This window comes from Neodiprion pinetum, chromosome 4, assembly GCF_021155775.2.
Source record: "Neodiprion pinetum isolate iyNeoPine1 chromosome 4, iyNeoPine1.2, whole genome shotgun sequence".
NCBI lineage: Eukaryota > Metazoa > Arthropoda > Insecta > Hymenoptera > Diprionidae > Neodiprion > Neodiprion pinetum.
The window spans coordinates 9,112,447-9,184,535 of NC_060235.2; the positions used below are offsets into that span (position 1 = coordinate 9,112,447).

The window sequence follows — 72,089 nt, forward strand, 5'->3', positions numbered from 1 at the left end:
TAGTACTCTAAGGTGGCTCCATAATCTCAAAAACCCCACGGGAAGATTGGCCCGTTGGGCTCTCGAGCTACTTAGTTATGATTTCGAAATCATCCACCGTAAAGGTGCGCTAAATGTAGTTCCTGACGCACTATCCCGCATTCCCGAAGTAGCCGCCGTTATAATACCATCGGACGACCCCTGGTACGATCGTCGTAGGGCCGAAGTAATATCGCAACCTAAGAAATTCCCGCGTTGGAAAATAGATGGGGATAAGTTATATTTTTACCGCGAAGATCCAATAATCGGTACCCTAGTTCAGGATTTAGATGCTTGGAAACTAGTCTTACCCGCAAATCTTCATTCTCGCGCCTTGCAAGAGGCACATAGTGACCCCCAGGCCGGTCACCTAGGTGTCGACAAGTCTTACCGCAGATTAGCTCTCGCATACTATTGGCCTAACATGTATCACGACGTGGTCCAACACCTCAAGCGTTGTGACACCTGTCAGCGAAGCAAGGTTGACCAACGGGCCCCAGTAGGTTTAATGGGACGTAGGGTCATCGAACAACCGTGGACAGTAGTCGCCGCCGACATAATGGGTCCGTTCCCTCCCAGTCGCTCGGGCTACGCCTATCTCCTTGTCTTCCAGGACCTGTTTACGAAATGGGTCGAGATTTGCCCTTTGCGCAAGGCTACCGGTCGTAATATTAGCGACGCCTTCACCGATTTAATCGCATCACGCTGGGGCACCCCCCAAGTACTACTGACTGACAATGGCACCGAATTTGTAAACAAATCCATAAAAGAACTTGCCGATACCTACCACGTAACCCACGCGACGACGCCACCGTATCACCCTCAAGCAAATCCCGTAGAACGAGTCAACCGCGTGTTAAAAACCATGATTATCGCTTTCCTCGAGCAAGAACACCGTGAGTGGGACCTACACCTCCCCGACTTTCGTTTCGCTTACAATACCGCATACCATACTTCCGCCCAAACGAGTCCAGCGTTCTTAAATCTCGGTCGGACACCAGTTCCAATAAACTCCCTTCGGCGAATAGCCAGCGGCGACGTACAAGTGGAAGGACAGAGTCCCGAGCTCTGGAAGGAGCGTATGGAACGCCTCCAACTGTTACGGGAATGGGTCGCCGAAAACCTGGCTAACGCATTTGAACGGCAAGCCAGTTATTACAATCGCCGTCGTCGGACCCAGCCGTACTCCGTGGGAGAACTAGTATTGAAGCGCCAACATACTCTTTCTTCGGCTGCTCAAAATTACAGCGCCAAACTGGCTAAGAAATTCCATGGACCATATCGCATTACCAGAACCATCTCCCCGTAGTAGTTGAACTCAGCGACGTAGTTAGCAACAAGGTGATTGGGAAAACCCATATTGGGCATTTAAAGGCATATCGTAACAATTAGACTTGACTTTCGCAGATACCGCAACCCTTTTCCGCACAAAATTTTAATACCGCAACCGCCCCTATACCGCATCCAAAGCGACCATGAGCGACTCCAGCGGGACTGAGGGAGAATTCGAGGAGCCGCAGTTCCACGAGGCGGGGGCCGAACCCAGGGGCTGGGACAGGCTGGCTCGCCACCAGTCGCTGCTGCAGCAGCTCAGGCGTCAGCATCCAGCCTTTTGGCTGAGCATCCAGCCTTTTGGCTGGATCTGACGACCGCCGCCCTGGAGGTCCAGGAGGACCGGGCGGAACGTGACCGGGCCCTGCGACAGACCGCCATTGTCCATCCACACCCGGACGACAACACCCGGGGTACCCAGGCCGGTAACGGCCTCGGGCGGAACGAGGTCGGGGCTCAGACGGAGCACCCGACCACTGGCGAGACGCGGTCAACAGGGACCCAGACCCTGGAGACCAGGGTCCCCGTTAACAGCAAGCCGCCGACAACGGGGGTAAAACGAGCCTCCACCCCAACCGAGCCCCACCATTCCCGGGAGAGAGACGCACCCCAGGCGGCAAGCACGAACCCCCGGCCAACACCACCCGCGGTCTCACCTGTGAGGCCGAGGTACCCGCGACCGGTGGTCGGTGGCAGATCCCCGTACGGCTCGTGCTGGATCTGCCAGCAATACGGCCACCGGGTGGGGGCATGCGCGGATAGGGTGCCCGAGGACAGGGTCTGTTATAAGTGCGGCGTATACGGTTATCTGCACCCCGAGTGCCCGGAGTGCCATCCGCCAACAGATGTGCCCAGCAGGCTACGAGGCACCTCCCCACCACCACCGGGGGAACCGGACGTCTATTGGACCCGGCGCGGCGGCGGCCCCGTCCACCGCGATTTCCGACTATTTTAAGACCGTCTTTTCTTTAGCTTCCACAAAATTTGTTTTTCTCGCTAATTTTTCGCTATTTCCCGCTAATTCATTACCGCAATTTTTTTTGTTTGTATTACCGCAATTTATTTTTAATTTTTTATTACCGCAAATTTTTTTTAATTTTTTTTATTACCGCAATTACCGCAACCTCTCGCCAGGGTTACCGTTTTTTTTCTCGCAAATTTTTTTATTACCGCAATTTTTTTTAATTTTTTTTTATTACCGCAAATTTTTTTTAATTTTTTTTTATTACCGCAATTACCGCAACCTCTCGTCAGGGTTACCGTTTTTTTTCTCTCGCAAACTTTTTTTATTATCGCAATTTTTTTTATCGCAATTTTTTTTTTCTTATCGCATAGTATTTTTTTATTATTATCGCAAATTTTTTTTCTTCTTGTCGCATATTTTTTTTTATTATTATCGCAAAATTGTTCTCTTTCTTTTTTTTTGCCGCTAGGCTTTTGTGAATAAACTATCCTATTACCGCTACACAATTATTTTCTCGTTGCTATAGTAACAGTGAACCGTCTTATCACCTATATCCGATCACTCACGGTGCGCCCACGATCCACTCCTGAATTCTGTCATATTCATCGTTACGGGATCAATTAACCCCACTCTCGTAAATTGGTTACAAAATAACGTCCAACAATTAAAACCCCGCGTTCGGTAAGATAAACGCCTAAATCCTACCGCGTCATCGTCGCGATGTCTAGTCACCTAACGCAGTAACAACTTGAGGTCAAAACTCCTTTTTGTCGCAATTATCTTAAAAATAACGCTTACAAAATTTTTTTTTTGGTCGCTTTACCCAGAATAACACCTTACATGAGGCCAATATTTCAATATCGCTCTATACCGCACAAATTGTCTGGACTCCTCTGCAACAACACCCTTCAACCAAGCCATCGAATCAATCAACTTTCTACCTTCTCGCAAAAATTTAGCTCATCCTTTCGCTTCCTTCACTCACAACCGATCAGGTCAACAGTAGAACTTGGAAAACTATGTTTCACCAAGAATCAGCAGGCCGTACTCCAAAGTCTCTCAACTAAGTCAAGTATCGCATGAGTTTTCAATTCAATCCTATCTATCGCAACTATCTCTAACATCTCTAACGATCATCTAGTCACATGCAAAAGTAAGTAGTCAACATAATGGTTTCCTAATGGCAAAGGACCTCCTCGGTCCTCCGTAAGGAGGGGGGAGTTGTGACGTGGTATTTCGTACCCCGTCACTTTGTTTAACTATCGCATTCCCCTAGGCGCAGATATCGCTAAAAATAACAAAAGCACGTCTGAGGCCAATACTCCAAAAATGAACGACTAATTATCTTTAAGTTGAAATCTCTTTACTAAGCTAATTGTATGCTATTTTCTAATTCTGTAATGCTCTTCGAGAACCATCCGCGAGACCTTCGCGTCAAGATACCAGGACACTGCCTGACAGGGGTCACGTACCAGCTCAACATCGACCACAACCGACTACAGACGAACGAATACCGCTGAAACCACTCCCGATGGATGCCTATCTAGTTGTCGAACAGGGTCGTGCGTGATGCACAAACAGCACCTCCAACTATTTGAGACTTATCGGCCAGGAGCCGAACCACGAACGAATGCTTCTACCGCTCGGATGCATCGTCAGGCGGCGTACAGGGCTGTGCGTCAAAAACACAACAAAGCCTCCCGTCGACGATACTTATCAGCCTGGAGCTGAACCGACCCTAACATCTACTAAGTCGTTGACTATCCAATAGAAGACGGTTTTCTCTTCACGAACCGTCTTATCGAAAGACTGCGGCGTGGAATAGGCTAATGATATGCTGACCACGTGGATCTGGTGGATCTAGTGTGGGGATCCGGGTTGAGGGCCATCACCACCAGATCGTTCCGGCATGAGGGCTTCGATGAGCGAGGGCCGGGATGCAGCGCCGACGAAATAGCTACAACGGGGAGTACCAGTAAAGCAAGGAGTGAGTTACAGTCGATCGCAAGTCCAAAGGACCGGTGACGTAATATTGCCGCACACCTCAATATCGCAACACATGAGCAGTACGAACCCCCCTCTCACCAACGATACCGCATAGCTGAAGGAAAACATCTCTAACCACCTTCCGACGTCCCGATACCTCGATAACTGTCGTCGAGGGAAAAGAAAATCAAGCGGCGAGGGATTATCGCCGCCTACCCATGGACCAGGCCTACGCGACCTGCTGGTCTAATTAAAATACCGCAAATTTGAGGAAGAATCACGTGACAGCAGCTCGACGAAAATCAGGATCATCGCTCATCTCGTCACTCTACGTTCAGTTACTGACACTAACAGTCGTGCTATCGTGATCTTCTGTGTCTTATCGCTATTGTACCTTATCGCATTCTCTCGCACCTGTTATATCTTCTTTTACGTAAGTGAGGTTCCTTTTCTATTTTGTGAAGCCACGAGATTTCTTGCAATATATCGTACCTTTACCTTGATCTCTTTCTCTCTTTACCTTGCAGTTGGTCTGCTTGAGCCAATTGGGCTCGTATCTTTTCTCTTTATCTTGCAGTTGGTCTGCTTGAGCCACCTGGGCTCGTACCTTATTCTCTCTTATCTCTTATCTTGTCCCTTTTTCTGCCTTATTGCAAGTAACTTCGCGACTGGTTGATTATTACTTACGCATTGTAGTGACTATTGTTTATTTTATTATCTTTCTCTTCTGGAATATTTGAATGTCTAATATCGCTGTCTAGCAGCGCGTTCCGTCGAAGGATCAATTTTTATCTTAGCTACTGAGCATTGCTATTTTGTTATATTTTCTCTGATTAGTTTCTATCTGTCTCTTTACCTATTATCGTTGATTATCGTATCTTAGTGAGTGTACCGCGGGAGCGATCTTATATCGCTGCGCGGTCCCGCTCGTCGTTCACTTGACATTGGAGTATTGTGCCGTATCGCATAACATCTTTTTCACTATTTTCTTCGCTAATATCGCTGATCGTAGTTGTCCGTAGTCTATTTGGTTTGCCGTACGTTGCATATTAATTATCTTGAATATTGTTTGCCGTATCTTGAATTACCTTCTATCGTACCGAATATTATCTCTTTTTCTCTCACACTTACCGCAAACTAGAGACTACGTATTATCTGTTATTCTCTATATTTTATGCTAATTTTCTATTTGACCTGTCGCTTGAATTTACCTTGTAATTCATAATTCCTTGTCTGCCTATTTCTGATCATTCTGGTAATGTGATAACTATTACAATTGTTGTATTTCGCATGTGTTTATAATCGCTTCTCATATTTTATGATTTATTTGCTTACCGCTTAATTTAAGTACAGTATATCTTTTTCTGTTCTGCCCATCTATCATAAAACCGTGTTAATCATTACCTTTAGTATCGCGAGCTTGCGCATATTTCCCGCTTATTCGGAAAACGTTCCGTTATTTGTTAACTCTCTCGCTTAACCTTTCTCTGGCTGTAAATATTGTTAATTATCGCATCTATCGTAATTGTAACTCAATCTCTTCAGCTACTTGCTTGTCATTAAACTTATCGCTTCTTGTTTAATATATTTGACATTATTCCTGCTTCACCTGTTTCTTATTTTATCTATTGGATTCGACTCCGCCCCTCTACCATTATCTTGTCTCTCTGAGCGAACTGTGCAAAACCGTCGTAGAACCTGACCTCACCTTTATCTATTACCTTTACCTTTACCTTTGTCTTTTTCTTTAATTATCTATTTTTGACGCATGTGCGTCTGGCGCCCAACAATCGTATCTTTCTCCCTTAGTATCTCTCTCTCTATCTAATTATTCAGGTTAGTGACTGCGCCGTAGGGTAACCAATTATCGTTGTATCGTTTTACCCTCAACCTATATATTATAAAATTATTGGTTACAAAATGGCGCCCAACGTGGGGCCACGCCAATAAAGAGGGATTATCTTATTCAGTGGTGAAAGCAGAGTTTATCGCATACTGTCAAAGCACCAGAGAAAAGTAAGAGACCGAACACGAACCCCAGAAACCCCAAAAATTAACAAAATTGCGAGGAACTCAGACAATTGAGCAACATATTTAAATTAATTGATTACTGCGACCAAGATTGGATATAAACCAAAGTTTGAATATTAGAATTTCATATTGCGACCGAATACAGCCTAGATATCGCTAAATTAAAATATCGAAAACTAAAAACTATTTAAATATCGCATGGCTTAACCGCCATCAATAACGTAAACCCGAAAACTATTTAAATATCGCACGGTTTAACCGCCATCAATAACGCAAATTCGAAAAGTATCTAAATATCGCACGGCTTAACCGCCATCAATAACGCAAATTCGAAAATTATCTAAATATCGCACGGTTTAACCGCCATCAATAACACAAATTCGAAAATTATCTAAATATCGCACGGCTTAACCGCAATCCATAACGCAAGGTCGAAAAATATTTAAATGACGCACAACATAACTGCCATAACTATCGCGAACATGAAAACACTTGGATACCGCAGAGATTAACCGACGTACCTCTCGAATAATATCAACAGAAAAACTCAGGGATAATACGATACGACCTAAACATCCTGACCTTATAAACTGCTCAGTCTAGTTTGTGGCAGGGGTGATCCCTTGTTGTAATCAAAATTGTTATTGATTCGCTAGATCGCGGTGTTTTGGTTTCTTCAGCGAGGTCACCCGATTAACCTTCTTGCACAACAAAATTTATGGTGAAACCTTTGGCTTGGGTAGGATAACATAATCTTCCGTTGTTTATATCGCAGTTTCCGGCTTTACAGGGTCACGCTAGTTAACCGATTCAATAATCTGACAATACCGCAATTTCTTTCTCTTCGGGTCACCTATCGCTAGTCAATACTTCTTATGTCAATACACACGTCCGCTAAGGCGTGGGTAGACTCCTTGACCGACGCCGAGTTAACCACCGAATTAGAAGGGCGCTCGTTGTCAACAACAGGCATATTACCGGTCCGTCGTCAGCGGTTGACGAATTTTTGTAAGCAACACGGCCTAAGCATGGATGACCCCCCTGCTCTCGACGACCGTTATACGACTACACCGATAGACGACAGCGATAGCATGACGTTACCCACACAGACGCAACCAATCAACCCCGCGCCTTATATCGACGAGGAGATTCGTGACGTGACGCGACCGTCGAACCGTAACCCCGATACGTCAGCAACCGGCGCGATTCGGAAGCAGCCGCCGGAACCGCAACCTAGCCGAATTAGCCCGCGAAATATACCGCCAGAATTCCTGCCCGGCAATGACGCACCGGCTAAGCCGGCGCCCGTTCAACAGCCGCCTTTGCGATCACGGGAGTATCACCCGGCGAATCCGCCACCATTTGACTACCGCATAGGGAATTCTCCCCCTTATGAATATCGCGACGCACCGCCGCTGCGGAGACCTGCCTTCCGCAACCAGGGTTTCGAGGACAGCCAATATAACTTCCCGCGACCGAGCATGAACAGTAACTTCGCATCACCGTCTAGACCGACAGCGTTAGCAGCGTACGAAGTTATGAGGAAATGGAATCTCAAGTTTTCGGGAACGCGTAACGAGGACGCCGAAGCATTTCTCGCACGTATAGACGAGGGCCGATCGCTTATTAACATTCGCGACGAGGATATTTTAGATAGCATCCCATTCTTCTTGTCAGGTGTCGCAATTTATTGGTTCCGCAACAAACGCGAAACGTGGCATTCTTTTGCAGAATTTAAAGCCGCGTGGCGCCGTAGATTTGTCAATCCGGAATTGCAGTTCGCATTGAGGGAGGAAATTCGTAGACGAACCCAGGGCGAATTCGAGTCAGTCGCTGACTATTTGACATATATGAGGGCGTACTTCGACAGATTGAGGCCCGCGTGGTCGGAAGAGGAGCAGTTAGATTACGCATACCGCAACTTATTACCGCGATTACAGGTTGCAATTCGACGGGACGAATTACAGGACCTTGATCAATTAGAAGACATTGCGAGTCGGATAGAAATCAGCTTCCGCGTAGCGAATAATTATCAGGCACCGCGAACCCCGGAACGATCGGTACTACCCGAGTTAGCTTACCGCGGGCAAAGAAACCCAAAGCCCTATCGCAATAATTTCGCAGCAATTAACTTTTTCGAGGAAGGCCCGGAACCCGAGACGGAACTGGCCAACGCAACCCAATTCGCTCAATCAACATCTAACCGTGGCACACCGGGTAACCGACCCAACGGTCGAGGTGCACAACCGCGTGCTAAGACATCTCGATACAATAGTCAAAACGATACCAGTGCGCCAACCACTCCTACCGCTACCACGGCTCACAATCAGACGGATACCGCGAGCATGGCGAATAACTCTAATGAGTTCGCCGGTAACCCCTTTCTGCCGAGCCCGAAAGGTACGCTGATCTGCTACAGGTGTAGAAAACCCGGTCACCGATATGCGAATTGTCCCGAACCCGCGACCGGTCTATACTGTTTCCGATGTGGCAAAGTCGGATATACTAAGGTGACGTGCCCGAATCGGTGTGCGGGAAACCAGTGATGGAGCCGCACGAACGGGGAACCGCGGAAACCCCTCCGTCACCCGAATCGTTAGATTTTTGTAATCCGATCCAAGCGCTCGCTAGAATTCCGCTATTATTTCTCAACTTCGAAATTTTATCGCAACCAGTCGCAGCACTATTTGATTGTGGCTCTTCTCGCACCTTTCTTGGCCCAGAGGCTATATCGCTAGTTACCGCTTTAAATCTTCTAATTTTACCGTCTCGCTTAGGTCCGGTCAAAATGGCCGCCGGACAGGAGGCACAGATTACCGGTGAAGTGGACTTACCGGTCATGCTACGAGGGGTTTACCATAATATTTCCGCTCGTCTAGTGCCCAGTCTTAGCTTCTCTTGTATCCTTGGGTTGGACTTCATTCGGATATTCGGGATCGTAGTGAATTTTGCCGCGTTGACCTGGCGTTTCCAGGATGACCCTGAGCGTATTTACACATTCGATAATGATCCACGCGTAGCTGCCGATCCTTTTTGCAACGGTTTAGTCACCTTATCGGAACAGCAAAATCTCGAATTGGCAGCCTTTATGAAGTCCGAAATACCGCCTATGCCTGCACACATTGGAGTAACCAAGCTCACTTCCCATCGAATTGACGTAGGGAACGCTCTCGCGATCCGCCAGAGATCTTACCGCGTATCGCCTAAAATACAGGAGGCTATAGACGAAGAGGTAGGCAAAATGCTAGCAGCCGGCATCATCGAACCATCTCATAGCGCATGGGCTAGCCCCATAGTAATGGTAAAGAAGCCGAATGGTTCTTATCGCTTCTGCATAGATTTCCGCAAAGTCAATCAGGTATCTAAGAAAGACGCGTACCCTCTGCCTAGAATGGACAGTATCCTAGACAAGCTCCGTTCAGCTCGCTATATCTCGACCATCGACCTTAGCCAGGCGTATTACAAATTCCGTTTACCGAAGACAGCCGTGAAATTACCGCATTCATAGTCCCCGGGAAAGGACTATTTCATTTCACTAGGATGCCTTTTGGCCTAACCGGAGCGCCGGCCACGTTTCAGAGGCTATTAGATAGACTAATAGGACCGGATATGGATCCACATGCGTTTGCGTACCTGGATGATATAATAATAGCTACTAAAACTTTCGACGAGCACCTTCATTGGCTCAAACATGTCTTACACGTCATTCATTCCGCAGGGTTAACCGTCAACCCTGAAAAGAGTAAGTTTTGTCGCTCGGAGGTCAAGTACCTCGGTTTTCTCGTAAATGAACACGGCTTACAAATAGACCCGGATAAAGTTTCGCCTGTAGTTAATTATCCAGTACCGACTAATGTCAAGTTAGTCCGACGCTTTCTAGGAATGGCATCTTGGTATCGTCGCTTTATTCCCAAGTTTGCTTCAATTACCGAACCGTTAACTAGGCTTTTAAAGAAATCTCAGGACTGGATTTGGGATCAGGAACAAAATACCGCATTCGATGAAATTCGAACTCATTTAACTACCGCACCAACATTAGCCTACCCGAATTTTGAAGTACCTTTTGTCTTACACACGGATGCTAGTAATGTCGGAGTCGGGGCAGTATTAACCCAGACTCAAGATGGCGCGGAGCGTGTTATCGCGTATGCCAGTCGAACCCTATCGGACGCCGAAAGAAAATATTCAGTGACCGAACTGGAATGTCTCGCCGTGTTATGGGCCATACAGAAATATCGCGCTTACATTGAGGGCTACCATTTTACCGTCATTACCGATCATAGTACTCTAAGGTGGCTCCATAATCTCAAAAACCCCACGGGAAGATTGGCCCGTTGGGCTCTCGAGCTACTTAGTTATGATTTCGAAATCATCCACCGTAAAGGTGCGCTAAATGTAGTTCCTGACGCACTATCCCGCATTCCCGAAGTAGCCGCCGTTATAATACCATCGGACGACCCCTGGTACGATCGTCGTAGGGCCGAAGTAATATCGCAACCTAAGAAATTCCCGCGTTGGAAAATAGATGGGGATAAGTTATATTTTTACCGCGAAGATCCAATAATCGGTACCCTAGTTCAGGATTTAGATGCTTGGAAACTAGTCTTACCCGCAAATCTTCATTCTCGCGCCTTGCAAGAGGCACATAGTGACCCCCAGGCCGGTCACCTAGGTGTCGACAAGTCTTACCGCAGATTAGCTCTCGCATACTATTGGCCTAACATGTATCACGACGTGGTCCAACACCTCAAGCGTTGTGACACCTGTCAGCGAAGCAAGGTTGACCAACGGGCCCCAGTAGGTTTAATGGGACGTAGGGTCATCGAACAACCGTGGACAGTAGTCGCCGCCGACATAATGGGTCCGTTCCCTCCCAGTCGCTCGGGCTACGCCTATCTCCTTGTCTTCCAGGACCTGTTTACGAAATGGGTCGAGATTTGCCCTTTGCGCAAGGCTACCGGTCGTAATATTAGCGACGCCTTCACCGATTTAATCGCATCACGCTGGGGCACCCCCCAAGTACTACTGACTGACAATGGCACCGAATTTGTAAACAAATCCATAAAAGAACTTGCCGATACCTACCACGTAACCCACGCGACGACGCCACCGTATCACCCTCAAGCAAATCCCGTAGAACGAGTCAACCGCGTGTTAAAAACCATGATTATCGCTTTCCTCGAGCAAGAACACCGTGAGTGGGACCTACACCTCCCCGACTTTCGTTTCGCTTACAATACCGCATACCATACTTCCGCCCAAACGAGTCCAGCGTTCTTAAATCTCGGTCGGACACCAGTTCCAATAAACTCCCTTCGGCGAATAGCCAGCGGCGACGTACAAGTGGAAGGACAGAGTCCCGAGCTCTGGAAGGAGCGTATGGAACGCCTCCAACTGTTACGGGAATGGGTCGCCGAAAACCTGGCTAACGCATTTGAACGGCAAGCCAGTTATTACAATCGCCGTCGTCGGACCCAGCCGTACTCCGTGGGAGAACTAGTATTGAAGCGCCAACATACTCTTTCTTCGGCTGCTCAAAATTACAGCGCCAAACTGGCTAAGAAATTCCATGGACCATATCGCATTACCAGAACCATCTCCCCGTAGTAGTTGAACTCAGCGACGTAGTTAGCAACAAGGTGATTGGGAAAACCCATATTGGGCATTTAAAGGCATATCGTAACAATTAGACTCGACTTTCGCAGATACCGCAAAATTTTCCGCACAAAATTTTAATACCGCAACCGCCCATATACCGCAACCTACTCGAAAATGAGCGACTCCAGCGGGACGGAGGGGGAGTTTGAGGGACCTCAGTTCCCAGAGGCGGAAACTGAAGAACCCAGGGGCTGGGCCAGGCTGGCTCGCCACCAGCCGCTGCTGCAGCAGCTGAGGCGTCAGCACCCGGCCTTTTGGCTGGATCTGACGACCGCCGCCCTGGAGGTCCAGGAGGACCGGGAGGAGAGCTACCGGGCCCTGCGACAGACCGCCATTGTCCATCCACACCCGGACGACAACACCCGGGGTACCCAGGCCGGTAACGGCCTCGGGCGTAACGAGGTCGGGACTCAGGCGGAGCACCCGACCACTGGCGAGACGCGGTCAACAGGGACCCAGACCCTAGAGACCAGGGTCCCCATTAACAACAAGCCGCCGACAACGGGGGTAAAACGGGCCTCCACCCCACCCGAGCCCCACCATTCCCGGGAGAGAGACGCACCCCGGGCGGCAAGCACGAACCCCCGGCCAACACCCCCCGCGGTCTCACCGGTGAGGCCGAGGTACCCGCGACCGGTGGTCGGTGGCAGATCCCCGTACGGCTCGTGCTGGATCTGCCAGCAATACGGCCACCGGGTGGGGGCATGCGCGGATAGGGTGCCCGAGGACAGAGTCTGCTATAAGTGCGGGGTATATGGTTATCTGCACCCGGAGTGCCCGGAGTGCCACCCGCCAGCCGAAGTACCCAGCAGGCTACGAGGCACCTCCCCACCACCACCGGGGGAGCCAGATGTTTATTGGACCCGGCGCGGCGGCGGCCCCGTCCTCCGCGATTTTCGCTTATTTTAAGGCCGTTTTTTTTTATGCATTTTTTTTTTTCTTTATCTTCCGCAAACTTTTTTTTTCTCGCTAATTTTTTTTTTAAATTTTTTTTATTACCGCAATTTGTATTACCGCAAGTTTTTTTTATTTTTTTTTATTACCGCAATTTTTTTTATTACCGCAACTTTTTTTTTTCTCAATTTTTTTTATTACCGCAAAATTTTTTTTTGATTTTTCTTATTACCGCAATTACCGCAGCCTCTCGCCAAGGTTACCGTTTTTTTTTGTACCGCAAACGTTTTTTTTTATCGCAATTTTTTTATTATCGCAATTTTTTTTTTTCTTCTTATCGCATATTCTTTTTTTTTTATCGCAAAATTGTTCTCTTTCTTTTTTTTTGCCGTTAGGCTTTTGTGAATAAACTATTTTATTACCGCTACACAATTATTTTCTCGCTGACGTAGTAACAGTGATCCACCTTATCACAGGTATCCAATCACTCACGATGCGCCCACGATCCACTCCTGAGTTCTGTCATATTCACCGATACGAGATCAATTAACTCCACTCTCATAAATCGGTTACAAAATGACGTCCAACAATTAAAACCCCACTCGACCTTAACATCATGACTTCTTCAAAATTGAAGAAAGTAAAAACTAAAGAAACCGGCTCTCGGTAAAATAAACGCCTAAATTCTACCGCGTCATCTTTGTGATGTCTAGTCATATAACGCAGTGACAACTTGGGGTCAAAACTCCTTTTATCGCAATTATCTTAAAAATAACGCTTAAAATTTTTTTTTGGTCGCTTTACCCAGAATAACACCTTACATGAGGCCAATATTTCAATATCGCTCTATATCGCATAAATTGTCTGGACTCCTCTGCAACAACACCCTTCAACCAAGCAATCGAATCAATCAACTTTCTACCTTCTCGCAAAAATTTAGCTCATCCTTTCGCTTCCTTCACTCACAACCGATCAGGTCAACAGTAGAACTTGGAAAACTATGTTTCGCCAAGAATCAGCAGGCCGTACTCCAAAGTCTCTCAACTAAGTCAAGTATCGCATGGGTTCTCAATTTCAATCCTATCTATCGCAACTATCTCTAACATCTCTAACGATCATCTAGTTACATGCAAAAGTAAGTAGTCAACATAATGGTTTCCTAATGGCAAAGGACCTCCTCGGTCCTCCGTAAGGAGGGGGGAGTTGTGACGTGGTATTTCGTACCCCGTCACGTTATTTAATTATCGCATTCCCCTAGGTGCAGATATCGCTAAAAATAACGAAAGCACGTCTGAGGCCAATACTCCAAAAATGAACAACTAATTATCTTTAAGTTGATTTCTCTTTACTAAGCTAATTGTATGCTACTTTCTAATTCTGTAATGCTCTTCGAGAACCATCCGCGAGACCTTCGCGTCAAGATACCAGGACACTGCCTGACAGGGGTCACGTACCAGCTCAACATCGACCACAACCGACTACAGACGAACGAATACCGCTGAAACCACTCCCGATGGATGCCTATCTAGTTGTCGAACAGGGTCGTGCGTGATGCACAAACAGCACCTCCAACTATTTGAGACTTATCGGCCAGGAGCCGAACCACGAACGAATGCTTCTACCGCTCGGATGCATCGTCAGGCGGCGTACAGGGCTGTGCGTCAAAAACACAACAAAGCCTCCCGTCGACGATACTTATCAGCCTGGAGCTGAACCGACCCTAACATCTACTAAGTCGTTGACTATCCAATAGAAGACGGTTTTCTCTTCACGAACCGTCTTATCGAAGGACTGCGGCGTGGAATAGGCTAATGATATGCTGACCACGTGGATCTGGTGGATCTAGTGTGGGGATCCGGGTTGAGGGCCATCACCACCAGATCGTACCGGCATGAGGGCTTCGATGAGCGAGGGCCGGGATGCAGCGCCGACGAAATACCTACAACGGGGAGTACCAGTAAAGCAAGGAGTGAGTTACAGTCGGTCGCAAGTCCAAAGGACCGGTGACGTAACATTGCAGCACACCTCATTATCGCAACACACGAGCAGTACGACCCCCCCCTTCTCACCAACGATACCGCATAGCTGCAGGAAAACATCGCTAACCACCTTCCGACGTCCCGATACCTCGATACCTGTCGTCGAGGGAAAAGAAAAACAAGCGGCGAGGGATTATCGCCGCCTACCCGTGGACCAGGCCACGCGACCTGCTGGTCCAATTAGAATACCGCAAATTTTAGGAAGAATCACGTGACAGCAGCTCGACGAAAATCAGGATCATCGCTCATCTCGTCACTCTACGTTCAGTTACCAATCATAGCAGACGTGCCTTTTTGTAACTTGACTTCCAGTTTCGTTGATAGCGCCTTTATTATCCCGACCTTCAGCTTTTGTTAATTGTACCAGTGTTCCCATTATCGCTTTGATTACCGCTATCGCATCGCTTTCTCTCGTACCTGTTAGATCTTCTTTTACGTAAGTGAGGTTCCTTTTCTATTTTGTGAAGCCACGAGATTACTTGCAATATATCGTACCTTTACCTTTATCTCTTTCTCTCTTTACCTTGCAGTTGGTCTGCTTGAGCCAATTGAGCTCGTATCTTTTCTCTTTACCTTGCAGTTGGTCTGCTTGAGCCACCTGGGCTCGTATCTTATTTTCTCTGATCTCTTATCTTGTCCCTTTCTCTGTCTTATTGCAAGTAACTTCGCGACTGGTTGATTATTACTTACGCATTGTAGTGACTATTGCTTATCTTATTATCTTTCTCTTTTAGAATATTTAAATGTCTAATATCGCTGTCTAGCAGCGCGTTCCGTTGAAGGATCAATTTTTATCTTAGCTATTGAGCATTGCTATTTTGTTATATTTTCTCTGATTAGTTTCTATCTGTCTCTTTACCTATTATCGTTGATTATCGTATCTTAGTGAGAGTACCGCGGGAGCGATCTTATATCGCTGCGCGGTCCCGTTCGTCGTTCATTTGACATTGGAGTATTGTGCCGTATCGCATAACATCTTTTTCACTATTTTCTTTGCTTATATCGCTGATCGTAGTTGTCCGTAGTCTATTTGGTTTGCCGTACGTTGCCTATTAATTATCTTGAATATTGTTTGTCTTATCTTGAATTGCCTTTTATCGTACCGAATATTATCTATCTTTCTCTCGCACTTACCGCAAACTATAGACTACGTATTATCTTTTATTCTCTATATTTTATGCTAATTTTCTATTTGACCTGTCGCTTGAATTTACCTTGTAATTCATAATTCCCTGCCTGCCTATTTCTGATTATTCTGGTAATGTGATAACTATTACAATTATTGTATTTCGCATGTGTTTATAATTGCTTCTCTGATTTTATGATTTATTTGCTTACCGCTTAATTTAAGTACAGTATATCTTTTTCTGTTCTGCCTGTCTACCATAAAACCGTGTTAATCATTACCTTTTAGTATCGCGAGCTTGCGCATATTTCCCGCTTATTCGGAAAACGTTCCGTTAATTGTTAACTCTCTCGCTTAACCTTTCTCTGGCTGTAACTATTGTTAATTATCGCATATATCGTACTTGTATCGCAAACTCTTCAGCTACTTGCTTGTCAGTAAACTTATCGCTTCTTGTTTAATATATTTGATATTATTCCTGCTTCACCTGTTTCTTATTTTATCTATTGGATTCGACTCCGCCCCTCTACCATTATCTTGTCTCTCTGAGCGAACTGTGCAAAACCGTCGTAGAACCTGACCTTACCTTTATCTATTACCTTTACCTTTATCTTTGTCTTTTTCTCTAATTATCTATTTTTGACGCATGTGCGTCTGGCGCCCAACAATCGTATCTTTCTCCCTTAGTATCTCTCTCTATCTAATTATTTAGGTTAGCGACTGCGCCGTAGGGTAACCAATTATCGTTATATCGTTATTACCCTCAAAAATATCGGTTACAAAATGGCGCCCAACGTGGGGCGACGCCAATAAAGAGGGATTATCTTATTCAGTGGTGAAAGCAGAGTTTATCGCATACTGTCAAAGCACCAGAGAAAAGTAAGAGACCGAACACGAACCCCAGAAACCCCAAAAATTAACAAAATTGCGAGGAACTCAGACAATTGAGCAACATATTTAAATTAATTGATTACTGCGACCAAGATTGGATACAAACCAAAGTTTGAATATTAGAATTTCATATTGCGACCGAATACAGCCTAGATATCGCTAAATTAAAATATCGAAAACTAAAAACTATTTAAATATCGCACGGCTTAACCGCCATCAATAACGTAAACCCGAAAACTATTTAAATATCGCACGGTTTAACCGCCAACAATAACGCAAATTTAAAGATTATCTAAATATCGCACGGCCTAACCGCCATTGATAACGCAAATTTGAAAATTATCTAAATATCGCACGGCTTAACCGCCACTAATAACGCAAATTTGAAAATTATCTAAATATCGCACGGCTTAACCGCCACCCATAACGCAAGGTCGAAAAATATTTAAATATCGCACAACGTAACGGCCATAACTATCGGGAACATAAAAACACTTGGATACCGCAGGGATTAACCGACGTACCTCTCGAATAATATCAATAGAAAAACTCAGGGATAATACGGGACGACCTAAACATCCTGACCTTATAAACTGCTCAGTCTAGTGTGTGGCAGGGGTGATCCCTTGTTGTAATCAAAATTGTTATTGATTCGCTAGATCGCTGTGTTTTGGGTTCTTCAGCGAGGTTACCATATTAACCTTCTTGCGCAACAACATTTATTGTGAAGCCTTTAGCTTGGGTAGGATAACATAATCTTCCGTTGCTTATATCGCAGTTTCCGGCTTTACAGGGTCACGCTAGTTAACCGATTCAATAATCTGACAATACCGCAATTTCTTTCTCTTCGGGTCACCTATCGCTAGTCAACACTTCTTATGTCAATACACCCGTCCGCTAAGGCGTGGGTAGACTCCTTGACCGACGCCGAGTTAAACACCGAACTAGAAGGACGCTCGTTGTCAACAGCAGGAATATTACCGGTCCGTCGTCAGCGGTTGACGAATTTTTGTAAACAACACGGCCTAAGCATGGACGACCCCCCTGCTCTCGACGACGCTTATATGACTACACCGACAGACGACAGCGATAGCCCGACGATACCCACACAGACGCAACCAATCAACCCCGCGCCTTATACCGACGATGAGATTCGTGACGTGACGCGACCGTCGAACCGTAACCCCGATACGTCAGTAACCGGCGCGATTCGGAAGCAGCCACCGGAACCGCAACCTAGCCGAATTAGCCCGCGAAATATACCGCCAGAATTCCTTCCCGGCAATGATGCACCGGCTAAGCCGGCGCCCGTTCAGCAGCCGCCGTTGAGATCACGGGAGTATCATCCGGCGAATCCGCCACCATTTGACTACCGCACAGGGGATTCTCCCCCTTATGAATATCGCGACGCACCGCCGCTGCGGAGACCTGCCTTCCGCAACCAGGGTTTCGAGGACGGCCAATATAACTTCCCGCGACCGAGCATGAACAGCAACTTCGCATCACCGTCCAGACCGACCGCGTTAGCCGCGTATGAGGTTATGAGGAAATGGAATCTCAAGTTTTCAGGAACGCGTAACGAGGACGCCGAAGCATTTCTCGCACGTATAGACGAGGGCCGATCGCTCATTAACATTCGCGACGAGGATATTTTAAATAGTATCCCCTTCTTCTTATCAGGTGTCGCAATTTATTGGTTCCGCAACAAACGCGAAACGTGGCGTTCTTTTGCAGAATTTGAAGCCGCATGGCGCCGTAGATTTGTCAATCCGGAATTGCAGTTCGCATTGAGGGAGGAAATTCGTAGACGAACCCAGGGCGAATTCGAGTCAGTCGCCGATTATTTAACATATATGAGAGCGTATTTCGACAGATTGAGGCCCGCGTGGTCGGAAGAGGAACAGCTAGATTACGCATACCGCAACTTATTACCGCGATTACAGGTTACAATTCGACGAGACGAATTACAGGACCTTGATCAATTAGAAGACATTGCGAGTCGGATAGAAATCAGCTTCCGTGTAGCAAATAATTATCAAGCGCCGCCAACCCCGGAACGATCGGTACTACCCGAATTAGCTTACCGCGGGCAAAGAAATCCCAGGCCTTATCGCAACAATTTCGCAGCAATTAACTTTTTCGAGGAAGATCCGGAACCCGAGACGGAACTGGCCAACGCGACTCAATTCGCTCAATCAACACCTAATCGTGGGACACAGGGTAACCGACCCAGCGGTCGAAGTGCACCACCGCGTGCTAAGACCCCGCGATTCAATAGTCGAAACGATACCAGTGCGCCAACCACTCCTACCGCTACCACGGCTCAGACGGATACCGCGGACATCGCGAACAACTCTCCTGAATTCGCCGGTAACCCCTTTCTGCCGAGCCCGAAAGGTACGCTGATCTGCTACAGGTGTAGAAAACCCGGTCACCGATATGCGAATTGTCCCGAACCCGCAACCGGTCTGTACTGTTTCCGATGTGGCAAAGTCGGATATACTAAGGTGACGTGCCCGAATCGGTGTGCGGGAAACCAGTGATGGAGCCGCACGAACGGGGAACCGCGGAAACCCCTCCGTCACCCGAATCGTTAGATTTTTGTAATCCGATCCAAGCGCCTGCTAGAATTCCGCTATTGTTTCTCAACTTTGAACTTTTATCGCAACCCGTCGCAGCATTATTTGATTGTGGCTCTTCTCGCACCTTTCTTGGCCCAGAGGCTATATCGCTAGTTACCGCTTTAAATCTCCCAATTTTGCCGTCTCGCTTAGGTCCGGTCAAAATGGCCGCCGGACAGGAGGCACAGATTACCGGTGAAGTGGACTTACCGGTCATGCTACGGGGTGTGTACCATAATATTCCCGCTCGGCTAGTGCCCAGTCTCAGCTTCTCTTGTATCATTGGGTTAGACTTCATTCGGATATTCGGGATCGTAGTGAATTTTGCCGCATTGACCTGGCGTTTCCAGGATGACCCTGAGCGTAGTTACACATTCGATAACGATCCACGCGTAGCTGTCAGTCCTTTTTGCAACGGTTTAGTCACCTTATCGGAACGGCAAAATCTCGAATTAGCAACCTTTATGAAGTCCGAAATACCGCCTATGCCGGAACACCTTGGAGTAACCAAGCTCACTTCCCATCGAATTGACGTAGGGAACGCTCTCGCGATCCGCCAGAGATCTTACCGCGTATCGCCTAAAATACAGGAGGCTATAGACGAAGAGGTAGGCAAAATGCTAGCAGCCGGCATCATCGAACCATCTCATAGCGCATGGGCTAGCCCCATAGTAATGGTAAAGAAGCCAAATGGTTCTTATCGCTTCTGCATAGATTTCCGCAAAGTCAATCAGGTATCTAAGAAAGACGCGTACCCTCTGCCTAGAATGGACAGTATCCTAGACAAGCTCCGTTCAGCTCGCTATATCTCGACCATCGACCTTAGCCAGGCGTATTATCAAATTCCGCTTACCGAAGACAGTCGTGAAATTACCGCATTCATAGTCCCCGGGAAAGGACTATTTCATTTCACTAGGATGCCTTTTGGCCTAACCGGAGCACCGGCCACGTTTCAGAGGCTATTAGATCGATTAATAGGACCGGATATGGATCCACATGCGTTTGCGTACCTGGATGATATAATAGTAGCTACTAAAACTTTTGACGAGCACCTTCACTGGCTCAAACATGTGCTACACGTCATTCATTCCGCAGGATTAACCGTCAACCCTGAAAAGAGTAAGTTTTGTCGCTTGGAGGTCAAGTACCTCGGTTTTCTCGTAAATGAACACGGCTTACAAATAGACCCGGATAAAGTTTCGCCAGTAGTTAATTATCCAGTACCAACTAACGTCAAATTAGTCCGACGCTTTCTAGGAATGGCATCTTGGTATCGTCGCTTTATTCCCAAGTTTGCTTCAATTACCGAACCGTTAACTAGGCTTTTAAAGAAATCTCAGGACTGGGTTTGGGATCAGGGACAAAATACCGCATTCGATGAAATTCGAACTCATTTAACTACCGCACCAACATTAGCCTACCCGAATTTTGAAGTACCTTTTGTCTTACACACGGATGCTAGTAATGTCGGAGTCGGGGCAGTATTAACCCAGACTCAAGATGGCGCGGAGCGTGTTATCGCGTATGCCAGTCGAACCCTATCGGACGCCGAAAGAAAATATTCAGTGACCGAACTGGAATGTCTCGCCGTGTTATGGGCCATACAGAAATATCGCGCTTACATTGAGGGCTACCATTTTACCGTCATTACCGATCATAGTACTCTAAGGTGGCTCCATAATCTCAAAAACCCCACGGGAAGATTGGCCCGTTGGGCTCTCGAGCTACTTAGTTATGATTTCGAAATCATCCACCGTAAAGGTGCGCTAAATGTAGTTCCTGACGCACTATCCCGCATTCCCGAAGTAGCCGCCGTTATAATACCATCGGACGACCCCTGGTACGATCGTCGTAGGGCCGAAGTAATATCGCAACCTAAGAAATTCCCGCGTTGGAAAATAGATGGGGATAAGTTATATTTTTACCGCGAAGATCCAATAATCGGTACCCTAGTTCAGGATTTAGATGCTTGGAAACTAGTCTTACCCGCAAATCTTCATTCTCGCGCCTTGCAAGAGGCACATAGTGACCCCCAGGCCGGTCACCTAGGTGTCGACAAGTCTTACCGCAGATTAGCTCTCGCATACTATTGGCCTAACATGTATCACGACGTGGTCCAACACCTCAAGCGTTGTGACACCTGTCAGCGAAGCAAGGTTGACCAACGGGCCCCAGTAGGTTTAATGGGACGTAGGGTCATCGAACAACCGTGGACAGTAGTCGCCGCCGACATAATGGGTCCGTTCCCTCCCAGTCGCTCGGGCTACGCCTATCTCCTTGTCTTCCAGGACCTGTTTACGAAATGGGTCGAGATTTGCCCTTTGCGCAAGGCTACCGGTCGTAATATTAGCGACGCCTTCACCGATTTAATCGCATCACGCTGGGGCACCCCCCAAGTACTACTGACTGACAATGGCACCGAATTTGTAAACAAATCCATAAAAGAACTTGCCGATACCTACCACGTAACCCACGCGACGACGCCACCGTATCACCCTCAAGCAAATCCCGTAGAACGAGTCAACCGCGTGTTAAAAACCATGATTATCGCTTTCCTCGAGCAAGAACACCGTGAGTGGGACCTACACCTCCCCGACTTTCGTTTCGCTTACAATACCGCATACCATACTTCCGCCCAAACGAGTCCAGCGTTCTTAAATCTCGGTCGGACACCAGTTCCAATAAACTCCCTTCGGCGAATAGCCAGCGGCGACGTACAAGTGGAAGGACAGAGTCCCGAGCTCTGGAAGGAGCGTATGGAACGCCTCCAACTGTTACGGGAATGGGTCGCCGAAAACCTGGCTAACGCATTTGAACGGCAAGCCAGTTATTACAATCGCCGTCGTCGGACCCAGCCGTACTCCGTGGGAGAACTAGTATTGAAGCGCCAACATACTCTTTCTTCGGCTGCTCAAAATTACAGCGCCAAACTGGCTAAGAAATTCCATGGACCATATCGCATTACCAGAACCATCTCCCCGTAGTAGTTGAACTCAGCGACGTAGTTAGCAACAAGGTGATTGGGAAAACCCATATTGGGCATTTAAAGGCATATCGTAACAATTAGACTTGACTTTCGCAGATACCGCAACCCTTTTCCGCACAAAATTTTAATACCGCAACCGCCCCTATACCGCATCCAAAGCGACCATGAGCGACTCCAGCGGGACTGAGGGAGAATTCGAGGAGCCGCAGTTCCACGAGGCGGGGGCCGAACCCAGGGGCTGGGACAGGCTGGCTCGCCACCAGTCGCTGCTGCAGCAGCTCAGGCGTCAGCATCCAGCCTTTTGGCTGAGCATCCAGCCTTTTGGCTGGATCTGACGACCGCCGCCCTGGAGGTCCAGGAGGACCGGGCGGAACGTGACCGGGCCCTGCGACAGACCGCCATTGTCCATCCACACCCGGACGACAACACCCGGGGTACCCAGGCCGGTAACGGCCTCGGGCGGAACGAGGTCGGGGCTCAGACGGAGCACCCGACCACTGGCGAGACGCGGTCAACAGGGACCCAGACCCTGGAGACCAGGGTCCCCGTTAACAGCAAGCCGCCGACAACGGGGGTAAAACGAGCCTCCACCCCAACCGAGCCCCACCATTCCCGGGAGAGAGACGCACCCCAGGCGGCAAGCACGAACCCCCGGCCAACACCACCCGCGGTCTCACCTGTGAGGCCGAGGTACCCGCGACCGGTGGTCGGTGGCAGATCCCCGTACGGCTCGTGCTGGATCTGCCAGCAATACGGCCACCGGGTGGGGGCATGCGCGGATAGGGTGCCCGAGGACAGGGTCTGTTATAAGTGCGGCGTATACGGTTATCTGCACCCCGAGTGCCCGGAGTGCCATCCGCCAACAGATGTGCCCAGCAGGCTACGAGGCACCTCCCCACCACCACCGGGGGAACCGGACGTCTATTGGACCCGGCGCGGCGGCGGCCCCGTCCACCGCGATTTCCGACTATTTTAAGACCGTCTTTTCTTTAGCTTCCACAAAATTTGTTTTTCTCGCTAATTTTTCGCTATTTCCCGCTAATTCATTACCGCAATTTTTTTTGTTTGTATTACCGCAATTTATTTTTAATTTTTTATTACCGCAAATTTTTTTTAATTTTTTTTATTACCGCAATTACCGCAACCTCTCGCCAGGGTTACCGTTTTTTTTCTCGCAAATTTTTTTATTACCGCAATTTTTTTTAATTTTTTTTTATTACCGCAAATTTTTTTTAATTTTTTTTTATTACCGCAATTACCGCAACCTCTCGTCAGGGTTACCGTTTTTTTTCTCTCGCAAACTTTTTTTATTATCGCAATTTTTTTTATCGCAATTTTTTTTTTCTTATCGCATAGTATTTTTTTATTATTATCGCAAATTTTTTTTCTTCTTGTCGCATATTTTTTTTTATTATTATCGCAAAATTGTTCTCTTTCTTTTTTTTTGCCGCTAGGCTTTTGTGAATAAACTATCCTATTACCGCTACACAATTATTTTCTCGTTGCTATAGTAACAGTGAACCGTCTTATCACCTATATCCGATCACTCACGGTGCGCCCACGATCCACTCCTGAATTCTGTCATATTCATCGTTACGGGATCAATTAACCCCACTCTCGTAAATTGGTTACAAAATAACGTCCAACAATTAAAACCCCGCGTTCGGTAAGATAAACGCCTAAATCCTACCGCGTCATCGTCGCGATGTCTAGTCACCTAACGCAGTAACAACTTGAGGTCAAAACTCCTTTTTGTCGCAATTATCTTAAAAATAACGCTTACAAAATTTTTTTTTTGGTCGCTTTACCCAGAATAACACCTTACATGAGGCCAATATTTCAATATCGCTCTATACCGCACAAATTGTCTGGACTCCTCTGCAACAACACCCTTCAACCAAGCCATCGAATCAATCAACTTTCTACCTTCTCGCAAAAATTTAGCTCATCCTTTCGCTTCCTTCACTCACAACCGATCAGGTCAACAGTAGAACTTGGAAAACTATGTTTCACCAAGAATCAGCAGGCCGTACTCCAAAGTCTCTCAACTAAGTCAAGTATCGCATGAGTTTTCAATTCAATCCTATCTATCGCAACTATCTCTAACATCTCTAACGATCATCTAGTCACATGCAAAAGTAAGTAGTCAACATAATGGTTTCCTAATGGCAAAGGACCTCCTCGGTCCTCCGTAAGGAGGGGGGAGTTGTGACGTGGTATTTCGTACCCCGTCACTTTGTTTAACTATCGCATTCCCCTAGGCGCAGATATCGCTAAAAATAACAAAAGCACGTCTGAGGCCAATACTCCAAAAATGAACGACTAATTATCTTTAAGTTGAAATCTCTTTACTAAGCTAATTGTATGCTATTTTCTAATTCTGTAATGCTCTTCGAGAACCATCCGCGAGACCTTCGCGTCAAGATACCAGGACACTGCCTGACAGGGGTCACGTACCAGCTCAACATCGACCACCACCGACTACAGACGAACGAATACCGCTGAAACCACTGTGGCGGCTTCGCCTCACAAAAATTAAACAGAAAATTACAACCGGACGTGACAAATCCCAAAAATCCCAAATGCATTTTAAAATCCATATTTCTCCTAATCCTTAATTATTGCACCGCAATTATGAACTCCTAAGTACTTAAATGTATTCTCGTTTTTTTCTCTCAATACACTGTACTCTAGCCTTTACAACCGACGCCGCCGCGCGTCTCGAGTTTTTACAACTCGACCGCCCGCACGCAGATCCAAGTTTTATGACTTGATCGTGCATGCGCAGTTTAGGCACGTTTTCCTAATTACTGGGTTTTCCCCATTTTTCCTGCATGTCATCTCCTTTGTACCTTTTCGTCCTATCACAGAAAAGAAATCCCTTCCATCCACCTACTTCCTAACTGTTTCCTGGTGCATAAAACCGATGCACGGACACAGCGCAAGTACGGACTCGTGGACTCACTCTGACACTCAACAGTGACTGACGTGCACACTCAACAGTCACCCGCGCTCATCAACTCTGCCAGCGCGTATTCAAATATTACATTACATCATTTATTTTCTTTGTAATCTAATCAAGTGTTTTATAATAAATAATTCTTCTGTGTTAAAGTAAACCAATTGGGTCATCTACCTCAATCACTCGACCACCAACCCCAAACCACTCCCGATGGATGCCTATCTAGTTGTCGAACAGGGTCGTGCGTGATGCACAAACAGCATCTCCAACTATTGAGACTATTTGAGACTTATCGGCCAGGAGCCGAACCACGAACGAATGCTTCTACCGCTCGGATGCATCGTCAGGCGGCGTACAGGGCTGTGCGTCAAAAACACAACGAAGCCTCCCGTCGACGATACTTATCAGCCTGGAGCTGAACCGACCCTAACATCTACTAAGTCGTTGACTATCCAATAGAAGACGGTTTTCTCTTCACGAACCGTCTTATCGAAGGACTGCGGCGTGGAATAGGCTAATGATATGCTGACCACGTGGATCTGGTGGATCTAGTGTGGGGATCCGGGTTGAGGGCCATCACCACCAGATCGTTCCGGCATGAGGGCTCCGATGAGCGAGGGCCGGGATGCAGCGCCGACGAAATAGCTACAACGGGGAGTACCAGTAAAGCAAGGAGTGAGTTACAGTCTGTCGCAAGTCCAGGAGACCGGTGACGTAACATTGCCGCACACCTCAATATCGCAACACATGAGCAGTACGACCCCCCCCCTCTCACCAACGATACCGCATAGCTGAAGGAAAACATCTCTAACCACCTTCCGACGTCCCGATACCCCGATACCTGTCGTCGAGGGAAAAGAAAAACGAGCGGCGAGGGATTATCGCCGCCTATCCGTGGACCAGGCCACGCGACCTGCTGGTCCAATTAAAATACCGCAAATTTAAGGAAGAATCACGTGACAGCAGCTCGACGAAAATCAGGATCATCGCTCATCTCGTCACTCTACGTTAAGTTACTGATACTAACAGACGTGTTCTTATTATCGCTACCAAAGTTCGTCGTACCGCTATTGTATCGCATCGCATTCTCTAGTACCTGTTATATCTTCGTTTAAGTAAGTGAGGTTCCTTTTCTATTTTGTGAAGCCACGAGATTACTTGCAATATATCGTACCTTTACCTTTATCTCTTTCTCTCTTTACCTTGCAGTTGGTCTGCTTGAGCCAATTGGGCTCGTATCTTTTCTCTTTATCTTGCAGTTGGTCTGCTTGAGCCACCTGGGCTCGTACCTTATTCTCTCTTATCTCTTATCTTGTCCCTCTCTCTGTCTTATTGCAAGTAACTTCGCGACTAGTTGACTATTACTTACGCATTGTAGTGACTATTGTTTATTTTATTATCTTTCTCTTCTGGAATATTTGAATGTCTAATATCGCTGTCTAGCAGCGCGTTCCGTTAAAGGATCAATTTTTATCTTAGCTATTGAGCATTGCTATTTTGTTATATTTTCTCTGATTAGTTTCTATCTGTCTCTTTACCTATTATCGTTGATTATCGTATCTTAGTGAGTGTACCGCGGGAGCGATCTTATATCGCTGCGCGGTCCCGCTCGTCGTTCACTTGACATTGGAGTATTGTGCCGTATCGCATAACATCTTTTTCACTATTTTCTTCGCTAATATCGCTGATCGTAGTTGTCCGTAGTCTATTTGGTTTGCCGTACGTTGCATATTAATTATCTTGAATATTGTTTGCCTTATCTTGAATTACCTTTTATCGTACCGAATATTATCTCTCTTTCTCTCGCACTTACCGCAAACTAGAGACTACGTATTATCTGTTAGTATCTATATTTTATGATAATTTTCTATTTGACCTGTCGCTTGAATTTACCTTGTAGTTCATAATTCCCTGTCTGCCTATTTCTGATCATTCTGGTAATGTGATAACCAATACAATTGTTGTACTTCGCATGTGGTTATAATCGCTTCTCATATTTTATGATTTATTTGCTTACCGCTTAATTTAAGTACAGTATATCTTTTTCTGTTCTGCCCATCTATCATAAAACCGTGTTAATCATTACCTTTAGTATCGCGAGCTTGCGCATATTTCCCGCTTATTCGGAAAACGTTCCGTTATTTGTTAACTCTCTCGCTTAACCTTTCTCTGGCTGTAAATATTGTTAATTATCGCATTTATCGTAATTGTATCTCAATCTCTTTAGCTGCTTGCTTGTCATTAAACTTATCGCTTCTTGTTTAATATATTTGATATTATTCCTGCTTCACCTGTTTCTTATTTTATCTATTGGATTCGACTCCGCCCCTCTACCATTATCTTGTCTCTCTGAGCGAACTGTGCAAAACCGTCGTAGAACCTGACCTCACCTTTATCTATTACCTTTACCTTTACCTTTGTCTTTTTCTCTAATTATCTATTTTTGACGCATGTGCGTCTGGCGCCCAACAATCGTATCTTTCTCCCTTAGTATCTCTCTCTATCTACTTATTCAGGTTAGTGACTGCGCCGTAGGGTAACCAATTATCGTTATATCGTTTTACCCTCAACTTTATATTATAAAAATATTGGTTACAATATATATATACATATAATGAATTCTAAGGCCAATGAGCATGGTATCAATAGTTCTGCAGGTCAAAAGGGTGAAAAATTACACAATAATTCACTTCGCCGACGTCGCGCGATTCAATACCAGTTCTCCAACAGTCTCTAAAAGGACCAAACTATCATGTCGAGTAACTGTAAATCTTGAAACTTTGGTCCGTACGCTTCCAGCTTACTCCAGGACAGCAACATTTGAAGTCTGCGAGCCGAATATAGACGTTGACTGAATCGACTGAATAGTTGGAAGTTTGGCTGATCGGAACTATGATCGACTCAATCGGGAATATGAAACGTGACGTCGGAGCAACTCGATAGTCACTCCAAAACGTTCGTACCTCACGTCCTAAAACCAAACGCTCTTAGTCGCTGTGCGAAATGGATGTTGGAATATATTGTAACGTTCTTAGACGTTACGGAAATAAATATGGACTCGTGAATTTGATTATCAAGCCAACATCAAAGGCGTAAATAAATGTTGTGAAAAAGCTTTAATTGCAGGGTACGTGTTTCTGGTTTTAAGTCTAAAACAAGACTGTTTTTACAATAATGTTGGTTGACGCAGCAACCTTATTCTTTTTAAAAGACATAAGAGGTTTATTAACGTCTTTTATCTATGATGACTACTAGATCATTAAAAGGGGGCAAAACGGGTGATTTCACCCTTTGTAACACTACTCCCCCCCCCCCCCCCCCCCCCCGAGGAAAAGAGTCGTCCAGACTCGGGAAAGATAAAACAATTGTAAAAGTGATCTAGCAGTCAGTGCTCGAAGGTGAGTTGGAGCTGTGGCTCTAAAAATTTAAAGACTCCCTTTTTTACCATCTGGCATTTGCCCACAGTCTCAAGGTAAACCACAGAAAACCTTAAGCAGATAGTTGAGCGTTAAATAATTTAAAAATTTATGTGCCTTGTTTTATAAAGGTAAGTGCTGTTTAATGTTATGTATCTTCATGAATTTGAAGACATCAGCAACGGTCCAGATCGATGTCGAAAAGAAATCTAATCCTCTTCATGAAGGATTGACCGATCGAAACAGGTTCGGGTGAAAACATCGAGGTGGGAACCAGATCATTACAAAGGGAGGTAAAACGGGTGATTTTACCCTTTGTAACAATATATTAACTAGATGGCAGATAAGGCTTTGGCCGTAATTTCGAATTGAATCAATTGAACCGAGAAACGATGCCATTAACTAAGCCCAAAAGCGCGCGAATTCAATGCGCGACACGCGTTGTCAGCCGCGAATATTTCAAATTTTGGAACAGTTTTACAAACAAGCTTTGCTCAATAACAATCGTGCTATTATCGTGATAATGGGAGTTTGTGTAATTTGTTCAACGTGAACCGGTAAAAGTTCGTGAAAGAGTTTTCACATGTAAGCTATGTATGATACTTCAATTTATTTATCGTTATTTTAGTTTGATTAAATAAAATCTGGTGGTGGGTTAGTTTATAGGTTAACTATTTTCTTCTACAGATTCCCATTGAGAAATAATCCAGATGTGGCTGAAAAATGGATACAGTGGGTTTATACTGTAAAAAAATGCTTTTGGACGCCTTGCCAAATCCGGATTACACGTTCAAATCACTTCGAAGCAAAACGCTTTTGATAAGTCAACATTTTGAGTAAGACTGAAGAACAATAGCGTACCAGCAATCTCTTTTCGCAATAAGACAATAACTGGTGAGGGTTATCCTATCACTTACTAACATCATTATCAATCTTTGGGTATATTGTATACTTATTTCTTTCTGCTCTTTCTGCATAGATACCGTTTTTCGTACCCGAATTAATTTATTTAACGCTCCTGAATTTTATTTTGTATCATCCCTTTGTCTGGTGTAAACGTTTTTCGCGTGTATGTGTGGATTGTGTCTTCTAACGATACCTCCCGCCGATTACCGTGAAAATAAATTATTCCGTTATTGATAACGTAACTAGTTAGCATAGAGATCAGTTTAATACCGGCGGATGCCGATCGGATATGCGATATGTCACAATAGAAATTCTTTTCGGCATCTAAAAATTTCTATCGCCTCTCAATAGTTATTCCAGCCTTCTTGGTAGCGTCGCTTTGCCAGTCCCGTGCAGGGCCGAGCCGACGAGATCGCGCGCGTATCCGGTTCTATAAAATGAATTGCGCTTTCTACGTTGTTTGTTTCGTTGTTTCTAGAGGCTGCTATTAGCTTGCATATAGCCTATTAAAATCGATAGATTGTGTATCGTACTATGGAATTGTTACCCGCAACACTCAGCCCGACGCTCAAGTGCCAGAGCCGGGCCGAAAAGCGAGAACGGACCTGGCGAGGGCAAATTTGCACATAATCTTATGTAAAATACGCACACTCGTATACACGGCGCAAATGCCCGCGCCGCCGCTCCGCGCAGCCATTCGGCCGGCCAGCCCCTCTCCATGGTCCGCGCCGGTCTATAAGGCTAAGGCTGCCGGCCGGGAGAGGATCACAACTCTCAGGCATGCTCCGGGTGCTCCGGCAAACACTCCGACTGCCAAACACCATCGACTACACAACGCCTTCGGCTCCAGCCAAAAATAAAAAGAATCGCAAAACGAACCAACAGTCCTTTTCAGAATCCTTTTTCTTTCCTCTTGTATCTTCCTCTCCCTATCCACGCCCCCCCCCCCCCCCCCCCCCCCAAGCCGGCTCTCTACCTCTGCCGCTGTTCTTTTTTTTTTCCTTTATATTTTTTCTTTCCACCGTCACCAACCCCCCTTTTCTCGTCACCCCCGCTCCTGGCCCACGCGCCTGAAGTCCGAGCGAACGCAGCCTTATAGAGGCTTGCGTTGTCCGGAAGCCTACCAGACCCATCTCGCGTAGCCTCTACGCGGGACCTCCGCGACCACCGTCAAAAATCGTGGGACCCTGCCGGAGCCCACTACCTCCCATCCCCCCTCCTCGATCTCTTCCTCGCCTTCTCCACATCACATCTCCTGTTCCTTCACCCCGTTGTGCCATCCTCCTCCCAGCACCTCCGAGGTCCCGCACCTAGCGGGGTATCCTAACCTCCCCCCCTCCTCTTCCGTCCGCTCTCCGCCCCCTCTCCTCTCTAATCCTGTCCTAAACTAACCACCACGCCAGCCATCAAAGTTATTTCGCAATAGACCGTCACATGAGCATATAGCAGAATGAAATGATAGCGTCAGTCAAGGTATTAAACCGCTTTAAAATCGTATTCTTGTAATTTTTTTTTATCGTATGGCCTTTTTTATCCCTCGTTATCGTATTGTTACAAAGGGTAAAATCACCCGTCTTCCCCCTTCTAATGATCTAGTAGTCATCACAGATAAAAGAAGTTGAAAAACCTCTTATGTCTTTAAAAAGAATAAGGTTGCTGCGTCAACCAACATTATTGTAAAAACAGTCTTGTTTCAGACTTTAAACTAGAAACACGTTCTCTGCTATCAAAGCTTTTCCATAACATTTTATTTGCGCCTTTAATTTGACTCACTAAATAAGCTCGCGAATCCATATTTATTTTGCAACGTCTTAAAACGTTACAGTATATTCCTGTAAGCCAAATTGAACTGCAACGGGAAATCACCAGGTCGTACTTCTTTTGTATGGTAAGATCTTGTGTACGTCGTTGCTTGACAACTAGGAAGGAAGAGGGAAGGAGACATAATTCCGGACTCTTTCCGATGGCAAAGGTGGACCAGTGCTGCCAGAAAGCGAGTAAAAAGTACCCCTTCCCTAGCAGCTTGCGCGCATCTCACACAACGTCAACGGTGCACGTCGGTGTGTCGGGATGGCGACGGAAGCCGAACGATGCCGAGTCAGCTGACAAATCGAGGGGAAATGTTCCCCTACCAAGCAATGAAGAGAGCGCACACACACAACGTCACACAATCATTTTTTCAGTAATATTAAAATTTTAGTACGCGTGTAACGACTTCAAATTTCCAATGCAACATACGATATCAGCGCTGCGGGCGGCCCTATCGGTACTACAAACTTTCGACGAGAATGTGGTCCACCTCAGTGCTGCCAGAAAGCGAGTAAAAAGTACCCCTTCCACAGATCCCGCGCATGATTTCACACAACGTCAACGGTGCACGTCGGTGTGTCGGGATGGCGACACATTCTTTTATACGTGCGTTTACAGAACAAAATTCATGGAAAGAAACAAATGAGTATATTTAGACCATGCACGGTAAGTAATGTAACCTCAACCATCGTCTCAACCAGCCTCAACAATGTTTAGCACGAGAACTCTTTATCTGTAAAACTAGTTTCCGAGCTTTGTTTTTAAATTTCAGAAGGCTTTATTTTAATATCCATCCCATGTCTCCTCCCCTCTTCCTTCTTGGCTACAACCGTTACGATGCGTGTAATGGCTAGAGGAATAAAGAAGATAAAAAGAACAGTGTATCAAAATGGTTATGGCTTGCTGTTACTGCGGTAAAAGATCGTGGTGAAAATGCAATTTTTCTTTTTTTCTTGCTCCCCTAGCCGAAAGTACGCACTTTCGGGACACATTTCAGACCGGGAAGAGCAATTTTTGCGGCCGGCTTATGACAGCGTACTCTGACGGGAGAAAGTACGCACTTTCGAGACGCATTTCAGACCGGAAAGAGCAATTTTTGCGGCCGGCTTATGACAGCGCGCTCTGACGGGATTTTCGCGGCCGGTGATATGAACCGAAACAAAAGAATAACGCATAATGCATTATTCTTTTGTTTTGTGCTTGCTCGTGTCAAACGGTCGTTTCGCGAATGCGTGAATTGTGTTCACATCGTTGACGTCGTGCGTAAAAAAAATGGCGCAATCGTCATCAGAAGGTTCCGCAGACGAGGAAGAAATATTGAGGAATTTCGATGAAGAGGCCAACGTTATTGTTCCAGCCGAAATGATATCGAGGAAATCTTCCGATCGGTATCTTCTAGTCTACAACACCTACAAGACATGGCGAGGAGAAAATAAAAAATCTCTCCCCAGCTCAGAAGAAAACAACCTGATCATTTATTTTCAAACCTTAAAAGAAAAACTTAAACCGCCAACTTTGTGGAGCATATGGAGCATGCTTAAAAAAACGTTGAATATATACGAAAAGATTAATATTCATCATTTTCTGACATTAAAAAGTTTGATAAAAACGAATGCCAAAGGCTACAAACCGAAGAAAGCTTGCGCTTTAAGATGGAATCACATCACAAAATTTATGGACGAGGCTCCAGATCACACGTATTTAGCTATGAAGGCAAAAATCATTTACATATGCTCACCTCAAACTATACTTTTTTTTTTATTACAGCCATTCAATTTTGTTTGCTCCAATTTCTACAGGTTATACTCATATTTGGAGTCTGCGGTTGCCTAAGTTGTGACGAAATCACAAATATGAAGGTCAAAGATGTAGAAGACCTAACTGATAAATATCTTGTCTCAATAAATTACAACAAGAACGACTACGCTGCACAATTTATTATTGGAAATCTTTTCTACGACACAGTCAAGAAATATATTTCATTGAGACCATCGGACGAATTCAGCGACAGGTTTTTCATCAAATACGTAGAAGGCAAATGTTTTCCAATGGCGATAGGAAAACATAAGATCGGAGAAGTCCCAGAGAAGATTGCCTCCTACCTAAATCTACCCGATCCAAAAAAATACACCGGCCACTCCTTTCGCAAAACGTCTGCGACGCTCCTTTCCGATTCTGGTGCCAACATGCAAATGGTGAAGCAGCTAGGAAGATGGCGTTCGGACATGGCCGCACAGGGGTACATCGAAAATTCCATGCACAATCGGGAAATGATCTACAATGGTGTCATTCGAAAAACTGCGACGACAGACAACCATTCAATGCCATCTACCAGCGCACAGAACACCGCCGAACCTGAAAATGACGACTCCGATCTTCATGTTAATTGGTCGGATTTTGATGAAGACTTCACTTTCAACGACGTTGATTCCACTCCAAGGAATTATAAAAAATATATACTCAGTTAACTACCAAATATACCTATATGGTACTTTTTATCTATAATATAATTTTTCTTCAGGTACAGTTGTAAAAAGCGATTTCGAAAATCAAGCGAATGTTCAGCCACCGACACGTGGAAAAAGGAAAAACGACGAAGATTCGGACAACCAAAACCAAGCAGCTGTTCAGCCACCAATTACGTGTAAACGAAAAAAAAACGATGAAGATTCGAGCCATCAAAATTTCAACGGTTTAAATTCAGCACTGGAGAACGAACAATTACAATTTTCTAATTGTACGTTCAACAACTGCGTTTTCAACATCAATTTATGTAATTGTAATAAAGAAAATCGGTCGTGAAATCTGAGAAAATCTATACAATTTATTTTATAGTTTATTGATTTGTATTTAGAATGTATGATATTTTTGTGTTTTTGATTTACTTTTTCAAAATTTTTTCAATGCCCGCCCCAACCAGCAACACCTCGGCTTCGCCTCGGTCTTGCAAAAGTCGGGCGGGCACCCCTCCCCCCCTCCCTCGCCCCACGGCTTCGCCGCGGCCTTGCAAAAGTTGGGTTAGCGCGAGTCAGATGTCAGTTGTCATTGGCGAAATGTCAAATGTCACTTGACATTTTTGTGCGTTGCATTTTTCAATTAATTATCATTAGTGAACGTACTTTCGGCTACGGGACCAAGAAAAATAGTATACGACCCACGCCCCGAATGCTGGATGCCCTGGTCGTGTGTGATATAAAGGCGAAGCCTCGGCCTTTATATCACACGCGGCCAGGAAATCCAACTTTCGGGCCTAGGGTCGTAATGTACTATTAACAACAATAATTTCATATAATTGAAATTTTTTTTTCTCAGTAACACTAATTTTATATAATTGAAAAACTAACATTCTGTTTAGTCTAGTATGCCATTTCCCCACACTGAAATTTACCATGCATTCGTTAAAATAATTTGATCACAAATACGTACAAATGCGTGTCAGATTGGATTCCTTTACATCAAATTATGTTTATAGATAATGATTATAAATTAATACGATCCAAACTATTAATTACTCAACTTTTAGGGCTAATATAATACGCGTAGTTCAGCTACTACTGTTCAAATTTGCCGCCATAATGCGTCAAATTGCCACACGCTTCGAGTTTCCTATCGTTACAGCTAGCGGTGGGAAAAAGACCGTGCCTACCCTATCCAGTGTACAGTACAGATCAGTACCCCCATATTTGAGTGGGAGTTTGATGAACGGCGCCATAAACATGTTTTCCGTGTAGGAGAGGTTTTTTTCAACACTGTATACATCGTTTTCTCTGGATATAAACATGTTATTTCGAACAACTATAAAGATAGCTGTTGGTAAAATACGTAATGTAAATGGTGTCCCGGAGTGAGCCTATAGAGATCAGTGGTGCTTACTTTACTGCGACTGTATAGACATTTACTTGAAACACGTATTTATTTGAATACCAGTTGTTTATAATACTTCTGAGTTTTTTAAAAATTATTCTGAAATTAAACCTCCATTTACAGGTGTTGCAAAAATGATGTGCTGTGTTACATCTGCAGAAAGTGGGCAATTGGCGATAAGTGTAGTGTGATAAATGCAGTATAAGCCACGGCAAGTACTGTAATCACACGAGTCAGATACCGCTCATCTGTACCTGTAACATATAGTATTTTTAGTAAGATCCGTGAAGGAAAATTCGATTTAAGAAATATTTAAGGTGCCACTAACAATACATAAAATTGGGCGCAGGAAACTTATTCTCAATGCTATAATGTATCAAATTCAATTATTTGAAATGTGGATGCGCTAAAGTAGGCTCTAGTTTGGTAAATACAGCATTTCAGTTATGCGCACGCCCCAACATTGCCTAATAGCACTATTCGAAAATGGAGCATGTACGCAGGCTCCACAGATTTCGAAAATAAAACTTTCCAAGCAGGTGTTGCATGAACCATTACTTCTTACAATATTTGTCAGATGCATTGGACCTTTGGAGCAAAACTACAGTGTTGTAAATTTCTGTATGGAACTTCCTACACGGTATTGGAAGTTTTATTCGGATACTAAACGGTGAATTCACCATAAATCTACTGTTTGTTCCATTTACAAATACAATAAATTTACTACACAGTTTAGTAAATTCAAATTCCTTTTTTGTGTTTTTCCTATAAATTTTAATAAAACCCAAAATTTTCGCTGTATGTCTAAGACAAATACATATTAATTTACGTCGCTGCACCGAATTTGTAAATTTGCAACTCTTTTGTACAGTCAATATGTAGTAAACTCACAATCATTCTTTACAGTGCATATAACATGACACTAGTGATTTTATTCAAGCCTTACACTGATTTTCGATGCTCACTGCATAACAAATGTTATCTTACGCCAAATAAAATGACGGTTACAACGCCCAAAATATAGTTCCATCCCTAACTAATGTAAATTCTAATGACCGAGAACTCACTTCACGTAAATCACTTGTAGGTATATACAGGTATCGCAAAAATGGAAAGGTAACGTTGTGACTCTTAATTAAGTGTTCGATGTATACCTTGTTGTGAGCCACAATTTCCGTGCTGAACAATGACAGTGAACATCTATAATCTTGAATAAGCCTAGGAGTATTCTTCGGTGATGGATCTGGCAATTACCATTCTCCGTACTTCACTTGTGCCAGCCCCGATTTCATACAGTTTAGCATCACGTAGCAGCCTACCGGTCGGATAATCATTTATATATCCATTTCCACCTGTTGCAATTGTTTCCAAAATTGTATTACGTGTAAGCTTGCATCCACATCCCAGATAACAACGCGCGTGCAAATTTTACAACAAAAAGACATCAATGGTTATAAAGCATTGCTATTAATATTACAGCAAAGTATTAAAATTCAGCTATACAGCTAAAACAGCTATCAAAATTCAAGCAAATCATTCTAAGCAAAAGCTGAAAACAAAAAATCTGGTAAATGCAAGCATGTCTTCCTGTGAATCAAAATAGCAAATAATTATTACTGTAGATTTGCTGCACAAAAATTGTTCCGCGCAAATTTTTGGTACAAACGCAACAATAATCGCAGCAAGCGAAGCAGACTTTTTGAACAGACATGCTTCGTTATCTGGGATGATGGCAATAACGTATTCTTAAATGTATTGTCCTACTAATTATTTTCGCTGAGAATATTATAATCTGCTTCAGTTGTTATAAAATCATCACACAATTTCGTATTCATGTGTATCTCTATACCTTTCTTTCGTTGACTACTTTTAGCCCAAAATCCAAGAGAATGCATAGTTTTGTGGTTTGGTTTTGAAATCTACATGAAGGTACAGAATTTGATAAGTGCTTGAAATTCTTTCGTTAATTTATAATGAGTCAAATTTCAGACACAAGACCGAGCACTGGTTTTCCGTGCGAAAGCTTTATTTGGAAAACATCATCTGAATGAGTTGCGAGGACTAGCGAAGTTGGGTTCATCTGATCGTTGATAGTGAAATAAATAAAAAAATTACCAAGAATTTGTACCGCATCTAAAGCAACTTGCGTTGCTCTTTCCGCGCAGTATAAAATCACGCCTGCACAGTCTTTTCGGTTTACGTGACCTGAATCACAAGCTCGTCCTACTGAATATAAGTAACTTCTGCTTGTGCTCAGGCTGGTGTACATATCTGCAATTTTCCCCTATAAAAATTATCAAGTGATAACAGCGCAGAAACGATACATTAATTTAGAGATGTGCTACAGTATTGTTTTTTTTGTTCACAATAAAGAACGAAAAAAAAAACAATGAGGAAAGCAACAAACACCATCAAATGTGTGCATGTTACAAGAGGAATTTATTAAAATATCTGACTGAGACTTTAGAAGATTTTCATTAATTTTTATGTTACTGACCTGAATAAATTGAAACTCGCCAATTCGTTGCCCAAATTGCTTTCTGTTATGCGCATATTCAAAAGCAATGTCACAGCACGCTTGCATAATCCTATATGAAAGAATCAATTCTTAAAAAAGAAATTGTTAATTTGAATATTTTGCAATAATGTTTTTTTTTCTAACCTTGTAATAACAAAAAAGAGATCTTTGGATTTTTTAGAAAATGATTGCTTATGTTATGCTCCGAATGTTGGCTGTATGACATAGATGTACAGACTTGTTAGTGATCATTTCTTACCCGACAGGTCCAGCTGCAAGTACCAAGCGTTCTAGGTCGAGTCCACTGAACAGTACGTAAATCCCTTTATTTAATTCGCCGAGAATATTGCTAGCTGTGGAAAAATATAAGAATAATTTCGAGTAGGAATTTTTTTTTTTTGCATTTGTATATTTTGAACACTTTATGCGATAAAATGTTGAGAATGTAATAATTACTAGGAACTTTGCAGTTTTCGAATACTATTTCGGCTGTATTTGATCCTCGCATTCCCAGCTTGTTCAACTTTGGGGCAGTACTGAAGCCTTCCATTTCCTTTTCGATGATAAACGCAGTTATTCCATGTTGTGGTTTTTCAGTGGTGAAATTCGTCCTTCCGTAAACGACCAACGTATCTGCATCCGGCCCGTTAGTAATCCAAAATTTATTTCCGTTCAAAATGTAGTAGTCGCCCTTCTTTTCTGCACGTAGCTTCATTGACACTACATCAGAGCCTGATCCTGATTCCGACATCGCCAAGGCACCTACATGTTCGCCGCTACACAACTGGAAGCCGCAATAAAACTGTGGTTAAGTAGAGTAGAATCTGAGAACGAATTATATATAATATATATTTAATATATACTATATATTATAACATGTGCGGTTTTCTTGAGGTTTTTACCTATGAGAAAACCTCCGTATTGTGTAGTTCTTTTGCCTTAACCCCTGAAATTAAGGTGAATATGGATGATATAAAGGACTCCCTCTGATGGACAAACGGAAGGTCGGTCTTTCCGACGCAAAAACACCCTGAATCAATTAGCTATACGGACCGCCGTGGTTTATGAACAAGCGCGTCCTTCTTATGTTCCCTTACGTAAGACAAGAACTGTGTCGCTTTTGCTACCGATCGGAGACAAGAGACTGAGGGGTCTGTCACCTGCTTGGAGTCACGGGTTTCCCGGTGCTCCCTTCTGACTGCGAACTCGGAGTAAACAGAGTCGCCTTCCTACTTCTAGTTTTGGGTTGATCACCCAAATACAATGCCGATCCTGCAGACCAGGGACAACCTTGGCTGCCTGTCGGGTTTTGACACAAGGTGAAATTCTGAATAAACAAACCGTTTAGGACAGAGAAACAGACTCGTTGTACAAGTTTGTGGTAATCAACCAAAGTAAGTTTCAGTTGAAAGAAATCATTACAGTGTTGCGCTAAGTGCTCAAACTATCTAAATTCTAAAAGCTAACCGTGAAAATTAACAAACAAAAAATATACAATAAAATAATATTGCAAGAATTTCTAGGTTCTGCTCCTGGTTGTTTTCATGGCTTAAATTTTATATTCTAAGCTCTTATGAAATAATTCCTATCGCTTTAGACATCCCGTGCTATCGTGGATTCTACTTAAACTCATATATCTCTAAGTCGGAACTAAGCGCTTTGCTTGAAGTTCCGTATCACAATTTGCTGAAGCTCCAGACGAGGAACACTTCGCTATCAAAAACCTGGATAAGACAGTTCGGCGTTTTGCCGGACAACCGCTCTTTTACAAAGTCTATCCCTAACTTGTGAGTCAGTTTGGCACTATGTCGGTTAACTGCCGACGATGTTCTCCGCGGTTCTCCTATTTATACTCGCCCCGATTTCCCATCCCGCTGAATCGTCGTCGTCTCCTCCTTATTCATGACCTTTCCGGAGGATCTTCGAGTCAGTGTTGTCAACGAGGCGTCGGTCACCGTTTGTTGTTGTTGTGATTTTTTGTATGTATGGGCATTGCTGATGTCGATGGTGACCTCGATTAGCTGTCCGTTACAATATACCGCAAATTGTTTTTTCAGTTTTCTCTCTTTTTCGTTACGTGTATTGAACGTTGTTGGGAGGCGGGTAGGAATTCAAAAACTTGTCAAAACCGGCCATATGTATTGCTATAAACTTTCAATAATACCGTAGTATTCAAACTGATAAAATGATCACATTTATGCACAAATAAAAGAATTTGATATAATGAATTTTAATCCCAAATTTTGAAAGTTCTCAACAAACTTGTAACATTTCGATGAACAAAGTTGAAATTTATTACATTCCTTGAAATTTGATTAAAGAAGGGTTTACGTGTCAGAATAGATATTGATATTCCATGATTGTGTAATATTCAATGACCCATTCTCTCTATTTAATAACATATCAGATATATGTATGTTTTTTAACAGAGCCTACAGCTTTGGACCCACTCCCTCGCCCCAGTTCCCGCTGACCAACACCCATATATACTAATTGTATACATTTGTGAAAATGAGTTATTTCACTACTAATCTACGTTCTCAATGTTACACCCAATATTGCGAAAGATATGTCGCGTCCCTCTTTTTAAATCAATAATGTTGCTAGAGTTGAGTCAGAACTAAAGTCCTATATATAACACAGAAATAAAAGTCGACTTTATTCCCTTCTTACACGTTTTAATCATGTACTTGGCGCGAGATTCTACTGAATCTTTTCAATTTTGTAGTTTGAAAGCTGTAAATTAAATTGATATCCGGAGTTTCCATTTCAATGTACTTGGCACAAGGTTTTTGATAGTAAAAGTAATGAATGCGACCCGTATTCGTGAACTGTGAATTACCGAGAGCTTTGAGAAGCAAAAAGAAAAAAAAACCATTCAAAAAAATAAGGATTAGTAAAAACCAAACATCCTCAATGAACCTGTATTTATGTCCACTTCATTAGCAGTTATTCAGTTTTCCATCATAAAGGTTATAGCACCTTAGTAAAAACAAAAGGTTAGAAAATTATAGCACACATCAAAATAAGACAAAAATAACTTTAAATAATCTGCGTTTCTGGTTCGTAATTTATACTATTATACAACATACACTCTCGTTTTTCCCGTCATAGAAAACCTTCATAACTTGCAACCGTACGCTTATAATGTGTCCTTACTTTGGGTAGATACTTTTGCTTTTGCTCCTCGGTACCATTTCTGTGGATCTGGTTCAAGCACAAATTTGAGTGGGCTCCATAACTGAGCGCTATCGCCGAAGAAGCTCTGCTCAATTCCTCCATGATAACTATGTGGTCAAGGTATCCACCTCCGGTACCACCGTAACATTCTTTAGCCGTGATCCCCAACAGACCCAATTTTCCCAAGTCCTTCCAAAACTCCTGAATCGTTATTGAGGAACAAATTAAAGCATTTGAAAATATACCTTACAAATGGAAACAAACGATTCATTCTGTAATCTGTTAGGCTTCCCTAACAATGCGGTGAAATAATTATTTTTAACTTTTATCACCTTTGGTGATAGAAGAAATGCATTGATTTCGGTCGAAAATCACTTTTTCTAATTTCAACGAATCTTTATATTTTCGAACCTTTAGAATCCGAAAGACAGGTTTTTAATAAAAATGACGATCTGTCCGATATACTCCCGCAATGATCTCGGATAAGACTCGATGGAAAAATCTAAAACTCACAGGATTTTACAATGAAATGATGGGCATGCAAAATGACTATGTCCCGTTTAATTTGAACTTCTGGTTTTACCGGAAATGAATCGATTTTCAATGTTTCTCGACAAATCTGTACTTTTTCCTCCTCATTAGTTTTTCTGAACAAACGATTACGATGTTCCCAGTTTATATATTTATTTTAAAAAACGCTGTAAATTTTTGGTTTTTCAATATTTTTTTTTTCATTCCGCCATTTTTCAGATCATTGCGGAAATTTGTCCCACAGACTGACAGACTCTTCCCTTTTCATGATGATGAAAAGTATTGCGAAAAAACAGTCCTTCCGGCTTGTTTTTCTTGGTAGATGAGTTTTCACAGTATTTGATTACTCACCCTGAGTTCAGCAAATGAATTTTGCTCGTCAATCTCAGCTGCCTTCGGCGCAAGTTCCTTTTGTGCAAAGTTGAAAGCTAGAGTGCGTAGCTATTTGTAGACACAAACGAAAGCTCACATTAGTTAAGGTACCTCTATAAAACGACTGTAAAAACCAAAGGAAAGCACTTTTTGATCACTTTTTTTTTTTTTTTTTGATGGAAGAAAAAGTAATAAGATAACATTTAAAAAAGTTATTAGCTATATGTTTAAGTATAATACAAAAAATCACTATCCACGTGTATTAAAAAATAGCAATACTGGAGCCATTCTCGTGAGTCGTATTGAATTCTGCGGCACACAGTATAACAGGTGCAAATTTGAATCTGGAAAAAAATTTTAAAAATCACTGAATCTATATATTATTAGCTACAGAAATGCCCAGGGGATTTAAAAAATTTCCATCATTGTGTAATTCGTGAGTATTTCAATGGAAATATTCAATTATCGACCAGAAGCGGGCACTTATTTGTGTAGCTATGTAAATTAAATGGTTTTTTAATTTATTTTCAGATTCAATTTTGCACCAGTTACACTGCGAGCCGCATGTCTCGCGAGAATGGCTCTAGTTTCGCCAATTCTAAATACTTGTTGATAATAATTTTTTGTATTATACTTAAATGTATGCGATTTGAAGTTCATGACCCAGAAATGATAACCATGTAGGAATTTGTCGTTGAACTTTAACCTAAATTTAAACAAAATGCGAAATGGACATTACGTCATTTATTGACCCCAATTGACGAATCCCTACATAGTTAAATGTATGCCCAATAACTCCCTTAAGAACTATTATCTCATTACTTTTGCAACCATCAAGAGAACAAAAATAAAAAATTGTCAAATTTTTAGGTTTCTACAGTAGCGTTACTCCTTAATTTATACAATGTCGTGCATATTAGTGGGTGCATTGGTTGATATTATAATATGTATAATATTTTAAACATTAATATACACTGTTAAAGTCCACAGACTTTAGCTGATTTCTTTCTTCTGTTTTCTTTAAAACGTATTAACAGTTTTTAAAAATCAGCAACTGTAATGATGCGTACAATTATAATTATAATAAATTGAGTCATAAGTTTTGAACTGGTATTGTTTGATTTTTAATGCAAATTTTTTACTCCACATATACTATCAAGAATATTATATTTGGCGATCCATGAGTTACGTTCAAACATGACGAAATAGACTAATTGTAAGTCAAGTTTATTTGCTTTTCCTTATCTACTTAGTTGCTTCATTACAATTTCACGTAGCATAAGGAATTCTGTTTGATTCAGACACATATTCCAGTCCAATATCGTCTGATCATCGGCCTTTGCATAATTTAGAAGTCGATGCGCAGGTCACGGTTAGGTCACGATATGCGCTCGAATTATTTTATGCTCAAGTGTAAACGTACCTCTTGTTGTTGATTGGTGAGACCGAAAATATGTTCGTCAATTGGATAATATTTTGATAAAAAACGTGTATTGTATTTTGATAATTTGCAAAAATAGTTCGTAACTTTTAAAAAATCCTTACAAACTGCATTGATAGCCATATTAAACGGAATTATTTCACTTAATCTACAGTACCGCTGACTCGCATGCTTCGTGAGCAAACTGTGAGCCGTAAATGACTTGCGATAAGACTGATTACACTGTGTCGAATTTATCTCATACGACGTAACGAAGGGTATGACGTAATTTCAAAGTACTTGTGTGTACGGAGAATTCCAGTTTGTCACAACCACCGAACGAAACCTATGACTCCATTTTTTTTTTCACCCATAGAATGCTGTAGTATTACCCGAAAGAGAATAATTTTGTGAATATTATTTCTTACTTCGTACAACTGTAAAACACATGATTTTTTTTTTTGCAAAAAACGTCATTTAATTAATTTCCTGGTATTCTTATGAGGAATTCAATTGAAAAGCTTCCTTCATTTACTGTTAATCACCTTGGGTGATGTAAGATAAGTCATAAAAACTGTTTGTTTCGTGACACTTTTCGTCAGTAAGGAAAAAGTATAGGTTTATCAGTAGGAACAAACAAAAATAAAAAATTTTTTTTTAAATACAGACCTAAAACAAATTTTTTTCGTTAAACACCTGAATTTTCTCAACATGTGATTAAATGAATAAATAAACTCGGAAAAATATAATCGTTCATTAGGAAAAAGTGTAAGTTTCCATTCATGATGGGCATGAAAAATTGCCATGGGCCGTTTAATTTGAGCTTCCGGTTCTACCAGAAATGAATCGAATTTCAACGTTCTAGCGACAAACGTATAATTCGTCCTCTCTATTTTCTTAGTGAACGATTATATTTTTCCTAGTTTATTTATTTAATTAAAAAAGTTTTTACAAGATTTTTTGTTTCTCATAAAGAGAAATTTTCTAAAACTTCTTTTCATTTCTTTCTACTGATAAACCTATACCCTCTTCTTTTCCAATGAAAAGTGTCGAAAAAAAAAAAATTGTTGTTTATGGCTTGTTTCGTACAGTTTTGTTGCGCAAAAATCAGAAATCCCCATTTTCTCAGGAGTGCCGTAATTGATTGCAATAAAATGTTGACACAAGATTGTGTACGAGAGAACCGAACGATGGTTATACGCGAATTTCAGGTTAAGAATATGTCAGCGGTGCGCCGCGCATCACTGCGCATCGCTACCGTCTAGTGTGACCACACGACCGATGCGGAAATTCACCCCGAGTATGAAAATAGGGCAACCCGCTTCATTTCGGTGTTCAGCGGTTATGGTTTATAAGGTTGCATGGTGTCAACGGCGAACTTTGACAGCAAAATTATCAATATTTGCCGAGTTGAAAGTTACTGCTTGCGCATACGAATGCTATTTCGTCAGGGTGTGAATTTTGAAATTCGCGGGATCGTTTTCCTGAAAATGACGAAGCCAATCAATGTGCAGGTAGCAGAACTTGAACGTACAATCAGCAAAGTACTAGCCAATCACCTTAACCGCTGGGCTATCGCGCTCGTCGTTACGGCGTGTCATATTTGAGGCTCAAACTCGGCACAAGAAATTATTTTGATCGATTGTTCGAAAACGCGGGCACACTAGGGTGAACGGTGGCAGGGGGTGACACTTGGGACCGAACCCTACACTGTCAAGAAAGGACGCTCCGGACTCGATCACAACTGTCGGGCCGTCCCCTTGTAAGTCCTAGACCCACTGTACGGTGGTGCTGCAGTCAACGCGTCATTTCAGCCGCCATGACAGTGATGTAGTGAACGCGTAAACATTACGATTTCACAAGCGTTGCATACGGTAGTGTTTGGAGTGGCTTGTGAAAAGTAAAAAATTTGAGATTTACCGAGTCAAAGTAACGGTTTGTGTCTGCGATGGCTCCAGTAAGAAAACCCATTGCGTTGTGGAAATGAGTGGTGCTTACGTGTGAGTCAGATGTTCGCAAAGAAAGACCCCACCGGATCCCGAAAAATGTGAACCAAGCTAATCTCCGGGTGAAATGTTTAGGTAATCCTGCACAAAGTAACCTAGGGGTTGCGGAGTTGAACAAATATCGAGTGTGTCACAGGCATTTTTCCACCACTGACTACTTGACGCAAACTCAAACAGTACTCTGAAAGAGGCGACTTTACCGAGTTTGCGGCTGCCGGTTAGTACTGTCGAGAATGACGGTGATTCTTCTGTATACGAGTTTCCGAAAAGCTCTGAGATGTGTCGAACAATTGTTCTAGAGACAGAGCTTGCTGAGCAGTCAGTCACCCCTTCATTATACCAAGGCGATGAACCTGTGACGAAGCTCCGAGGGCGAATCTGTATCCGTCTCACGGAAACGGAAACGTCCTCTAGGGTCTCATTTATCGGGTCTTCCAAAAAGAGAAACGTACCCCATAAAGGAAGTTCGAGGTTTGAGAGCTGCCGTCAATACTTACAAAAAACGAGCTTCAACACACACAGACCTGCTGCAGCAGGCTATGAAACTGTGCAAGGTCAGGTCTCTTGAAGCATTCGTGGGATAATTAACTAAAAAACAGTTCATATTTTTCAGAATGCAGCTCAAAAACAACGGTGTCTCACCGCGAGGACGGCACTTCACTCTGGAGGAAAAGCTTTTATCACTCTCCTGGATGAAAGCATCTGGTAGAGGGTATCGGTTGCTTCAATCGCAATTTCAATTATCATCCGTTCGCAAGTTAAAATCATTGTTAAATAGATATCCCTTAGATGCTGGAATTGGCGAAAAGTTTATTGGGGCCTTGAAAAATTTTCAAAATAAATTCGTCACACTCATGTGGGATGAGGTGAAATTGGATGCAAATTTATAGTATTGTAACGTTTTAAGACGTTGCAACATAAATACGGGTTCACGAGCTTATTTAGAGAGTCAATTAAAGGCGCAAATACAATGTTATGGAAAAGCTTTAATAGCAGAGAACGTGTTTTCAGTTCAAAGTCTGAAACAAGACTGTTTTTACAATAATGTTGGTTAACGCAGCAACCTCATTCTTTCTAAAGACTGTAACGTGGCGTTTCAGAGTCGCCCGTCACAAGGGCACACAACCGCTATTATTTTTAGTTTACGCGTCCTCAGCAGGGTACTCCAACCGAACTCGATACAAAATAGGCAATAACTACTTTTCAACTAATTCTTTTTTGTAAATTCTTTATTTCGCGCTTCGGCGCAAGCTAACAAGGTACTTGGACGACAACGATCCCGATCAACAAGGGACCACTATCTACCGTTTGCAGCTCTCGACGACTTCGCCTACTGACGGTCTCATCAGACTACACTGGCTACCTTGGTGCACCTTTATATACACCTGGGGTAGCATCCACCCGAACTTTCCGTATCGCCTCGACTGCCGGTGAACAGGGAGATAAAAATCCTCCCGGCGGCCGAGGGCATCGTTCCTCGAAGAGGAACCAGCCGCCAACTCTATCGGATGCCGTAAGGATGACGTGAAGGGCAGACCGTAGCCTGCCATCCTCCGACTTACCGGCCTGGTGCCGGACCGACCCCAAACCACTACGTTCAGGGTGATAAAGCCATCGTTCCGAGGATCGACGCTGCCTTCCTATCGACAGGGACCAATTGTGTGGGTCGTGGTCCACGGTTTGGCCAACCGTCTGACTGCACGACCTCAGGTACAGGCAGCTAGCTACTGCCTGTACAAAAGCCGGTGGAGGTGAACAATGAGGCGTCACTCTCCACCCGGTAACTTTGGCCGAGAGGCACCCTATGTATGCCTCTGCCAAAGAAGTCCCCGATGATAGGCAGCCTGGACTGTAACCGAAGCAGCTACACATCGTACGAGTTGGTGTCAACGACGAAATCGCGAGCAGCACATTACACCACATCTAGCGGTAATTTTTGGAAAACGTATGACCACGCAGTAACCGATATTCGCCACAGGGGGATGGCCTATTTGCGGTGGGGGTCAACCGACCAATCAAAGGAGAAGAATCACCTCACGACAACCGCGAGATCGGCGAGCTGAACTACGACCTGCTATTCTACGCTCGACCTGTTGAGGAACAGCTTCGATTTTCCAATTACTCTCCCGACCTTTCTACCGATTTAAGCTGCCGACACCTTTTCATTCTACCGCTACCGTCCTACCGTCTATTCTACCGAGTACCTTTATCCTTCTAAACTCTTTTCCTTCTTTTTCCTTTCCTTCCCCGTTTTGCTATTGTACAGTATAATTTAAATTAGAATCAGTTTGTGTGCCTGAGATCAACCGTCAAGGTAAGGCTTCTGCCTTTGAGTTGTACTGTTACGAAGTTGCTCATAATTTCTATTCTTTCTCATAGTATTTATCGACTTTGCGTGAATCATGGTCCACGGTTAAAGTTGCAGTAAGCCGCCGCGCCGTGTGGCTGCATGATTTCGGTCATTAATATTATATTTATTGTTTCTTGGTTGCATCGTGTGATGCCGTTTTGTGTGAATCATGGTCCACGACTTCCGTGTGGCTGCATGATTTCAGTAACTTATTATTTTCGTATCTGAGCGACCTCGTAACTGCCAAATAATTACTTTTCTTGTATTTATGACTTTTCTGATTATTTGTGAATCTCTATTATCTTGCTTCCGTATTTTCTATCGTATTTTGAGCCCTATTGGCTTCATATTTTATTCCAAACTCTTCTTGTAATAGTAGTGTGCCTTGTATTTTATTTCCGTTATTGCTTATTATATTTTTATTTATTTTTGTGCCTATTGTATCGTATATCGAGTTCTTTGGAGTACAAGCGAGCGTAGAATCACCCTTAGATATTACCGCATTTTTCTTTATTACTATTGACAATTTTATACTATTTCTGCCTGTTATTTATTTTTCCGTATTTTGTTAGATTAAGTTCTGTGAATTATTCTTTTGTATTGCGGTGTATTTTAGTATATTTCTCTATTTTGTAAACTCTCCGAAATTCTCTCACTCTCATAACTTTGTATTTTGGTATTCTCTCAAAAGTTATGTTTAGGAATTCACTATTTAATTCCTCAAGTATGTAATGATTATAAATTATCGACTCTACCGTATGAATAATTCTACCGAAGGCTACCTAGTCGATCGTTTGCCGACTTGGTAAATTGTTACTGAATGTCAATCTCTCATCCTGGTTATAATTTATGGTAAATTTGACGTATCATCTACCGAACTACCGTTACGTTGTTTTCTACCGATCGCAGTAAAGCTCTCTCGTTCTAATTAACAGAATAATAATTTTCGTAGTGTCATTTGCAACTTGGGTAAGACCACGTCGCCCAGTGGCGTGTAGTTTTAAGTCAACTCTTGCATTATATCGCATCTCTCGGCCTACGTCTATTTTTCTCTGTTAACTACCGTCTCTCGTGTTAAAGCTACCGTTTACTGCTATTCTACCGATATTTTTGTGAACAACGATTATTTATTTTATTAACTACCGCTATCGATACCACCTTATTTGCCTGTCTCACTTATGTAACCTTCTCGACAATATATGATCGATTGACTTATTCATTTTCCTTTTAACTGGAGTTTATTCTTTATTTTGTTATTTTCTTTAATTCTGGAATTACTGCTAGCTGCCTTGAACTCCGCCACTCTACCGGGATGTACGCGATCGTACCTGTGCCTAGCCAGCCATACAACGGGTACTCTATTTATCCCTTTTGTACGGTTTTGTGTTAATTTTATTGATTTGCATTATTATTTGATAATCGACGCTAACGCGTCTGGCGCCCAACGTAATTATTTTGCTGTAGTTTGATATTGCGGATAAGTAGAGAATCGCGCCAAAGTGTCAACGGTAAGTCCTCATCCGAACGTAACAGAATTTAGCGTTACAAATCGGCGCTCGACGAGGGGCCCGAAAAGGCTTAGCGTTACAAGACATAAGAGGTTTATAAACGTCTTTTATCTACGATGACTACTAGATCATTAAAAGGGGGCAAAACGGGTGATTTCACCCTTTGTAACAATATTAAGAGGTGCATCATCGCAATTTTCTATTCTCCATTTCAGGATGTATGCCATGGATCGTCCCAGCCAAAAATTGTATACGATTAGAATTTTTGTACTTCGTGACTAAATAAAAATCTGAAAAAATTCAGCAACATTTGGCATGCTATGAACAACAATTATCAATAATAATGTCGCCCAAAAGTTATTAACAAATTTTTTCAACAAATAATTATTCAACAATTTATTTGTGAGTTGTTTTTTCTTATGCGAATCAAATGTGTGCATTATTCTGAATGCTTGTGAATTTTTTTAGAATTTTCTTATGATTTTGAAATTTTACAAAAATATTATGAAATATAAGCAAAAACAATGTAAATTTTGTACATGTTTTTGTAGACAGGTTTAGCATCAGTTTTTAAAAGTTTCAAAGACATTTGACCAAAAAATGCATAAATCCAGATATTCTAAAAATTTAAAAACGGGAATTTCAATATCATAAGAAAATTCTTAAAAAATTCACAAGCATTCAGAAAATGCACACTTTTAATTCGTATAAGAAAAAAAAGAACAGACCCATAAATTGTTGAATAACTATTTGTTTACACAATTTGTTAATAACTTTTCGGCCTAATTAGTCATTAGTCAATTCCATGGGACCTTTTTTGTAGAACGTTTCATTTCACATAAATTATCTTGCACAAAGTTTTAGAAATTCCTGAAGGATTTAGTTATTTTCATTTAAATGTAAGTTATTTAGAAAAATCTTATTTCAACAGTTTTAAGTGATTATAAAATAAAAAATGACGATTTTCTTTATTGAAAGTTATTTATTTATAATTTTTAAATCATTATAAGAAAAAGTATATATTAATTTAAGTAAAAATTCGCGACGAATATGATTTATTTTTCTTGAAAAGATTCTAATTTCAGTCTTTGATCATATTCCACAGAAAAATGAGGAGTGGATACAAATATTTTCTCATAAAAAAATTTCCTGAACTATGAAAAAGGTAAATGTATTTTGAATTTTCAATTAAATTTTGTTCCATTTTTCAATGATTTAGAAAATATGAATGAATAACATTCGATGAAGAAAATCGTTATTTTCAATTTTATAATCACTTGAAATGGTTAAAATAAGATTTTTAGAAATAAATTTACATTTAAATGCAAATAACTGGGGAACTTTCAGGAATTTATAAAAGTTTGTAAGAGATAATTAAGGTAAGTGAAACATTCTACAAAAGGTTTCATATAGAATTTTGCGATAAGTCTGATGGTTGTGCGAATAAAATTTTAAAAAATGTATATATAAAAATTGTTGTCAAATAAAAAAGTTTTAAGTAATAATTAAAACTTACATCGTATTGTCTTTGTTTCGGATCGAGTCAATGGATTTATTGCTCGAAAATTTCGGTGTTGCTTCATCTATTTTTGTTACAGCATCCTGCTTTTTCTTTTGGTTTATTTATAATATTTATTGGTGCCATAATTAGCTCACAAATTATACGATAAGACTGATAATATTGATGAAAATAATTATATGAGACGACACATCCTTTCTGTCCAACGTCTTCTGATGATATGACGATATGTTTTTTTGCAAAAACCAAAATCTTGAAATTTATTATAAATTCACCTTCAACCTTGATTACATCTTGAAAGAGTAGATTTATCACAAAATGATAACAGATTTTTTTTTGTAGTTTTCAATTTCCTACAAAAATTTTTCAGTCTTATCAGTACAGCAATCCGCTGATGAATTATAGAATTAAAGTTTGTAAAAAATTTTTCACGTGTTATTTAAATGGAAAATAGAAAATCGCGATGATGCACCTCTTAATATCAATATCAAACAATATTTTCAGCATGACTTGTGAAAAAAATAGTCATTTTTTTTCATACAGTCTAATATTCATAATATAATAACCTTAATTAATAACTTCAATTTTTCGTAGAAATATCCGGATGTTTGAAAATGTCGTTCAACATGACACAACACAAAAATGGTGATCAAGCATACGCCGTTGGAACCATCACAAATGGCATAAACAAAATTGCGGTAAGGATATTAAGCATCGATGATTTACCCAAAAGCTTGAAGAGAAAACGTCCCATAATAATCACTGGAGTTATTACTGAATATCATCATTATTGAGTACAGAGTGTACGTGTTTACTTTGTGCTCATAGTTTTCTCAAAGCTGCATAAGAAGTTAGTTGTGAGTTTTATTTAAAGTGATATTGTTCTGATCGTAAAAATTTTCCGGTTACGCTGATTATTAAACTTTTGACTCAAACGTCGGTCTGTTAAAATAAGACATAGTTTTTCTTTTCCTTGGCTTTGTGTCGAGGTTAGGTAAAGCGCGTGGGCCGGTTTACAGAACTCTTTGTTTTGATCAGCATGACTAGGGTAACCTGTGTGCTCTGCTATGACTATATCGAACGTTCTTCACAAGGGCTTACCACAGGGGCACCTTGTAAGGATAGTTATCATGCTGACTGTGTAGTTGTCAGGTTAAATATTGATAGTACGCGCACTGCCAGAGTCTATCCACAAACAAAGTGCCCAGCTTGTGATGTCACTGATGGCAATGTTGTCTCATTGCTATAGTGTATTAATAAAAAACTTGATGGATTCGGAACCGAGCTTACCAAAGTTGCTACTGAATTTAAGGCGCTTCGCACTGACTTCAATAAGCTTACCGACTACAACAAGGCTACTACTGATGCTAAAGTTGAAGCTATTTCAGCACGGACTGATGACTTGGAGAATCGCCTTGAAGCTGTTGAGTCGAACGCAGCTGAGTTTAAGCTGTCTGCAGCTGATGAAGCTGTACTTCTTCGTGCTGCTTGTGATCAAGCTGCTCATCAGCTTGTTGTCAATGGGTTACCCGAAGCAAATGGTGAGGATGTCAAGAAACTGTCTATATCTCTGGTTGAAGTACTTGATCCCGCGCTGGACGGAGATGAGATTGTGGATGCGTTCAGTATTAGAAAAAGGCGCCATATTGTAGGTTCACGTCGTAGCGGTCATGCAGGACCTCGCTCGGTTATTATTTCGTTGAAGAGCAAGGATGCTTGCAAAAAAGTTATTGAAGCGAAAAAGGGTAAACCGGATATGAATGCTAAGCAGATTGACCAATCTTTGCCTGAAGTCAAGGTCTATGTAAACTGTAGGCAGCCAGCTCAGCTTCACCAGCTCAGAGATCGTGTTTTGAAAGCGTTTCCTAATGTGGATCGAAAACATGTTTGGATTTCTGATGGAGCTGTTTTTCTAAGGAAGTCAAAAGATGGTCGGTCGGTGAAAATTCTGCCTTCCACGAACTTGCAACAACTGTCTATCTAGCTATTTGGGTCTCTTACAACGTCAATTTCTACTAATAACAGTAAACGTGGAGGCGGAGTCGTGCTTTATGTGCGGACGGAGCTCAATGCTCGTCTTCTTAGCTCATCAACTCGTGCTGGAGAAATAATATTGCCTGAATACCTTATCACAGAAGTATGGGGTCCATCACAGCATAAGATCCTGGTTGCTATTGTGTATCGACCACCAAAAGCAGGCTACATGTGCTTGTTTGAGGATGACTTTGGGACTAGAATGATTAACTATAAGTTTGTGTGTGTTCTTGGTGACTCTAACGCTGACTTGTTAGTGAATAATGATAAAGTAATTAGAATACGAGACTTTTTTGCCAGAAATGGTATGAGTATTGTTCCTCTACAGCCAACTAATCACACTGCTGATGCAAATAATTGGATTGATGTTTGTGCTGTCAGTCACCTGTCTGCTCTTGACTCATGGGGGCAGTCAGTTCAACCCTTTTTGTCATCTCGTGACTTGATTTACTTTTGCCTAAAATATAAGCAGCAGAACCCGGCAAGGCGGCTACTTAAATGTTTGTCGTGGAAGGAAGCTGATTTCGGAGCAGCAGCAGAGTTGATTAATCTGAGGTTGCCAGAGCTGGACATTGATTATGGTGATACCTTGCAGTCTATAGATTCGCGACTTGTTAAGCTGAATGACTTAATCAAAGACATTGTGAGTCCGTGTGTTCCTGTTCGTGAATTTACTGCTAAACGACGCCCAGCTCCTTGGATAACGCAGGAATTGCGAGATATTCGTAGAGAACGCGACAGATGCTATCGGCGATTTAAGAGAAGTGGTCATCGGCAGACTTGGGAAAATTATGTAGGACTGCGTCGTCAGGCTCAGTCAATGTGGAAGAAGTGTCAAGCAAACTATCTTCAGTCAGTATTTAATCGTGCGGGGCATACGAAGCAGTTTTGGGGTGAAATGGACAGACTTGGGTTAACAGTGGCCGTTGCGAAGTCGCGGGATGCGCTGCGCTTTAGTGTTGAAGAACTAAATGACTATTATACAACAATAATTGAAGGCAGAGAGCTTCCGCCGTTTAATGAAGTGACAGCTGGATTTGTCCAGCCGAAGGTTAACGCTCAATTTACGTTTTCGCGTGTTAACGTTTGTGATGTAGTTAAGTGTCTCTCAGTCGGCACCTCGCGGGCTGAAGGTGTTGATGGGCTTTCAATTCATGTGCTGAAAACTTTTAAAGATCTGCTTGGTCCGTTGATCACAGATCTTGTCAACTCGACGATGAATAGTGGTTTTTTCTCGACACTATGGCGATCGTCACTCATAACGCCTATACCCAAAGTTTGTAGCCCGTAATCAGTTCCGGACATGCGTCCGATTTCGATTTTGTGTGCGATGTCAAAGATCTGTGAACGTATTGTTCTTGATCAGATCATTAAATATCTAAATGACTATGATGTGCTGGATCAACGTCAGACTGGTTTTTGGCCCGGAATGGGTACGCAAACTGCTGTCTTAAAGTTTGTAGATGATATTAGGTTTGGTATTGATGAGCAGTTGGTCACTATAGCAGTGTTTTTGGACTTAACGAAAGCATTTGATTCTGTTGATCACTTGCTGTTGCTGGGTAAATTTTATAATCTTGGATTCTCGATTGAAGTTATTCACTGGGTGTATTGCTATTTGACTGGAAGAAGACATGCTGTGAGAGATGGTGCAGAGCTGTCTACATGGAGGAATTGCCTTGCAGGAGTGCCTCAGGAAAGTGTTCTTGGTCCGCTATTATTCTCATTGTTTATCAATGATCTTCCTACGTGTCTGCGATATTGCAGTTATCTCTTTTTTGCAGATGATGGTGTTATCTATTTAACATGTAAAATTAGTGACTTAGATAATGCAATTGAAAGGATGAATGAAGATCTTGCTGCGGTGGCGGAGTGGTGTCGATTAAATAAGCTAAAGATTAATACCATCAAGACGAAGGATATGATATTAGGCAGTCCGTTCAATGTTAACTTGGTCAAGCTGGATCAGATACCGACTATTGTTTTGGGTAATGAAAATATTGAGTATGTTGTTAGTTTCAAATACCTCGGGGTTCTCCAGATACTATCGTGGGTTGATCAGGTTGGTAAGACTTGTAACTCACAATCAGTTGTTTCTTTACTTTCTCTCTCTCTCGCCACGGTTAACGCGGGACGCGGAGTAGCCCACGCTTTCTAGCTAGGCAACGCCCTTAATGAATGTAATTTGATTCACAGTTTAAACAACAGATCGAGCGTTCGGCATTTGAATCACATGTTCTTGTATATTTGCTGTGACCGGATTTTGTCATATTAGGTTCACTGTATCATCATACCAAAATTCAAACATTGATCAAGTGTCCAAAACCTAAGTAATACAGTTTTTTCAATCATACGTAGCATATGCATAAAGAGAATTATCCGTACTGCACAAAATTTATTGAAAATAACCAAAACTATCCAAAATACTGACGAATATGAAAGAAATGATCACAATGAATAAAAACAAAACTTTTAAATACCTAACTTCAATGTACAGTGTCTGTGAGACAGGTGAATTTATTTGTGCTGATTTGATGACAGGTCTGCAACTGTTGGTCGGTTGTTTCCGATCAACCCGACATTGCTATTGGCTCCCTTTGCAGGTCTGCTCAGATTGTTTTCGTAAACGAATCCACTCACATATACAAAACCCCCGATGCCATGCATCCCCAATTGCACTTGGCGACTTATTTTGCCATAGTTATTATTTTCCCCATAGTAGAAGAAATTCATAGCTTTGCTATAAGTAGAAATTCTATGGCTTCAGACAAATTAAAAACTCGTTATGATATTCGAGCCAGGGATATAAAATTTAATCCCGGAGATTCTGTCTGGCTCTTTCAAGCTCGAAGGCAGAAAGGACGGTGTCCGAAACTACAAAGAAACTGGGAAGGCCCTTACTTAGTGGTTAACCGGATCAAGGATTTACAGGATCCGAAAAAACCTATTTCTTCTCTGATATAACTCTCCTCGAGTTCTGTTTTATTACTTCTACTGACATGTTTGCCAGTATGATGTATTTGAAACGATACTCATTGTCAGTCTCACCTCTGCGTGTCGATCTCGAGTGACGTATATACAATACGCCAGTGCGCGAAAAAGACAATTCCCGTCAGGAATCATCTTGATAATTCTCGTTTGCATGTTTATTTTTTGCGTGTCAGAAACAGATACCTATAAAAATATTTGTCAAAGACTGTCATAAACAGCCGATGACAGCTGTCAAAGGGTTTGCTAGATGCTTTTTGTTTTGTTTTCGGGATCTCACCCCACCGCCAACTTCATGCGTATACTATTGTTATTATAATATTTTTTATACTATTGTTATTATAGTATTTTTTTTACTATTGTTATTATAATCTTTTTCTACCTGTTCATTTGTTTGAAACTTTTTTATTAGATAGAGAGATATATTATTGAATCTTGGTGAGCGGTCAATTATATGTATAACGTATTTTTTGTTAACGTTTCGGCCCGGATATGGGCCCTTCTCAGAACGATTAATTTATTTATTTAACTGTCAAGAACAAAATAAATTTTTTATAAGAAAAGTACAATCAGACATTAAATACTATAGATGTAATACTATTAAGGCTATTGTATATTATAGGTTGGTAAGTACAAATTGATTAATTGTTATGATTGAAAAAAGATAGGCTTAGAGAGTAATTTACCTTTTTATAGGAAGGGGATTAAGATATAAGTCGAATTCATAAAATACAATTTGTCGAGCCAAAGTTCTGTAGGTGTTCTAACACCTACAGAATTGCTAGATACGACCTTTGCAACTCCCTACAAACTAGGGTGAACAAACTCACTTTCAATTGGTTCAACTCCAAATTAATAAACAAAAACATACACAGAAGCATCTCTACCTACAATAGTGTCCCCCCACGTGCATATGGGCTACTTAAAATCCATAAAGAAGAAGTCCCATTACGAATTATAGTCTCTTTTGTCAATAGCCCGACTTACGCCTTATCCAAGTTAATCAATTCATGGCTCACCACAAATATCACCCCCCCCCCCCCCCCCCCCCCCCCACCTCCAGAGTCAAAGATAGCTTTACTTTAGTTGAAACAATAAAAAAATTGATTATTCCAGACAACTACATTTTAATATCGCTAGATGTAATATCTCTTTTCACCAATGTTCCGACAGACCTTGCTATTCACGCAGTAAATAACCGTTGGGCCTCTCTAGATAAAAAGATCCCAATTCCACTCAGTGAACTAGTTAAAGTCTTAAACATTTGTTTCGATTCGGCAATCTTTAAATTTAACAATGACACATATGCACAACAATTCGGGTTGCCCATGGGATCCCCTCTCTCTCCTGCAAATCTATACACAGTGCCATATCGAGGAGCTCGACTCCTGTTCCTCAAGGATGTCAGCTAATGCCGAAAGGGTATCTCGTTGGGCAGCACACAATCATCTCAAACTAAACGTACTCAAAACTCAGGCAATTGTCCTGGGTTCCCCCTATTACATAAATGCTTTGCCTTCTGTTGCTAACACCTACATCAACATAGGAGGAGCCCGGGTCAAGTACCAATCTTCTGTCCGCAGCCTGGGGTTGGTGCTTGATGCCAAGCTAAACTGGAAGGATCACGTTACACAATTGTGTAAGCGTGCCCACTCTCTCATGTACAGACTCTACTTTTTCAGGAAGAGCACCAACCTGGGACTGCGCAAACACCTAGTGCAAGCTCTCTTGTTCCCAATCATTGACTACTGCTCACTGGTATACTGTGACCTGACAAACGAACTAGACACTAAACTGCAAAGACTGGCTAACTCTGGAATCCGTTACATGTAAGGTGTAAGGAGGGATGAGCACATCTCCCCTTACAGGCGCGAGCTGCAATGGCTTACCACCGCTGGTCGGAGGAAATATTTCAGGGCCTGCTTTTTAAGAAAAATTTTCAACACTGCTACACCAGCTTACATCCTGGCCTTCTTCGACTTCCACGTTGCACTCAGACCTGTGAGGGGGGAGGTGACACCTCTAGACATCCCCCCCTTCGCCACAGAGACACTGAGAAATTCATTTCATATCAGTGCCTCTTATCTATAGAATTCATTACCGCCTCATCTTCGCAACACTAGAAACATCTCTCACTTTAAAACACTGGCTAAGCTATATTTCTTGGAACAGGAGAAATAGTTCTCTGCGTCGACTCACAAACACCACACATAAACACATTACCCTACACGTCACCTCATTTCATTCCACACGCTCACACAAATATATTATACTCTTTTACATTAATTCTGTAAAATTAATAATTAATTCTATTTTCTATGTATTGTACAACACAATGTACATTAATAAATCTAATCTAATCTAATCTAATCTCCAATCCTGTCAGATCTTGTGATGGAAGACCTAGAAAGGTCATGCATTAGCAATCTAGATTTTGATTTACCCTTGTACTTCCGATATGTTGACGATATTCTAACTGCAGTCCCTAAAGAAAAAATAGATTACACACTGAATATTTTCGACCAATATCATCCACGACTACAATTCACCATTGAAATAGAAGATAATAACGCCATCAATTTCCTAGATTTATTGCTGATACACAACAACACTAAAATCAAAACAGATTGGTTCCACAAAAAAACCTGGTCTCAAAGATATTTGAATTTTAATTCCCACCACCCGATGTCCTACAAGATAGGTACCATCTTTAATCTTGTTGACCCAGCCATCAAACTATCAAGTACAGAATTCCATGAAAAAAATCTGTCACTCATATATAATATATTAAGATGGAATGATTATCCTCACGGCCTTTTACACAAACATATAAATAAGAGACGCTCCCATATCAACAACTTACTTGACAATAATATTGACTCTGCTCCCGCAGACGACAACAATAGACCTGCCACTACATTTATTCCCATCCCATATGTATCTGGTCTCTTTGAGTCACTGAACCGTCTATTTACTAAACATAATGTCAAGTTTCTGGGAACAAATTTAAAAGACTTACAAATAGTCTTTGATTCGGGAAAAGATAGGATCCCCATGGGCAAACGATCCAATGTTGTGTACAAAATACCTTGCATTGATTGCAATCAAGTTTATATCGGACAAACTGGCCACCATCTAAACATCAGAATCAAAGAACATCAACGCAATGTACAAGAGAATGAAGAACGTCACACTGCTCTAACAAAATATGTGACCAATAAACAACATACTTTTAGTTATGACAATACAAACATCCTCTGTGAAGAATCCAATTATTATAAAAGGTTATTACTAGAAATGTGCAATATTGTAGGACACACTAATTCCGTTAACCTTAGACAAGATGTTGAATATCTTAGCAATACTTACAAACCGCTAATCTCCACCCACATATCACACATTGTTTAACCTTAACTATACACATAAAATTATTGTCCCTATGGCACAGTTTTTTTACATAATTTTTTTGTTTTTTTTTTATATCTGTTTATATCTGGTTCACCTTCACTCTGGGTCATATTTGTTTCTCCCATCAGTCGTTATTCACCAGTTGACCCAATCGGTTCAACAAAATTTTTGTTAGACATGGAGAACAGGGTCATAAAGATCCCAGTACCACTTTCTTGGACATTGCGTAAACTAATTTAACTGCTATAAAAAATTTTCTTTAAAACTTTTTTAATACATTGACATATAGACAGTGATGATACATAGTTTTTTTAATTAATTACCTCGAATTTGTAACTCCTACACTTTAAACAACCGGAGGAGCCGACAATGACTACTGTTACTCGAAGAACTTTGGCTCGACAAATTGTATTTTATGAATTCGACTTGTATCTTAATCCCCTTCCTATAAAAAGGTAAATTACGCTCTAAGCCTATCTTTTTTCAATCATAACAGATAATCAACTTGTACTCACTAATCTATAATATACAATAGCCTTAATAGTATTACATCTATAGTAATTAATGTCTGATTGTACATTTCTTATAAAAAAATTTATTTTGTTCCTGACAGTTAAATAAATAAATTAATCGTTCTGAGGAGGGCCCATATCCGGGCCGAAACGTTAACAAAAAATACGTTATACATATAATTGACCGCTCACCAAGATTCAACAATATATTATCCACGAGGTCGAGAATTCTTACCCTTCATTATAATCTTCTTTATACTATTGTTATTATAATCTTCTTTATACTATTGTTATTATAATCTTTTTGACCTGTTCATTTGTTCAGAACGTTTTTATTAGATAGAGAGATATATCAAACAACAGATCAAGGACTTTGATCACGAGCAGAAAGAGGACCCGTTTGATGATTTTTCCTTTTTACTTTTGTGGTTGCATCCGGCAGGAAGTACATTAATTTGGTGTGTGACCGCAACAAATTAATTTCATAGAAATTCAAAAAAATCATTCACAAAAACGATCAAAATAATGCAAACAATCATAAACACTGACGAATAATAAGTAAAATTACCATTATGTTGTGACCAATATACACCAAGAAAAACAGATATTGTAAAGAAATTACTTCCAACATTATAGATCAAAGACATTACGTTCATCAGGAATAAAACGTCGGATTTTCTCGACACATCACGTCATTGCGTATATAATTATTCAAGTTGGAAGTATTTGGTTAACAATTATTTAATACGAAAGTAAGTATTTACTTATCCTGTCACCACAAAAAAGTATAATAATAATAGATAAATATATTGTTACAAAGGGTGAAATCACCCGTTTTGCCCCCTCTTTAATGATCTAGTAGTCAGCATAAATAAAAGACGTTTATAAACCTCTTATGTCTTTCAAAAGAATAAGGTTGCTGCGTCAACCAACATTATTGTAAAAACAGTCTTGTTTCAGACTTTAAACGAGAAACACATATTACGCAATTAAAGCATTTTCACAACAATTTATTCACGCTCTTGATTTTTGACTTGATAATTAAACTCGCGGATCCATATTTATTTTCCGTAACGTCAAAGTACGTTACATTGGTGTCAGAAGTGGGATCTTGAGTTTCTTTTCAATTAAGTCAATTCAGTGCGTGAAATATACTATGAGCAACAGTCGTTTGACACGTTTTCGTCGTCAGGAAAGTGGCGGAGAAGAACATTCCATCACGGAAAATCCGCGGGTTCCCGAGACAATTTGTGCACCTTCAGTGGACTCTTTACCTGTCCCTGCGATGGTCTCAGTCTCACAAATCGACCTACTAAAGATTATGAGCCAACAACAAGAAACCGCCGAACGACATCAACGGCAGCTTCTGGATGCGGTTATTCAACAACAGCAACAACTTGTCCAGTTGCTTCAAGAGCAACAAGAGCAGCGAAAGCAAGAAATCGCCAATCAACGAGAACAACGAGAAAGGGAACTTGCCTCTCAGATGGAGCAGCGGAGGCTTGATAGAGAAGCTCAAGAACGATCCGAGACCAGTCTTCATGAACTGTTCCGGACGACTGTGGCAGCTCTTCAGGCTGTCCATCAGGTGAACGGCTCAGGAGAACCGGCCGTCACCCCACGAGGTTCCAGAGTTGCTACTCCGCTTCCCTCTCCTGTTCCCTCTCCTGTTCCTGTTCCCGCTGTTCAGGAGGTCCAACATCCAGGACGGTTCTAGGATGTACGAGACTCAAGGTCTGTGCCTTTTATTAGGGAATAGATGAATCCCCAATTGGTAGAACAACAGTTAATAATGAGGTTGGCTTTTCCGACCCTCTGCCTCAGGTTCAACCTCGTTATTCCCATTTAAGTCAATTAAATAATACAAGATTTCCTGGGGTTGCTTCTCAAATTAACGAGAAACCCTTTTATCCTTTAAAACCGCCAATTTTTGATGGAAAGATTCCATGGGCAGATTATGAACGTCAGTTTAATACAATTGCAAAACATAACCAGTGGGACTCCGCCATGAGGGCCCACAGTCTTGCCTCTTGTCTTCAAACGCCAGCTTTGAATGTTTTAACGGCATTGTCTGAGGAAGAAATTTCCGACTATGAAAAACTTAGCTCTGCGCTTAAAATAAGATACGGAAATGACCACTTGACAAAATTGTACACAGCTTAATTACAGACTAGAAGACAAGGACGAGACGAAGACCTCGCGTCTCTTAGCCAAGATATTGAACGGCTTTCTCGTGTAGCTTTGCCAGATCACGAGCCGTCTCGTAATTTATTAGCGACACAAGCTTTCTTAAACGCAATCAATGATCCAGAAATTAAAATGGCCGTTGGGACATCGGGTCTCACTTCTCTACGGGAGGCAACGGCCAAAGCCCTTGAGGTGGAGGCAATGAGAAAACAATATTTTGGGTTGAGCAAGCTTCGTCGGATTGAGGTGTCCGAAAATACCTCAGAAAGACGAAGTTTTAAACACTCGGAGGAGCCAACGCCTCAAAATCATAGAAATAATAACAATAGTAATTTTAAACCAAGAAATCGAGGTTCTTTTCAAAACCAAAAAAACAAGCGTGTAATTAAGAACGCGGTCATGACAAGTCAAACCGGCTTGACTTGTATATTTTGTAAAAAAACAGGCCATGACGCCAATCATTGTTTTCTAATTAAAAAAATTAGTGGAGAACCGATGCTAGGCTCGAATCCAAACTCTTATAACTGGCGTAAGAAAAATATAGAAATAGGGAAAGCAAATCCTCATTCGAGTTCTTCAACAGGAACTCACCCAAAAAACTAATTCCAGATGATTTGTCGGGGCGAAAATCATCGCAGATTGTTAGGAGTGAAAGCCCTCTTAGAGAACAGTTTTTAATTAGAAGTCTACGACAGTCTGGTCTTTACGCGCGCGGTGCTGTAAATGGCGTCGATTGTCTATGGGTAATAGACACCGGCGCGGAAATAACCGTAGTTCGATCGGATCTCTTTAAATCCGATGACCAGATTGTTCCCTCTTTATCTCTGCGAACAGCCACTGGAGAGACGACCCCGGTTTTGAGACAGGTTACTGTCCAAATTAACCTTTTTGGGTGTATCGACTCTCCACATAAGGTTTTTATAGCAGATATAGAGGATGAAGGTATTTTGGGAATAGACTTTCTTACAGCTCATAACTGTGTTATCTCGACTAAGAGAAATTCACTAGCTTCAAACAATCGCGAAATAACTCTTTGTACAAATAGAAATGGAATTTATTGAACTCCTCCTAGAATTCGGGAAATAGAACTTTCAGAGGATGATTTTCAACAACATTTCCCTTCACATTTACAGAGCCTTGTGGAGAAATCTTCGATTTCGTTAAATTCAGCTCAGGTAGAATTGTTTAAATCTCTTTTGCTAGAATTTATAGATTCTTTCGCCAAAGATAGTGGTGATAAGGGCCGATGTACTTCTGTCAAGCACAAGATCGACGTCAGAGAGACTTCACCAATAAAACAAGCTCCTCGAAGACTCGCTCTCAACGCCCGAGAAGAGGTGAAGAAGCTTGTGGAAGACATGCTAAAGAACGATGTGATTGAATCATCGTCTAGTCCCTGGGCTTCACCAATCGTCCTTGTTAACAAAAAGGACGGATCCAAACGATTTTGTATCGATTACAGGAAGCTGAACGATCTAACGAAGAAAGATTCTTACCCTCTACCCAAGAACCAAGCGAGTTCTTCAGGACCAAAACAATGACCTCGTCAGACTGACAGGTCTAAGAAGTGGAAGGAGCGGAAGTCCCTCCCCCAGTCCACTTCTAGAACGATATCCAACCCCTCGGAGGTGAAAGGCGTCACAAAGGCTAGCAGGGAAAACCTTCAAGACGAGCCTTTGTGGGCAGAAGGCCCGTATGCAGGCACTCACCCCCTGACGAGGATATTCGCACAAAACCTAGATTTTTCAACGTTCCCATTGCTATGTGAACGCACGTTCTCGGACCTAGAGGCCGAGAACCCCAAACTACGCAAAAGGATGCCCTACTGTGCTTTTCAGCACGTCATGGTAGGGGTACTCAATGCCACGATCATTGACCACGTCCGCACGGTCAACGCGGAGGACCGCTACTCCAACGAGGAGTCACTCATAAATCTAATCCCTGATGAGATGGTCATACCAGGACCAATCGCAGACTATTGCCGGGCGATTAGTAACGCCGTCACTCCTGCAGGCGACCAGATCCGGACGAACATCCCGAGCGCTGGGATTCCACAACCACAAATCCCGGCGCATGACGACGTGCCAGCCCAACCCGCGGGGGGGTTCGGGACATGCGGTGTAGCGAACCATAATAGTTATGAGTGCTACGTTTCGCCCCTTGTCACGTCAAGGCTTGTCGAAGCTACGGTCCAGCAAAAAACTGACCGGAATTTCGAAGACTGGGATCCGCTCCCAGCACACATGTTCCCTGCGCATACTATCCCAAACGCTAACCTTCTCGGGTATAGACCGCAGGTTGAAAGACTGAGCCCTGAAGGGCTCCAGGCTATATTGGAAGTTCAATTCCCAAATGGCCAAGATATGCAGTCTTGACTACGATGGAGTTCCGAGTTGGCTGCACGCGTTTCCGGAACCCTAAAGGGAATGGAGACGCGATACAAGATGAGTACGGGAAAACCCACTCATGGTACCAACACTTCGATATTGGGTTGGATTCAGATAGACAGGCCTGGAGCTCCGGCCGCGGAGGTGAACACCCTCCGACTATCTACGGTGAATGGACCAGTCAACTGTTCAGTTGCGCTTGATGCTTCACAGTGCTACCAGGCCGGCACGTTCGGCCTGAAGAGAGAGCGAACGGGCACAGCCCGTGGACTCTGCTTCACGACGGTAAACGGCGCTGCTCCAGTTGGATGGGCGGCCACCATTAATAGCAATTTTGCGATGGTTCCCCCTATCTACCAACGACGGGACTTGACATGGCTGGACTCCGGCTATTGCAGCACACGTCCGCTACACCGTCAGGCGATCGTTCTGCCGCCATCACTAGCTGGACGACTCTTTTCCTCGGGGGGGAGTAGTGTTACAAAGGGTGAAATCACCCGTTTTGCCCCCTCTTTAATGATCTAGTAGTCAGCATAGACAAAAGACGTTTATAAACCTCTTATGTCTTTCAAAAGAATAAGGTTGCTGCGTCAACCAACATTATTGAAAAAACAGTCTTGTTTCAGACTTTAAACGAGAAACATATATAACGCAATTAAAGCATTTTCACAACATTTTATTCACGGTCTTCATTTCTGACTTGATAATTAAACTCGCGGATCCATATTTATTTTCCGTAACGTCAAAGTACGTTACAATATGAAATGGGATGAAGAAAAATTTATAGAACACCCGAAGATGAGAATGAATTTCAACTTCTTCGTAAAAAAAGAAATGCTATGAATCAACACCATATCCGAAATAAGACCGTTGATTTATTAGAAACACACCATCCAATCCCAACGCAAACTCTCATCCGAGGTACATTTCACCAAAATGATGACAGATTTTCTTTATTCAGCAGGGGGAAACAATGTACCGCCAACGCAGCTGTATCAATAGCTATGTCGGTTGTTCACTGTATTAGCTTATGGAATTCCGACATTATCGATTTAATATTGATTTACGGTGATCAGTTGTACGTTGAAAGCATGGCCAGCCGTAGATCTGTGCACGAAAATGAAATGTACCGAAATTATTTGACGGTCGATGAGTTACAAAATAATTTCGAAGTATTATCAACAAGCTGTCATTTCATACTCGGAGAAGTAATTTACGGCCATTTATACATTGATAACGATGAAATTGGCTATCCAAATATACAAAATGGATTGTATTACTTTTTCAATTCATTCAATTCAGGAATTCTAACGTGCAATGGAATTTCAATAGGTATCGGTCAATACGAAGGCCAATTTTGGATATTCGATTCTCATTCGAGGGATTCTAACGGTAAAATATCTTCTTTCGGAACTGCCTGTTTCATAAAATTCGTATCCATTTCCTGTATGCTCTCGATGTTGATGAACAATATTACTCGTGTAATCGATGCGGCAGAAAACCAATCTAATATAACGCCAGATTCTGTTACCTTGAATTGCAACAGGACTACTGGTGCTGAAAATTTGAATTCTGAAGATAATTGGAATAACAATGAACAAACAGTGACCGATCCAATAAATAATAAAATCTCACAGTATCTGTTTCAAAGAAAAGTTATTGTACCTCAAGTAGAGACCATATCTACGATAAAGAATATCAGAGACACTAATATTCAATCCGTGAGTACTCTTGTGGGAATGAAAAAGAATCAAAGAAATTGTACTTTGCATTTGGAAAAAGAATTGACAATCTCTTTGAATGTGAATTCATTCGAACAAATGGTTATTATTAATCCAAATCGAAAAACCGCACGGACAGTGGATGACCAAATTAACTCAACACTTCCTTCTACTGGAGCGAATAGAGAAATATGTAACCAAGAAATTGAGTCTGACGATGAAAGTAATCGTACGAAAGATAGACAACGAATCCGAGCAAAGCAACAGTCATATTATGATGTCGATTTTTCAAGTATACTAACCCGCGAGAAAAACATCAACAAGCATTATATCGGTCTAATGGATATATATTGCAGTCGGTGCGGTGCAAAACATTTCAGAGCTGAAAAAATAGCAAATAAAAATTCATTCAATGATTGCTGTTCCCACGGAGAGGGAATAGTTCCGAATTTGCGAGAACCACCGGAAGAATTGCTTTGTTTGTTTAACGTGCATGACAAGTTCCGCCAATTATTCGAGAGGATTCGTAGTTATAATAGCTCACTTTCGTTCGCATCATTTAATGCAAATTTAGTCAATTTTAATGCCAGACGACCCGGACCCTATTGTTTTAAAATTCAAGGACAGATTTATTATCAGATAAATACTGCAGCAAATGAAGGACCAGCTTACGGACAATTATTTGCATGATGTCATCTCTGCAATGGAGTAAATTTTCAGGAATATTATTCAATATTTGATATATTCTTAATCGATGCATAATTTTTTTGACATGAATCCCAACTCTTGCTACATTGTATGTTTCTTCAGTTGAAAATTCATTATTTTTTTTTTTTTCTAAAAACGGTGGTATAACAGTCAATTCGTTAATTCCATATAATCAATATTGCAATTCATGTTTTAGAGAAACTGGCGTGCATTCCCAGCAATGTCCACTCAATTTAACATCAGTAGAGTAAGAAAATCGGGGGGCAAAAACATCTAAAATTAAATATTTCATCGATCGTAATAGATTGAGTGCGGCGCGGCATAATTCAGATGTTGGTCTGCTAACACCAGAGGACTTTTTGGTAAATGCTTCGTATTTTGTGAAAACGTAGCAGAAGTTGTTGAATGAAGAATGAATGAAGAAAGAATGAAAGTAGTTAGCGAAGACTTTGAAAATAATATTGGAGAAGAAGATTTTGTACCACGATTTATTAGTCAATTTCAACCGGATCCAGGTTATTACACGATGACTTCTTAAATTCCGAATTTTTGATTTTTCTGAAATCACCATCACCAGAATGAATTCATATATGAATATGATATATGAATTTCTACAGACGAAGCCAAATTAATCGGACCTTGACAAATTGTACCGGATCATGCCAACGCAGAAAAAATGCAATTTCACTTCGATCTTTGAAATGACCGCCAGGATCAAGGTTGTCATGTATATGTGGCATCTCAAGCACATTCCCGTGAAAAATAAGAAATTGCGAAGTTTGAAATGTGGTCGTGTTCAATTTTTCAGAAGCTGATACGAAGCTACATCCGTAGAAATATGAAGAAAAAGATTAAGAACTTGCGCGTTAAAATTGTACCTGGATATTCCGTAGCATCTGCAAGTCGGTTGTAGGAATATATTGTTATACTACTAATTGTTATAACAATTTGTTTCTCAGCGTACAATATATTCCGTGCAATTGAAAGGCAGTATAACAATGGTCTTTATTATTTTCCGTGATTTGGAAATAAAGTTTCAGCGTATCCTATTGTTCCAATACCGCGTCAACAATCTGAAGCCATCTTCGTGATAGTAGCCATCATGTGTTCGACAGTGTATTGATTGTTTTGTGCATTTTATGAAAAAGTTTATAGTAAATTTCTACGTAGTCGATTTGTCACTTCGTAGTATGCGAGAACCAGGCGTGAGTTTCCCATATCATAAAATCCAAATGTTTTGGTAGCGCTTTGCAAGCTTCTTCTGCAGCGAGATGCAATGAATGGCAAATGCACGTTTATGGCAATAAGCTTTGGCTTTATTTCGCGCACTAATGTTGAGACCGAATGATAACTTCCAATGTTCAGTCCTACCTAGTCCAATATACCTTAGCTGTAGCTAAGCAATAGTTATAAAAGTTGTATATCGCCAAACCGACTCGTGGAATTCCCCACACTATGAGGGGAGGCTATCCGAAGCCAGGTTTAACCCTACGGGTTTTTCGCGTGCCACAAAGAACGTACATCGATTATTCTACAAGAAACCATGCCTGGAAAGAGAGCCAGAGCGGGCCAGGACCCGTTTGACGAATTCAGGACCTCGGACTTTCGCCGAGGAAATTATGGCTTCTATGTGACCGACCGTGGTAGCGAAGTGCGTAACGTGCGAGACTACGGAACGGGAGGACCTGAGTTCAAATCCCCAGCCTGTCAAGGAGGACCTGAGCGGCGGCTCGCAAAAATGGTAAGACGGGTCACGCCGTGCAGGCGCTGAATTTGTGGGTTGAAGTTTGAACTCGGTCCGGCTACATCTGGGCAAGGTTTACTGTAGTTTCCCTTATCCCTTGTGCGAATGCGGGTGTTTCTTTTGGAACATTTTAAGACGGCTGCAGCCGCATAATGATGGTCAGTAATCCATCTCTTCCCTTACCCCGCACAAGTCTACGCCGACCTCTGGGATACTCTAACGAGCATGGCGGGAACTGGCAATAAAAAAAAAAGTGATCGCCAGATGCGTTGCCAGGGGCTGCCGGCTGAGGGTCCCACGCCGAAGGCCTCGCGAATGTAACGGTAGGCGTCTCTGGGTTTTTTGCCACCCCTACCGGACCACACATGGAGTTACCTAGCATTGCCATCCCATTGCCTCCCACCCTCATGGCTTCAGTCTTTACTTTAGATGTTTGCTTTGACCAGCAAGTCAGTCGCCGTCTAATAGTCAAATCATCGAGTTTTCATAGGCCGAGGTGCACTTTCACCCACGGTATTGAAGAGGCGATTCCTTGAGTGCGATTTGTGCTCGTACAACACTAGTAACTAAGTCACTTCGCTTAGTTTTAAGCTCACAAATTACAATTATGCATTAACACATTTCTATATTAGTAGATCTACTTATATTTACCATGTAGCAAAGTCGAAGATCATGAGATTTAGAAAAGGGGGAGGTAGAAAGAAAAAAGTGGAATGGAGATGGAAAGGTGAAAAGATAGAGGAGGTGAAAGTTTTCTACCTGGGGTACACGGTAAAGTGTAATGGGGGGCAGGAAGCGCACGTGAAAGAGAAGGTGAGGAAGCAGAGATAGTAATGAGGCAGGTATGGGGAATAGGGAAAAGAAAGTTTGGGAGGGACTGGGGAAAAAAGGATTTGGCTGTTTGATAGGTTAGCGTGGATGGTTATGGAATACGCAGCGGAGATATGGGGCTAGAGGGAGTGGACGAAGATCGAGGTGGAAGAAGCCGTGAAAATGAAGACCAGCTGTTCATCCTTGGTATCGCAATTGGTGCATGCGAAATCACGTGGTGGTTTGATACACCCTAATCTCGATTTTTTTTAACCTTATTCGGCACGTTGAAGCTTCATTTGCGAAGTACTTGTTAGTGACAGACCTCACAGCCGGGTACTACAAGTACCCAAATTTCTTTTCGTACCAGCTATAGGTCTCGCAGTCGCTCTTCTCGATAGATTCGAAACAATAATAGTGGGTTCGTGGTCGATTTAACGATTAATAATATGGCCACCAGATATAAAACTGTACTTCAGGGTTTATTGGACAGGCTTTACATTCATTCAATCAGTAATTATTCAACGCTTGTGTCAACTTGGGAGACTTTCTAACGGTTACCCGTTCATCACGAGTCTCGTCGCGAGCAGAACCGGAGTAGGCCCCAGGACGACGTGTACAGGTACCATCTTACCCGAAATCATGGGTCAGTACCTGTACTACTTTAACCGGGGGCTGCAGGCCGCGCCGGTTTTCCGACACGGAAACTACCCCAGCAAGGCCAACCCATGCGGCTACACCAGTTTTGTGTGATTTGTTATTTATTTTCAGGTGTTCGTGATCCGCGGACTATAATAACCACGTTGATGTCCCAACGTGTCAACCATCCCCGGTCTAAACCTCAATCATGAGGCCCCAGGAAGACCAGTTCGCGACACCGGCTGATCTCGGTGTTACCGTCAATTCCCACGCTGTAATAAACCATGATGGTTTCTCAGCGTATTAACCACCCCGGATCAAAACCTCAACCATGAGGCCCCGGGAGGGCAGCGCGAGAATCCCCAACCGGCTCACCCAGTTCTGCTCTCGCATCTAATTACTCGATCACAAGTACATTACAAACACGGTCCCAATGTCTTTTAATAATAAAATCAATCATTATGAGCCTCGATTCGTCGAGTTGATAGTCCCATGTTCAGACAGTTCACTGTATCACTCTCGCATACATAACGAGCTACTTTCAACAAGACTTGCGTCTTATCCCTCCCGAGCTCCGATGATTACTGATCTGGTTTTGGATTCTTCTCCATATTCTCGTCTCGCTTGCTCTCGCGGGGATTTTGAGAACTTTGGACTGTATTGTCTCGTTGACCACTCGTCGTAGTGTGCGCGAGATTAGCTTAGATTCATTCCCATACATTGTGGTATTATAATACATTCTGTCCCTTCACTAATCTCTCGCTGATCTATAGCGGTCGTTCACCTCCTCGCTTTACTATAGTTCTCTTAATGATATTGAAATTTATATAACCTGCCACCCATCTGATTTAGGAGAAGGTTTAGCCAAGATCGCACACGACGTTGACGTCATAGCCGATTATGCGGCTGAAAATTGCCTTAAGCTCAACCTTAATAAGTTCAAGGTTTTTGTAACGGGGAGTAGCGCGCATGTGAGCCGCATCGATCTGGAGGATCTGCCCCCTATGTCGGTTAATGGTACAATGCTTCCTTATGTTCACGTGGTTCGTAACATCGGAGTTATTTTATAATCGAATTTGTCTTGGCGTAAGCATATTATGCAAATTTCCAAAGAAGTTAATTTCTCCCTGTATCGGCTCAAACATCATCAAAATGCGCTGTCGCGTGAACTTGGGGCTGAGCTTATCGCTGCACTAATCTTTCCCTTATCCGATTATTGCTGCTTGGTATATAATGACCTGACTGGTGAGCTTAACCTTTTTCTCCAGCGATTGCTTAATTGTACAATTAGGTTTATTTTTAACTTGAGGCGTAATGAGCGTTTCACGCCATTTCGAAAGCAACTGGATTGGCTTACGGTTAGAGCTAGGCGTCTCTACTTCTTGGGTATGTTTGTTTTCAACATTATACGTGGTAATGCGCTATCTTATTTAACTTACTTTTTTTTGTCAGGCAAGGCTTAGTAACAGGCGCAGGATTACTTTCACATCTCTTTGCATCGCATCGCAATTTTTCGCAACTCGTTCTACCTCACTGCCGTCTACTTTTGGCACTCCTTGCCCGTTGAGTTAACTTTGTGCTTGGTCATTAGCTCCTTCAGGGTGAAACTTTTTACGCATCTCTTTGATAGCGACACGGGTTCTGCTTGATTGGGTTTTAATATACTGTAACGTTTTAGGACGTTACGAAATAAATATAGGTTCGCGAGCTTATTTAGAGAATCAATTAAAGGCGCAAATAAAATGTTAAGGAAAAGCTTGAATAGCAGAGTACGTGTTTTCGGTTTAAAGTCTGAAACAAGACTGTTTTTACAATGATACTGGTTGATGCAGCAACCTTATTCTTTTTCAAAGACATATGAGGTTTACAAGTTTCTTTTATCTGTGATGACTACTGGATCATTAAAAAGGCGTAATACGGGTGATTTCACCCTTTATAACACAACACAAGCCCCCCCCCCCCCCAAGGAAAAGAGTCGTCCCGACTCGGGAAAGATAAAACAATTGTAGATGTGATCTATCAGTCGGTGCTCGAAGGTGAGTTG

At 42.2% G+C, this 72,089-nt stretch overlaps 3 protein-coding genes across 5 annotated transcripts; 2 read left to right on the plus strand and 1 right to left on the minus strand.

Annotated features, from left to right (window-relative positions):
- The first annotated feature begins 32,846 nt into the window (after positions 1-32,846).
- Positions 32,847-34,429, plus strand: LOC124217610 (uncharacterized). Its single transcript, XM_069135123.1, has 2 exons — positions 32,847-33,352; positions 33,439-34,429. Exons 1-2 carry the CDS (start codon positions 32,912-32,914, stop codon positions 34,105-34,107), a joined length of 1,110 nt encoding a protein of 369 aa, XP_068991224.1. The 5' UTR covers positions 32,847-32,911; the 3' UTR covers positions 34,108-34,429.
- A 1,104-nt stretch (positions 34,430-35,533) lies between these two features.
- Positions 35,534-45,288, minus strand: LOC124217611 (isovaleryl-CoA dehydrogenase, mitochondrial). 3 transcript variants are annotated; one of them, XM_046623478.2, is made up of 9 exons: positions 45,084-45,288; positions 42,084-42,173; positions 41,181-41,402; positions 38,478-38,805; positions 38,281-38,374; positions 38,001-38,091; positions 37,619-37,787; positions 36,658-36,855; positions 35,534-35,757 (listed from the first exon to the last, which is right to left on the minus strand). In XM_046623478.2, exons 1-8 carry the CDS (start codon positions 45,123-45,125, stop codon positions 36,722-36,724), a joined length of 1,170 nt encoding a protein of 389 aa, XP_046479434.1. In that variant the 5' UTR covers positions 45,126-45,288; the 3' UTR covers positions 35,534-35,757; positions 36,658-36,721. The 3 variants fall into 3 exon arrangements, with proteins under 3 accessions (XP_046479434.1, XP_046479432.1, XP_046479431.1); XM_046623476.2 differs by lacking the exon at positions 45,084-45,288 and adding an exon at positions 43,528-44,092 and having other exon boundaries at positions 36,658-36,818; XM_046623475.2 differs by lacking the exon at positions 45,084-45,288 and adding an exon at positions 43,528-43,968.
- A 12,042-nt stretch (positions 45,289-57,330) lies between these two features.
- LOC138190763 (uncharacterized) lies at positions 57,331-57,762 on the plus strand. Its single transcript, XM_069135026.1, has one exon. The coding sequence runs from the start codon at positions 57,331-57,333 to the stop codon at positions 57,760-57,762; it is 432 nt and encodes a 143-aa protein (XP_068991127.1).
- The last annotated feature ends 14,327 nt before the right edge of the window (positions 57,763-72,089 follow it).

Bases quoted from the DNA above. Each gene is read 5' to 3' on its own strand.
- LOC124217610 (XM_069135123.1), top strand. From the start codon at position 32,912: ATGGCGCAATCGTCATCAGAAGGTTCCGCAGACGAGGAAGAAATATTG. The intron at 33,353-33,438 runs GCAAAAATCATT...CAATTTCTACAG, and splicing joins ACACGTATTTAGCTATGAAG to GTTATACTCATATTTGGAGT.
- LOC124217611 (XM_046623475.2), bottom strand. From the start codon at position 43,668: ATGGCTATCAATGCAGTTTGTAAGGATTTTTTAAAAGTTACGAACTAT. The intron at 38,806-41,180 runs GTAAGGACACAT...TGCGGCTTCCAG, and splicing joins AGCAAAAGTATCTACCCAAA to TTGTGTAGCGGCGAACATGT. The intron at 37,788-38,000 runs GTCAGTAACATA...TAATTTTTATAG, and splicing joins GCGAGTTTCAATTTATTCAG to GGGAAAATTGCAGATATGTA.
- LOC138190763 (XM_069135026.1), top strand. From the start codon at position 57,331: ATGTCAGCTAATGCCGAAAGGGTATCTCGTTGGGCAGCACACAATCAT.